Below are 70871 nucleotides of genomic sequence, written 5' to 3' on the forward strand. Positions count from 1 at the left end.
ATGCAGGAACACATCATCAAAGCACTCGTGACAGATGGCCAGCCACAGCCTCTCTTCAAAAACCTCCAATATCCTTAAAAAGCATTTCACTCATTTGAAAAGAGAAATTATTTCATGGAAATGGTCAGTCCTCCAAAATTTCTGTTTCTTCCAAAATGGAAAAGAGGCCTGGGAAAAGAGGTGCGTTTTTTTCTTGATTTTAGTCTGTTTCCCCGCCAGGTCTTCACCTTTCTAGTTCAGAAACAAAAACATATTTTCCTGGGGGAAGAAACTTGCACAAAGAAACATAACTTGTTAGAGAGAAACAAGACTGGCCAGAATCTCGCTTAGCAGCATCACCCAAATGCTCTCTACGGAAAAGGTTGTATCAGTAGTGGGTTAACAAGAGGCAGAGGGAAGGAGAGCCTCAGTCAAGTCAAGTTAGGGTTGCCAGCTTTGGGCTGGGAAATACCTGGAGATTTTGTGGGTGGAGTCTGAGGAGGGCGCGGTTTGGGGAGAGAAGGGCCTTCAATGGCGTATAACGCCAGAGGACACCTTCCAAAGTAGCCATTTTCCTCAGGCAGGCGCTTTCTGCACGGGCCATCTAACACTGGATAAGGACAGGATGGAATCCTGTGATGTTATGGGTGTGTGTGGAATTTTGCACAGCTCCCGCCCCTGCATCGGGTCTGTCCCGCTTTATCTGCCCCAACCCAGCTTAAAGGAGAATTGCGCTGTCCGTGATCCTGTTTAGAAAGACTGGGCTGGAGCCACCACCGAGTGAATGGACCTGCGTAGGAGGCGCGTTACTTGGCCACGCCTTCTTGTCCTCTCCTCCCTGCCTCTCTCCTGCATAGCCACTCTGTGCGAAGGTGCATCGGCCAGCCGCGTTGGCTCCAGGGCGGCCCGCACAGAGGCATGCCAACAGCCCAGGGCTACACCGGGCTCACGTACTCCGGCTGCATCTCGTGTTTATTGGCCTGTGCAGCAAGGCTCGTAAACAGACCCATCACCTGGAGATCAGCTGTAATCCCAGGAGCTCTCCAGCCACCACCTGGAGCTTGGCAACCCTACTTTAAGATCCAAGAACAGCCTTAAACAAAAAGGTTCAGACAAGATGGTCTTTTGAAGCAGCAGCACAAGGTAGCACGGCTGAGAACATTTAAATATTGGCTATGAGTTGCCACAACCCAAACCCCTCTAGCCTCATTTATCAGATGCTTTTAGATCCCAACATTTCTAATTGGTTAGCCTCTACTGGAGCAGCAGTGGCGTAGTGGTTAAGAGCAGGTGTATTCTAATCTGGAGGAACTGGGTTTGATTCCCCACTCTACCACTTGAGCTGTGGAGGCTTATCTGGGGAATTCAGATTAGCCTGGACACTCACGCCAGCTGGGTGATCTTGGGCTAGTCACAGCTTTTCGGAGCTCTCTCAGTCCCATCCACCTCACAGAGTGTTTGTTGTGAGGGGGGAAAGGAAAGGAGTTTGTAAGCCCCTTTTGAGTCTCCTATAGGAGAGAAAGGGGGGAATATAAATCCAACTCTTCTTCTACTGAAAGAAAAATTTGCTCCATCAGTTTACACACGGATTAACTATATGAGCTTTCTGCTACTGAGGTCTTTAAGGCAATCAAATTTAGATTCTTTGAATCAGAAGCACAAAATCTTTATACTGCGGCTTTTAAAACCTGCTGGTTTTGGGGATCCCAATTAAACCTTGGCCAAGTGGCTGATTATCTTTACTTTCTTCAAAGTCCAAATCACCAAAAGGCCTTTTCCCTGGCCAGATCCAATGCCTCGCTACCTGTTCTCCTCTGCAGAAGATTCCAAAATGTTCCTTATGTAGAAAGACTCTGCCCCCTGTCAGCTGGGCGACCCCGAAACTGGACAGCACCCTTCCTTCTGTTGCCTGTTCTACGATGAAATTTGAGCAAAGTATACAAACCCCATTTCAAGACTGGAGGAGCCAAGTCTTCTGATAGTTCCAAGCTGATCTTCCTTAGAAATGTGCAAGAATATAGCTAAATATCTGCAGGAAGCCATTAAGTGCCATCTTCCAAAGAAAGGGTGCTAACTTTTAGTCTGGTTCTTTTAACGATTGTATTTACTTTTTTCTTTTTAACTCCATACAACAGCATAAGGCCTGAGATAAGATTTTTTTAAAATGATAGTCTGACAAAAGCTGAGAAAGGTTCCCATCTGCCCCAGTAATTCTAGAAGGGGTGCCCAACAAAGAATAAGAGTTTGGATTTATATCCCCCTTTCACTCCTGCAGGAGTCTCAAAGGGGCTTACAATCTCCTTTCCCTCCCCCCTTAACAACAAACACCCTGTGAGGTGGGTGGGGCTGAGAGAGCTCTGAAAAGCTGTGGCTAGCCCAAGGTCACCCAGCTGGCCTGTGTGGGAGTGCACAGGCTAATCTAGTTCCCCAGAGAAGCCTCCACAGCTCAAGTGGCAGAGCTGGGAATCAAACCCGGTTCTCCAGATTAGAGATGTGCACCTGCTCTCAACCACTATGTCACTGCTGCTGAAGCTGAAAGGTTCTGGACTGCCAGGGGAAAGTATTGCTTTTCTCCTGTGGAACTCATGGACACAAAATGCAAAAGACAGCCAATTGGCAAAGTGGCTTTCAAAGGGGGCTAGCCCCTATTCTGAGAATTACGTGGGCGAGACGGCTACATGTTTGGAGGCGGTGCATCTCTGCGAACCTCTTCTGGAGGAGGACAATAGTATGTGTGGAAAGTGTGTGTGGAAAGACCTTGTTGCTATGTGAGCTTTTCGTGGAATCTGGTGTGCTGGACTTGACAGACCTTTAGTCTGACCCAGCAGGGCTCTCTGGTTTAAGGAAGCAGAAATATATTGACCTGAAACCTGCCGGCACTTTTGACATAAGACACAGTCACCTGAGCATGAAAATGCTGATTAGAAAAGTTTTAATTTTTAACAAGACACTGGCCGCTATGCAAAAAGGTAGAACACACATATCAGTTTCATTTGGGCGAGGAGAACCATTTCTACATTCTGCCCACACTGCTTGTAGTAACCAAATCTACCCATTATCAAGATTCAACACCATGAGGGCAACAGCTCCTCACAAGACAAAAAGATCAAAATAGCACACAGAGCATAGACTTCTCGGGGCTTGCCCAGAATGGTTCAAACGTGCAACTCTGGTTAGAAAAAGACCCAAAGGTGAATGAAGGACAGAATGAAGGACAGAATGTTTCAGTAATACTTAAGGCACCAACAATTCTCAGTTTTTCATAAAATGCCCAAAGCACATTAGAGGCAGTAATCAGTTGAACATCTTAACCCCTCCACACAAAACAACGCATCCAGAAGATCTAGCAGCCCATGTAATTCTTGACTGAACTTTCACTATAGCCCAGCCCAAAAGTGTGTATTTCTGGGTGCTGTAAATGCCCTTCGAGTAGAAAGAGAAAAACCAATTTCCCTGGACATCTGGATGCTGGAGATCCTGCAGAAATCAACTGATCCAGGGGAAAAAATTAGTACAATTCTAGCCACTCAATTCTTACTCAAGCCAGCCAACCCTAAAAGAGGTTGCAGGTGGTCATTCACATCAATTGTAATGGTTAGAAGGCACATCTGAACGTTACAGCTCAAGAGAGACTTTCACAGCAGTGTTAACACCACACGTTCTTCTAGCACCCAAAGCCTTTCCAACACAACTCCCAAAAAACTTTGTACAAGGCCACACTGGACATTCTGGTAAACTGAGACGTAAACCTAGATGTCTTTCTTAGGCTCAGAAGGTGCTTTCGGTGGGCTGCCCAGCTTCCCCTTCGGTTCTTTAGAGGCCTGGACATCATCTTCCACCTTGGAAGTGGGAGCGTCTGGAAGCTCTACCAAGCTGGGGGCAAAAGGCCCCACCACCCATGGGAGGGGAACATGCGAGACCACGTAGTCCAGCACGTCATCCACAGCCTCCCGCGCCTTGGTGACTTGCTCACGACTCTGAGCCAAGATGGCGGCCGAAACGTCCTGGAAGGAGTGGGCAGTTGAAAAGGATGAGTGGAGGTCTTCCACGGTGTGGCGGAAGTGCTGGACTTTGTCCTGGATGCCGGCTGGAAGGCCTTGGACGCTGGATATGAGAGCTGAGTAGGAGCCCTGAAGCTGCTGGGTCACGCCACGGAACATGGCCAGGGTCTGCGACTCAACCTGGGCAAGAGAAGAACTTGGTTTGTAATCTCAACTAATATTAACATAAACTCGTCCCCTGCCCTCTTACCCTCATCATGGCCACCAACCCGTTAAAAACATAAATAAAAACACTTCTTAATAACCATTTCTAACAAACCAAAAACACGCAATTAAAAACAAAGCTAAAACAGACATACAGTAAGTCGGATCAACAATTATAAGAACAACAAGAGTTGGATTTATATCCCCCCTTTCTCTCCTGTAAGGAGACTCAAAGGGGTACACAAACCCTTCCTCTCTCACAACAAACATTCTGTGAGGTGGGTGGGGCTGAGAGAGCTCTGAAGAACTGTGACTAGCCCAAGGTCACCCAGCTGGCGTATATTGGAATGCACAAGCTAATCTAGTTTACCAGATAAGCTTCCACAGCTCAAGCAGCAGAGCAGGGAATCTTACCTGTTTCTCCAAATTAGAGTGCACCTGCTCTTAACCACTACACCACACTTCTGCTTGTATCCTGTTAACTCAACATCAGAGGCGGCCAGCTACTGGCAAGAGGCCCAGAAATTCATCAAGCAGCCTGCAGGTGGTCAAACAGAAGCAGAGTTGTGTTTTATACCCTGCTTCTCTCTCCTGTAAGGAGTCTCAAAGCGACTTACAATCACCTTCCTTTCCCCTCCCCACAACAGACACCTTGTGAGGTAGGTGAGACTGATAGTTCTGAGAGAACTGTGACCAGCCCAAGGTCACTCAGCAGGAATGTAGCAGTGGGGAAACAAATCTAGTTTACCAGATAAGAGTCTGTTGTTTATGTGGAGGAGTGGGGAATCAAACCGGATTTTCCAGACCAGAGTCTACTACTCTTAACCACTACACCACACATATATGTCCCCTCCTCCACAGGTAGAAGATCTGCAACAGACTGAAGGAGCCTAGAGAACTAGCTTGTGGAACTCAAAGCCACTGGCTAAGGTCTGGTCTGCAACATGGTGGCAGTATTTCAAAGGTGGACAGTACTACTTCAGACTACAGGGGTGAACGTCACCTTTTCATTGTCACCCTAGAAATCAAGAAGAAACGCCGGGCCTCGTTTCCCGAGTGGAATGCCAGTTATCCCATTTACAGCGAATTATTCAAGCAGGAAACTATGGATAAAATGCAGTCCTTCCCCTGTTCTGTTGAAAGTAACAATATCTAACGTGCAAAGGAACTGAAAATAAGACCCAGAAGGGAAGCCAAGTGGTCAGCTAGATACAGCTGTAATACCTTTCGTGTCAGGACTACAATTCCCAGCGTGCACCAGTTCCCGCCGTCTTGGTCCCAAAGCGGGAACGCGACAGCCAACAAGAGCCAAGGGCGGGAAAAAGGGGAACCTGCAATAAACACTTTGAACCTGCAATAAATGCTGGAACCGAGGACGGGATCCTCAGTTCCAGCACCCCGTAGCTAGGGCGAGTCAAATCAATAAAGTTTCCCTTCTAAGTAAACTTTGTCTGAGTGGTTTCAGTCTTACATTCTGTCCTTTTATATCACCTCGTCTGTCCTTAGACAGTCTCAAGCAACAGATCCTCCAAGCATTTCTGGTTGCTGCACAGAACTTCCAAAGCACTTTGCAGAATTGAGGTGCCCAGGAGAGAACCCCTTGCTGGGTGGCCCCTAATCTACACAACACCAGTAGGGCGGCTACAGGGCCGCTCAAAGCTCACATGAAACCTTGGCCTCAGGCTCTCTCTGTCTCTCAGCTTTCCCATCTGAAGTGTAGAATCATAGAGTTGGAAGAGACTCCCAAGGGTCATCCAGACCAACCCCCTGCAATGCAGGAACACACAATCAAAGCACTCCTGTCAGATGGCTGCCCAGCCTGTCTTTACAAACCTCCAAAGAAGGAGACTCCACCTCCCTCCAAGGTAGTGCGTTGCCCTGTTGAACAGCCCTGACTGTCAGGAAGTTTTTCCTGATGTTTAGGTGGAATCTCTTTTCCTTCACCTTGAACCCATGACTCCTGGCCTTAGTCTCTGGAGCAGCAGAGAACGAGCTGGCTCCCTCACCAACATGACATCCCTTTAAATATCTAAACATGGCTATCATGTGTAGTTCCCTAATAAACATCTAACATTACCTTTAATCAGCGAGTCTGCTACTTCTTTGCATAACCACAATCTGCCAGTATGTTCCACCAACTCGGCACTCCAAGACACCTCTTTCTGTGCTATGTCTAGCCTTGAAAGCTCTTTAAAAGGGCTGGAGAAAGTCTGCAGAGCCTGACAGATGAGCAGTAGTCACAACAGTGAAGGATAAACCTCCATGTTCAGAGGCAATGTACCACTGAATATCAGGGGCTGGAAGTTAATGGCAAGTGGAGCCAGCATCCAGTTAGCACAGGGGTGTCCAACTGTGGCGCTTCAGATATTCATGGACTACAATTCCCATCAGCCCCTGCTGCCATGGCCAGGCAGCAGGGGCTGATGGGAACTGCAGTCCACGAACATCTGAAGCGCCATAGTTGGACCCCCCTGAGTTAGCCAATGTGGAAACTGGACTAAACGGACCCTCAATCTGAACTCTTTGGATGAGTCATGCCATGATAGAGCCCGTTGGGACAGAACAGCCCCCTTGTCCAGGGGCAGCCACCGTAGCCAAGTTACCTCTGGCTGCACTGAAGAATCCACCGGCTCTTCGCTCCCTGCCTGCTTCTTGCTCCACTCCAACCACATCTGGTTCAGCTTCTCCTGGCCTCCTTGGAGTTTCTGGCCCACGCCTTCTTTGATGTGTTCTACCTGCTCAAACACCCAAAGGAATCTGGGGGTTAAGAGGGAACAACCACACCCACTTCCAAGAATTCCAACCCACCTTGGTTCACACCTGGCCTGAGGCTGCTGCCCCCCCCCCCCGCCCGCCCCCATGATGGACAGTTTCCAGTTCCACCCTGCAGGCATCCCAGCAAATCCCTACCTAAAGGGGAACAGGAAGATCCTAAGTGGCACTGGCCAATCAGAAGCTGTGGAATCCCAGTTAGGTGGATTGGAGCTTTGCCCAGTGAAGAGAAAGAACCCAAATATTTATAGTACAGGGCTCAGAAGCTGAGAGCAGCAGGAGAAGAACAGATATTCTGAGTTACCCAAGAGAAACAGTAAATCAGGGACTGGCAAAGGGATTTAGGAGAATATCCCAAGAAACCAGTCAACCCTATTTCAGTATGCTGAGATTCTTGGGTTTAAGGAGATGTTCTATATGAAATACATCTTTTTTGCTGGTAGAAACAGCCTGTCAGTTCAGTAGGTGTGGGAAAATCATGGCTTCCAAAGAAGAGCCCTCTGCTGTAAATAATCAAACATTTCCTACATTCCTTGCCTCATCCGCCAAACCACTGAGAACTGAGCCCTGGCTGAATCAGAGATGATAAATTTATTTTTGCCTTGTGAAAGGAAGGTGTGGCTGGGAAGGACTCCAGGGTCGATTCCGCACTTGCTTTATCAACCTATGTTCGAGCTGCGTTCGACCTAAGTGCTCCGCACAACCACTGGGATCAACGTGGTTTTGTACCAGCTTCGCCCCGTGTAACGGTCAAATTTCCGCCTCCAGTTGGGAACTACTACTTTTTCAGGGAACCACACTCGAACTCAGCTCGATTCCAGTAAAGTGCGGAATGTCTGGTGCCAGGAGTCCCCCATTCAGCCAATCACAGCTGAGTGTTTCGGGCATGCATGCAGCTGGCCAATCAAAAAACGCCACCTTCATCCCTCCCATTCCTGTGGCAGTTTTTTTTTATAACGTGTGTGAGGATAGACAGAACATGGCCGTAGAACAGCAGCCAACTGGAACGGAGCAGCAAAGAGGCACAGGATGATTCTGCCCTCCGAGCTGGGATCAAGCTGGTTGCAGTGGGGAACAACAATGGCTTCGACCTAGGTTAGTACCCTTCTCAGGGAACTGGGTCGAACCTATTTTACTCATGTGCGGAATCGCCCTCGGAGAACTTGGTCACCACTACTGGAAGGTGTGATGGAGTAAGGTGGGGGGGGGGGGGACTGAAAAACCACCTGGTTGTCACACAGACCCTTCTCCATCTTTGTGCACAGAACCCTAAACAGCTTCAGGTATGCTTGCTTACATCAGCAGGGCATTTAACACCACTTGGTTCCTGCTTTGTCAAAATCCCTTGCCAGCTCCAACCCCAAATCTCTAGTTCTGAGGAGTCAGACCCAGCTCCCATCGTCTTCCTCCTCATTTCCACCAGCCTTCCCACCTCTGAACTTCCCGGTCTTATTTTCCTTTCCCTAGAGCCCAAGTCCTGCTTGGGGTGACTTCCCCGTTCAAACTGACCCCTCCACCAGTAGCTTCCACCATTCTGGTGAACACACCTTCACCCTTCAGCAATCTGAATGTTTGTGAACATTCAGCGACCTCACAGCAGCTCACAAAGTGAAGGCAGGCTATAAACGGAACAGCAGAGTGAACAACCATGGGGGCTTCTGAGAACCCCCTCCAGGGCATCCTTACCAGCTCGATCATCAGGTGGAGTTGAGTGAGGGAGACTTCAGTGCCCTTCTTGACGTTCCACAGCTTGTGCAATGCTTGCTGGTAGGCCCGGTGGCGGATTTTGCTGGAGAGAGACCCCAGGCGGACAAAACAGCTCTCACGCTCACTCGGCTGCTCCACAGGGGCCGCCAGATCAGAGCAATCCACTGAAGCTGCCAATTCAACTGCGAGAGAGAAATCAAGGTTTCAACAGTCACGTTCAAACAACGGCCACCCTGCTAGCTATATTTTTATCCTGCCCTTTCCTTCAAGGTGGCATACTAGGGGTTAGTTTTGTCCTGTGAGGCATTTTAGGGTGAAAGGAAGACTGGACCAAGATGCCTTCCTACCCAGGGCAGAGCGAGAAGGCTCTAACCACTACACCACACTTTTAGAGCTGTTTGGGGCTTGCTAGTTGTGCACTTAAAAGCTAACGTGAAAGGATGCTTGCAGTCAGAAACTACACAAGATTATAGAATCCAGCTCCCCCCTTCTCAGAGTCACCGCTTACGTCCTCCTCAGGTGGACCCGAAGGGCTGGGGTTAAAAGAGGGTAGCTCGGCTGCAGTGAGATTCGCACTAAGGAATTCTACAAGGTTTCGCACCGACAGGAATGTGGACCAAAGATATACTTATTCACAGTTATACAGATACAACTCACTTTCTCTCAATCTGAGCTGACATTTCCCATCATGCCATGATGTAGTGACCTAATTATTATCTATATGCTCTTTTATAGGTTACTACTAAATGAGAACACCTGAGCTTCAGGAGGAGTCTTTTACTCTCCTAGGTGACATGAGTAATCCAGCTCTCTATTCAAACCTAACTTGTTGGTCTGAAATAAGAATATCAACTTATTTTCAGTCTGTAGCAGTTTTTTTTTCAATGTTGACAGATGGGGATTCTGTGAAAATGTTGTAACACGCAAAAAACGCAGCTCTGTATCTGAATGTTTCATCTCCTGAAATGTTCAACTAGGGTGCTTCATCCACTACTGCTAACTTCTGATGCAACTCCGTGTGTTCAGAAACTCCGGGTTTTGCATGTGCGGCACGAATTGTTTTCCCAACGTACAATTTTGGGCACGGGCAAATAATGGCATATACACAATGTGTTGTGTCACAAGTTGTAGATGACCTTAACTGCCAGCTGATCTTTGTTCCAGGGATATCAACCTTGTCAGTGTCCATGGAATAAATGCATTGCGCACACTTGCCACATGCTGTGTGTCCGGGTCTGGTTGTTGTTATCTTTTTCATTTCTTCTATCTCAGTTCGGATTATCGCTTGTTTGATATTCTTAGTGCGTCTCAGTCCAATTAGTGGTGGGAGTCAGCATCCAGGCAGATCGGCAACCGCGTGCCAATGTCGGAGAATACTCTTTTTTATTTCTTTTTTATTTATTCAGATACAGAGCTGCGTTTTTGCGTGTTACAACATTTCACAGAGATCCCCCCATCTGTCAACATTGAAAAAAAAACTGCTACAGACTGAAAATAAGTTGATATTCTTATTTCAGACCAACAAGTTAGGTTTGAATAGAGAGCTGGATTACTCATGTCACCTAGGAGAGTAAAAGACTCCTCCTGAAGCTCAGGTGTTCTCATTTAGTAGAAACCTATAAAAGAGCATATAGATAATAATCAGGTCACTAGATCATGGCATGATGGGAAATGTCAGCTCAGATTGAGAGAAAGTGAGTTGTATCTGTATAACTGTGAATAAGTTGATATTTTTATTTTTATTTTAGACTGACAAGGTTCTCATGTAGTAGAAATGGATTTGGAGCTGGATTACTCGTGTCACCTATGAGTGTAAATGACTCTTCCTGAAGCTGAGGTGGTCTCATTTAGTAGAAATTTATAAAAGAGCATGTAGGTAACAATTAGGTCTCTATATCATGTTAGGATGGGATATTTCAACTCCGATTGAGAGAAAGTGAGTTGTACATGCTTAACTGTGAATAAGTTGATTTTTATTTTAGACCAAAGATATACTTCATCGGCTTCACTGAATTCCTGCCGTTGGGACCTTCCCTGGCACAAGTGATCCCAGGAAAGCTGCCCTTCCTCCAAATTATTTTTTTAGAACTCTCAGCTAGAAGGTACAAAGACAACCACTGGATAAAAGGGTTAAAATGGGATTAAACTAAAATTCAGCGGATCAGCAGCTCTTGGCCATATTGCTAAGTGGAACGCTGTCCTGTAGGAGTAGGCAACCCATGAATAATAATAATAATAAGAGTTTGGATTTATATCCCCCCTTTCTCTCCTGCAGGAGACTCAAAGGGGCTGCCAATCTCCTTGCCCTTCCCCCCTCACAACAAACACCCTGTGAGGTGGGTGGGGCTGAGAGAGCTCAGAAGAGCTGTGACTAGCCCAAGGTCACCCAGCTGGCACGTGTGGGAGTGCACAGGCTAATCTGAATTCCCCAGATAAGCCTCCACAGCTCAGGCGGCAGAGCGGGGAATTAAACCCAGTTCCTCCAGATTAGATACACGAGCTCTTAACCTCCTACGCCACTGCTGAATAACCCCCGGCACAGGCAAGATGAGAGATGGGAAGAGAAAGAAACCGGAAGTCAAGTGGCTCACCTGCTCTGGCAGGGCTCTTCCTACATTCTTTTGGAGAAATTTCATCAATTGGCTGTTGTGTGTTCCGGGGTCTTGTATTTTTTGTTCCTAACGTTTCTTCTGCATCTTTGCAGGTGATGTCACAGTGAGACACGTTTCTCTCTGTGCCGTGCCACAGATGCGAACAAAATGTTAGGAGCAAAAAATGGCAAGACCCCGGCCACACAGTCTGGAAAAACCACCACCACCAGCTGATTCCGGCCGTGAAAGCCTTCGACAATATGCTTCATCAGTTCCTAATACACGCAGCTTTCACAACGAAGATGTCCCATCAGTGTTTTATTTAAGATCTCCTTCAAGGGCCCAGCTGTAGCAGTCCCTCACCCTGACCTGGATGGCTGAGGTGAGCCTGATGATCTTGGATCTGGGAAGCGGAGTTGGATGGGAGACCATCCCGGAAGTCCAGAGGCAAGCAACGGGCAAACCACCACTAAACGTCTCCTACTTGAAAACACTACGGGGTCCCCTTAAGCCAGCTGAGACTTGTGTGCACTTTCTACCACCCACCAACTAGCAGATCCCACCCCCCCCCCGAACTCTGTACACAGGACTCCCCCCGACCCAGGAGATGCAAGATCCAGGATGGTTCTGTTTATAAATATTTTTGCTTCCTTAGAACATTGCTTGGTGATCTATCACAGTTAACATAATTCCAGAAGGCTCCCATTAATTTTTAAAAAGAGTAATCAAACTGCTTTGATAAATGAGAATACAGAACACTCAGTTTTTTGAGGCCTAACAGGGAAATTTCAAGCTGTGCTTTATGCCAAAATATGGAGGCGTTCACCACGAAGTGTGGGTCCCCCCACTTTGACCTCTGGCACCGGGAGTCATTTCGAAGACTTGGTACCTTTCCTGTATCACAATGTAGTCCTTAATACAATGTCAGAGTTTACACGAAGTTGGTAGTTCTTAACACATGATGACTGACAGATAGACAGATCATATTAAAAAGGAACACCAGGTTTCTAGCCCAAATCCTTTTGAATTCTGATGCGGGGCAGCAGGCGCAATCACAAAATGGCAGCGATTGAGTTGACATGTCGCCCTAATAGCAACTCTTCAGCTTGTCTGACAGAAATCGGATGCTTTTTAATTTATTCAGAAGCCCAGCATAGCCCCACCCAGTTTCTAGAAGCACTTGCCAGGCACCAGGAAAGTGACACCATAGAATCATAGAGTTGGAAAACACCCCAAAGGCCATCTAGTTCAACCCCCTGCAATGCAGGAACACACAATCAAAGCACCCTGGACAGATGGCCATCCAGCCTCTCTTTAAAAACTTCCAAAGAAGGAGACTCCACCACACTCTGAGGTAGAGCATTCCACTGTCAAACAGCCCTTGCTGTCAGGAAGTTTTTCCTAATGTTTAGGTGGGATCTCTTTTCCTTCACCTTGAACCCATGACTCCTGGTCCTAGTCTCTGGAGCTCCAGGAAACAAACTTGCTCCCTCACCAGCATGACATCCATTCCAATATTTAAACATGGCTATCATCATGTCACCTCTTAACCTTCTCTTTTCCAGACTAAACACCCCCAGCTCCCTAAGCCTCCCCTTGTAGGGCATGGGATTCCAGACCTTCTACCATTTTGGTTGCCCTCCTCTGGACCTGTTCCAGCTTGTCAATATCGTTCCAGTTTGTCAATATGCCTCACAGCCCACAGGAAGATCTACTACTCACACAGCTCTTTCTCTGACACAGGGAGGTACTGATTCATCAAGTCTTCTGACATATCCAGCACGGCATCCATGCCGGTTGCCACCATCTGACCCACTCTGGACTCCATGACGGTATTCACGCTGCCCGACACCACCGACCTGGTCATGTCCATGACCCCGCTCACGCTGCTGGCCACAGCATTCTTGGCTCCATTGACAGTACTCGAGACTACCTCCTTGGTGCTGGCGACCACCTGGAAGATGAGAAGTTGACATTTCAGGACGGGGAGAAAAGGGGCACACATTCCTTCCATCCTTAAGGGAAAAAAGCTCTCAGGGGTGGGGGCTTCCGTGCTAAATACACACCCCCTGAATCACCAGCTGATAAAAATCAACATTCAGGAAAACACAAAACCAGGCAGCATGAGGGGCAGGGAGGGAATGAAAGAGCATGCTGAACAGTGCTTCTCCGAGCAATATTTAGTGTTAGAAAAAGGATTTCCCTGTTTTAATTCTGTGTGGGGCAGGGGGCCAAGAAGGGGGAGTGCATATGGGGATAGCTGGACTGCAGACCACTGTGGGGTGAAATTTAACTGCTGTGTTTGCTTTGCGAGAGAGCTTTAGAATTATGGTTTTGCATTTATTCAACAGTGACTAGATCCAAGCTAGGAACTGTGGAGGGGAGCTTCAGAATCAAGGTGCTACCACCGAGAAGTTCCTGGTTTGCTGCACATCTCACCTTGGAGAACACAAACATTAGTCTAAAAATGCCTTGTCATTAGGGGACTCCACAGGTAGACTTCAAGAGATTCCCTTCTCTAAGTGCGTTTGTGACTGCAAATCAGGGGACGTAGGTAGCATCTGGCATTTCTTCATTGGTTGTGAGAAATAAAATGCAGCCCAAGAAAAATGGATTATTAGATATGGCCCAAAGTGGAGCCTTGCTGTAAAACAGGAACTTGTTGCAAAGTTATTAGCAGATTCTGATCCAAGTGACATCCTGGCAGCTGCAACAATTTTGTCTTCGGCATTTAATGGCATAATTCCTTCATTTTTAAACTGCGTAATCCCATGTACTTGTAATTTTATGTACATTTTATAAAACTGTAAAAGTAAATCCTTTATTGAATTCTGTGTAGGTGAATTTTAGATGTAATGTTGTTTACAGCTCAATCCAAAGGGCTCTGGCAGGCGGGGATGGTGCCGCTGCCATGTCGTCTCCAGAGAGCTTCGAGGTGTGGCGGGAAGGCAACAAATTGCTGAAACTGCCCTGGTGCCTAAAAGCTCCCATAGGGCTAGATCCGTGGTGGCGAACCTTTGGCAGTCCAGATGTTATGGACTACAATTCCCATCAGCCCCTGCCACATGGCCACCATTATGCTGGCAGGGGCTGATGGGAATTGTAGTCCATAACATCTGGATCATGTTGGTTTGCTAACACTGGGTTAGATGGACTTATGCCGCCCTTTGGGTGACGTGGTCCGGTGACCTGTGCTGTGTGGGCATTCCGAGCTCCAACCGGGTGTATGCAACTAAAGCCACCCTGGATGTGAACATCCCTAGCCCACCCCCCAGCTGCACTTTTCTACAGCTTTAAGTCTGTGCTTCTCTGTAGGGCACAGGCTCTTCTGGGTCCACCCCCCCCACCTCCCTGCACCAGCAGGACCCTGTGCCAGTTCTAAGAGCCCATTACCCCTCATCCCCTGGATTGGGTTGTTATAGGAGCAGCAGTGGCGTAGGAGGTTAAGAGCTCGTGTATCTAATCTGGAGGAACCGGGTTTGATTCCCCGCTCTGCCACCTGAGCTGCGGAGGCTTATCTGGGGAATTCAGATTGGCCTGTGCACTCCCACACACGCCAGCTGGGTGACCTTTAAGAATACAGCTTCTCGAGCTCTCTCAGCTCCCACCTACTTCACAGGGTGTTTGCCAGAGGGGGAAGGATTGTCAGCCCCTTTGAGTCTCCTGCAGGAGAGAAAGGGGGGGGGGTATAAATCCAAACTTCTTCTTCTTCTTCTTATACATGCATCCTTTTCCTATTGCTCGTGCATTAAATAAATGCAAAACTATAATTCTAAGGCTCTGCTGCAAAGCAAACACAGCAGTTAAATGGCACCCCAGAATGGCCCACAGTCCAGGCTATCCCCATATACACTCGCCCTTCCTGACCGCCTGCCCCACTCCTAATTTAAACAGGGAAATCTTTTTTCTAACATTAGATGTTGTGTCACTCTACACAAACACTGCTGAGAGAGAAACATTACTGATTACAAAAAAAAAACCCTTCAACAAAATAGGAATCCCCAATTCATTTTTTGGTGTCTCTAGTGTCAGACTCTCGAACGTGGAAATAACAGAGACCGTAGAAGAGTCCAAAAGCAGTTTATTCCAGGTGATATGAAGAGTAACAATGTAAAGCAGGATCTGAGCTAGAGAGCTCAGATCCAGGACTTATATCCTTTATTCCCCCTGGTTCACCACCACACCAAATGTCCACTATATGCTCTCATTTACAAAGAACCTGGGAACTCTCCTGAAGATGGCTACAGATTGCTAGGAAGGGAAGAGGGAAACAGGAAAACAGTTGCAAATCACACACAGCAAGACATCAATATAGTGACAGGCATGGTCCTGACATCTAGCTCAAACCGTGGCCTTAAACAACTTTTTTCCCCATTTAATGTTAAATTACACATGCAAATTAAAGGAAGTGAAATGGGATCCTCAATTACCCCAGAAGTTGTCATTTCCTATGCGGGCAATTTGAAGCTATTCTGCTAGTAAGCTTTTGCATATTTGTATCATTAAATGGTGGTGACGTCTTGTCAGGCCCCGCCATTCTGGGCCTGCCAAAGCACCTGAGACATGCCCGGGCATGCCTTTCAGTGGCTGGGCTTGCATCAGCCCTGTCTCAGGCCAGAGGTTCAGCTTTCCTGTTTTGCAGCAAGGTAGTGAATAGAGTTTACCGGTTCCTCCTAATCTCTCCTGGCCTGGCCATTCCCCAAACAATGTATCTACTGCAACTGTCCTCAACTGTCCTTTCTAATGCTGATATGGGGAATGCAAGAGTGGGGGCTACCTGATTGTAATTGCAAGGTTTATACTGGGAGCCAGGGAGCTGGGACCTCAGTCTCAGCCACCTGGCCATATGGGTCAGACACTGTTTCAATAAAGCTCTAAAAACCATTCTAGAGTCTTGTTACTGACCGGGGTACTAGGCCCTTACACATCTAGATCATGTATTTTTATTATGGAAAGGTGACCACCAAAGTTCATTAGAATTTCACGTCTGGCTGGATGCACAAGATAAAAGTATTCACATTGACCTCCATGTGGATCAGAAGGAAATCAGTCAGTTTGCAGACTCCCAAGACATCGCCTGCAGATCTGATGCCAATGGAGAATTAAGAAGAGGTAGCAGTTCTTATGATGCAAGAGGGTGTCACGGTCAATCAGCAACCACACTGTTCCTTGCTGGCAACCCTTTGTGTTCAAATGACAGACTGGGTCCAGCCATCACAGAGATTGGTTAAGCTGTTGCAGCCAGTTTAATCAGAAGCTTCAAATTAATTCCACATTTTGCCGAATGCACAAAATTAAATATGCAAAAGTAAATTTCTCACACCCAACTAGTCGGTCAGCATGAAGCAGTCAAACCCATTTCTTCCCAACAATTCAAAAACATTTGCATCGTGCACAAAAGAAGTTGCAACAGAATCAAGCACCCAGACATGCTAGCTCTCTACGTGCGGGAAGGTTTTGTATGCTCAATTATGCAAGCATGATGGTGCAGCTCAGATAGATTTGGGCAGTACTCAGAAGGGTCACTGTTACAGCACTGAGCCCTCGAACTCGCACCCAAGGGGGACTGAACTGAAATACTGACCTTCTCAGACGGCTGCTGCAAAATGGGTAGTTTTTCTTCCAATTTATCTAGGCTCTTGCACGCGTACTCGTTGGCTGTTGCAACTAGAGGAAGGAAGAGATGGATGTCTGTTTCCTTTGGATTCTGAGAGCAGAAGAGCTCACTCCTTTCCCCAAGTTGCTAGTCCCCATGATGGCAAGATGCTTGTACTTGGGTACAATATTAGTAAGCTGGCTTTCCAAAGATGGCAGCTCACAAGGAGCTTCACAGCACCACAAAATAAACTGAAAAAAATGACGCTGAATAACAGGTTTGCTTTTTTTTTTCAAAGGGAGACTCTCCATCTATTGGCACACAAAATAAGCAGTGTCCCTTTTTCTATAAAGCGCGCGCGGGGGGTGGGGGGTGGGGGCAGAAGAGCACAAAGGGAATTCCGGAGAGGACAGGAGCATCCCACACCTCTAGAGAACTCCCTCGATAACATGCCTTGCCACGTTTCTAGTCCTCAGAGTGGCAAGGTGGCCAATATTAAGTAAAACCTGACACCCGGTGATCATGGCCTCAGCCTTGCCCAGTTTCTCAGCCCTTGTTACTCTGACTGACAAGCCCGCAAAACAAAGAACTTGCATTGAGCAGAAATCCTGGCCCTTCATGTAATTTTGATACAGGATGAGACATGCAGTGTCTTCTTACGACAGCTGAGTGAATTTTCGGCCCCAGAGAAGCAAGAACTCTTACACCTGACACACACGTGTACTAGACACCAGACCTGCCCCATACATGGAGCAAAGTCACTTACTCTGAGGTTCCAGCTTGGCCAGTAGGGGCTGGGCCCCACTCACAGCGGCTGCCGTGAGGGTCTTCACGCTTTTTTCTGCCACATCACAGACAGACTTGAGGTAGGGGTGGGTCTCTTTTGTGGAGGCATAAGCCGAGGAGACCATATCATAGGTGGAGCTCACCAGAGGCAGACTGGCAACTCGAGTGACCACATTCTAGGAAGAAGGGGAGAGAGTTCAGGGGGTCTGGTTCCATTCTTGAAATGAGAGATCCAGATCGGTTCTCAGAATCATTTATATTTTGAAATAAAAATCAGCATCAAAAGAGACCACCTTCTCTGATGTTACATTTCCTGGCAACAGCCAGACGCTTCCCCACAAACAGTGTTTGTAGCAAAGATGCCCTGTTGATGGCTCACAGGTAGTCTGGGGCCTGCTTCTCACACGGAGGTTCTACTGAGTCTTCTGCACAGACCTCTCCATTCTGAATTAGACAATTACCCTTTGAAAGCCATCTCAATTGGCACCCATCAGTGTATTCTGCATCCTTACGTATGTCCCCAATTTGCCATCCTTCAGTTTTACTTGGGAACCCCAAGTTTTGGCATTATGACAGAGACTTCTCTCCCTTGAAACACCACATCCCCGAATGGTCGGTGTTTCCTCACAGACCTCCAGCCCACAGATCATTGGGATGGCTCTGTTGAACAACTTTCCCCAGTTCTGAAGTATCCTCCAAGACATGGAATTCATCACAGCAGCTGGAACTGCGCGCGCGCGTGTGTGTGTTTGTGTTCCAGTCTTCCCTATGTGGCCAAGTCAGAGGTGCCAAAAGTCTCTGCCAGCGAGCGGTACCTCTTTTTGTACCCAACTGAACTGGCAGCTGGCCCATCTAGATTTCCTAGTCCCAAACAGCCAGCAAATTGCCCATATACAGTACTTAATTACCACTACCCTGCCGTCCCTTTGGGCTTCACAATTACAGTCGAATCAGAAGACCCAGCTTTGCCTCTGTTGGCAGGAGAAGAGCAGGTTTACAAATATTTCAAAAATATAGAAATTGCTAGCAGCAAAGACCATGTTTCGGGGACCCCAACAAATGGTGGTGAGCAAGCATTTCCCCCGGTAGCAGGACCCCCAAGGAACTTTAGTCTAGGGCTGACAGAAAGTGGAATGAAAGCTGCCACAATCCTCGTGTACAGGAACAAACGGAGAGTCCCAGAGGTGGCTCCACGGCCACGTCTCTCTCTGGTGTGGTGGGCGGGCATCAATGACACAGGAGAAGTGCAGGGACCCAGATTTCCCTGCCAAAAGCAGATGGTCAAATGCATTTCCTGCCAGCCACCTGAAGCAGTGCAGAAGAGTTCTGCGGGAGAAAGGGCTAATTTAGGTCCAAGGCTGTCAGAATCCCCCAAACTGCCACAAACTCATGTAGAAGAACAGTAGTTTATTGGTATTGAGATCTTCCCTGGTCAGACGTTGTAAATCCAAGGTTTGCTCAGCCCCCTATAGTTAAAGTAGGACGAAACCCCCCCCATCGCGGGAGATGCGCTACTAAAAAAGAACTGCAAACAAGATAACAGTGAAGACAGCCAGGCAGCACCTTGGGCAGCACCTGGTACAATATAAAATCATCCAGAAGACAAAGAAAAGTCAGTTAGAAATGCAATTAACCCATTCCGCCACCCTCAGCGTCCAGAAAGCAGCAAAAGCAAATCCCCTGAATAACCGGCCTCCTGCTTGTTACCTGCTGCTCTGGCTCTTTGTTTTCGGCAACCGTCGGGCTTGTGATGTTATCTTCCGAGGACATGGTGCAGCTGGAAGAGAAAGAATCAACGTTTCTTCTTTCAATCCAATTCTGGAAATCTGAAGGCAAGCACCACTATCTTAAGATGCCTGCTAAGAATAAAGCCATCCTTGTTCATAGAAAACAATGATAGTAGGCAGCCCCAACAGAACCTCCAAGTCCAGGGGCAGTATACCAGTCTAGGCCCTGGAGGAACTCCCTTCCAAGCGCTCCACTAGGATTATGGTTGGGGGAAGCAATGGTTTCCCCTTTCTTTCTTGTTGTAAAATAACTATTTATTAATCAACTCTGTACCTTCCTTATGATGGGGCCCCTGACCAAATCTGGCACCGTTTAGTTTTATTACCAGTTTATTATCAGTTTTATATTGGGATTTTAATGTATTCATATATACATTATACTGTTATGTTCCTACTGGAAGTCACCTTGAACTTGACTTGTTGGAAAAGGGTGGGATATAAATCAAGTAACTCAATATCAGCTGCTGGGCGACCAAGTGGCCACTGGGTGCTCAGAAAGTCAGGGCAGGAAGCCATGTGGCCAGCCACTTCTGCTAGATCCACCAAGAAATGGTAAGGCCCCTTCCGTACATGCAGAATAATGCACTTTGCAGCTGGGTTTTGCTGTGCAGAATAGCAAAATCCACTTGCAAACAACTGTGAAAGTGGATGGAAAGTGTATTATTCTGCATGTGTGGAAGGGGCCTTAATGTCTCTTGACAACTGGCTGAACAAGTCATCAGCATGCATGTATCTTCTGTGTATAAGAGCAGTCTATCTTTATCTACCAAATGCCAAGGAGGGTTGCTGCTTTCACTCCCTAGAAAGAGGACAGCAGACTCTTGGTCTGCACCAGCAGGGCAAATTGCACACCCTGAAGTAAGAGCTGTTCTAATCCTCCCTGCAATTGGGAGCTCCAGATCCCTGGGACCTTCTAAAGAACCGCTTCTGCTCCAGCCCCCCCATCTCTTCAGCCAGCACATACATAGTGGAGACTTTTCTGGAACGCAGCTCCAAGCGGCGGGGACAAAGAGAACTGTGCCAATGGGCTAGACCAGGGGTGTCCAACTCTGGCGTAGTCCAGATGTTCATGGACTACGATTCCCATCAGCCCCTGCCAGCATGGCCAATTGGCCGTGAACATCTAGGGCACCAGAGTTGGGCACTCCTAGTCTAGAAGGTGACACCAATTGCTTTTCTCCTTTCAACTGTCATTTTACACACAACGTTGCAGGTTTAATTAGACACAGCAACTGTGTCTAATTAATTTCCGAATGACGGTTACTGCAAACCTTGAACCAAACCATCAAAACAAGAGTTTGATGAAAAATGGGAACTGCATTTTTTATTTGAGGCTGAATCGATCATGTAAGAATAATAACAGTAAGATTACTAATTTATTAATGATTAAGATATAAATAATTGGTTACTAGATACCTGTTGCTGTTTTGGAACTAAAAGTTAGAAAATGACGAATTTTAAAACGATATAACGTTCTCCTTAAATGATATTTGGTGTTATAATTTTAAGATCCAACATGTCAGAGTTTTTATATATACACACACACACACACACACACCCCTCCCTTATGGGTAGCTGTATTTCTTTTTTTTCCTTTCCTTCCTTTCCTTTCTCTTTCTCGATATCTTCTTTTGTTTGTGAGTTATATTTGTTCCTTTTCCTTTCCTTTTTTCCCCTTTCCTTCCTTTCCTTTCTCTTTCTCGATATCTTCTTTTGTTTGTGAGTTATATTTGTGAGTTATATTTGAAAAAATTAATAAAATTACATACATAAAATGAATTATGGTTTACTCAACATGTGAAAAGAACATACTGAATTCATGAATCATACAGTGGTGGGGGAAGGTTTATGAAGTGTTTACTGCCTGTGAAATCTCTCCTCCCCGCCATTATATTTCTTCCAGAGTCTATTAAAAACATTTTATCCCATTGAGCTCACACCACAAATTTCAGTGAGTTTCTAGTGCTATGTAGCACCATCTAGGACAGTGATTAAAGCATGGTTAACCTTTCGGCAGAGAGGACCGAAAGTGCCTGAATTCGCAACCCAAAAACTCAATTTATATTTATCTTAAAGTGCCAACATGGCAATTTAACCTGAATACTGAGGTTTTAGTATAGAAAAAACGGCTGGCTCAAAGGCACACGTTACTCGGGAGTAAGCTTGGTGGTAGTTGGTGGCTTTGTTTCGAAGCTAACTCCGTGCAACGCGCTTTGAATCCAGGTGAATCACGCAATTCTTAGAGTGGTTTACTCAAGAAGCAAACCCATTGCCAGCAACCGAAGCCATTTACTCTCAGGTAAAGGATAACACTTTCGTTCTTCCCATGAAAATCAGTAGGGTTCTAACAGCACTTCTAACAGGGTTTACCCTTTACCACTGCTTCCCCAAAATCCAGGTCTTCCGTCTTAGGTTTAATGCTAATGAAATGCTTCCTGAACAATTACACTATTATCGTTACATGATGAACTCTGTGCACGCGTGCGTCTGCCACACAGAGGGCCTTCTGAGTGCCACCTCTGGCACCTGTTACAGGAGTTCGCCACTACTGATCTAGGAGACCTAGGTTCGAATCTGCACTCTGCCACTTAAACCTGCTGGGTGGTGGCCACCCTACAGGCTAACCAGTATAAATCAATTAGGATTTACTTCCCATCCTGGAGACCAAAGGAGACATTTTTTCAGAGGGAGCTACTAGTTTTGTTGCCTAGTACGAATTAAGATTATGAACATTAACATCTCATAAGTCCATCAAGTTTCAGTTATCTGTCCTCCACCCAGAAGTTCTCACTCTTCCTTACATCCGTCCGGCAGGGACCTCCACCTGCCTGCATCCTTGTGACATCTATCTAACGGCGTGCTCCTCTGGACACAGACCGCTTGAGCTCTTTTCGAACACAATAACTGCGCTACTTCGATTAAGATCTTTGTGCCTTGTGCCAAAACCAGAACTATGAAAAATAATGCTTTGAAGCTGGAGCCAAGTCACCTTCTGCAAAGAGCTGGGCCTAAGGAGATCAGGTAACAAAATCCCACATCGCGCTTTCCACCCACATTTCCTAAACTAATTTCTGCCTAAACAGCAGCCAGCCTGCTCCATTTGTCTGGCAAGTTGGTTTCTTTCCATTGTTAGATTCCAAACACACTTGGCAATCTAATGATCACCGGCTGCCTTGTTTACTTCTTCAAGACCCAACTTGTTTTTGGTGGACAATAACTGGACTGCTCCAAAATAGGTGCTCCTGTGATGTCAGACAAAGGGCACAAGATTGTTGCTGGGGGGGGGGGGGACAGATCTAGGTAGGTCAGAGGTATCCAACTCTGGGGTTTCAGAAGTCCATGGACTACAATTCCCATCAGCCCCTGCTGGCATGGCCAATTGGTCCATGAATATCTGAAGCCCCAGAGTTGGACACCCTTGAGGTAGCTGCAGAAAGAACAGGATAACCCCAGCATGTGGCTGCACAGGAAGGCGTGAGCATCAGCACATCCATGCGCTGTGCAGGGGGCTGCCAGTTTTGAAATCTCAGCACATGGGCATCTCCACCACACCAGACTCCATGCAGTGAGGCAGGCCCAGCGGATCACAAAGCTGTCCTCATCCAAAGCTTCTCTCAACCGATGGGCGTGGTGAAACAAGGCAGGGCTTTTTGGGTGGTGGCCCCTTCCTCCCAGAACATCTTCCTGAACTGCGCCAGAATTTCCAGTCCCAGTTACACACACATCAGTATGCAACAGCTTGGCCAATTGTGTGCATTTGTGTTTTCTAACAGCCAGCAAATTTAACAAACTCCACACTCTGTTTCTGAACATCCCATCACTGTTTTAAAACCGTTACCGGTGATTATTCTCGGCACCAGTTATTTTTAACGTTGTATTGGCATTTTTAGTTTCATTTCCACACAAATACCAGCCTGTGGCTGATAAAGAGTGTTACTGCTGCCAATTTAATGTAAGCGATGCCTGTTTTACAGCTCCTGTTTTAATACACAATGATTTTTTAAAATGGCTTTAAAGAGTCCATCGGATGCCTTGAGCAACTTGGAGAGAGTTGGGATAGAAATGAATAAATAAATATGCTCTGAACAACCAGGAAAAAGAGCACAGAACGATTAAATACGTATCAGATTCTTCTCCTGGCCATTCAAAACTACTGGAACCACAAAGTCTCAGAGTAAGCGAATTTTTTTTAAAAAACTTCATTTTATACTTTGGCTTCCTTCCCAGTGGAGACATAGAGCTGCTCACATGGTTTCCTTTTTCTCCCTCACAACACCCCTGCGAAGTAAGTCAGGGTGTGCAACTAGCCCAATATCAGCCAACAGCCTACAGTGGTGGAGTGGGAATTCAGGCCTAGGTCTCCCAGATCGTGCGTAACTCTCTAACCACTATACCATGCTACAGGGGTGTCCCAGGAGTCCCTAGCATAGTGTAAATAGCAGGGGTGAAAAGAATTCCAGGGGCATCCTTATTTCCCAGATATTACTGTCAATCTCCAAATGGAAGCAAAGGGGCGTGTAGGAACCCGACCGGGAAACATGGGGCCTACTTCCAGCTGCACCAAAGAGGCTTCCTGATGACTACAATAGAGGACTGCCTCTATTTTTGAACACAGCTGCATTTTAAATTCAGAATACTGCCTGGTGCTCCAAGATTTAGGAAGCTAAATCAACCAGGGTGGGGGGTGGGATTCGAGTGAGTAGGCACAAAAAACAAAAGGGATTCTCAGGAGAAAATGTCACACAGGGCGACTGCCATGAAAACAAGCAACCTTCATTTTGTGCGTCTAACAGGGCTAGTGACCCAGGCGAGGAAATGTTACTGACAAGGTGTTCTTACAATATCAGTGTATTGTCGAAGGCTTCACTGCCGATTATTAGAGTTTCGGGAAAGTGGCAGTAGTTTAGCAGCATGTTTCGATTGCCTGCATCTGTGGCTGGCATCTTCAGATCCTCCGAAGATGCCAGCCACAGATGCAGGCGAAACGTTAGGAGAGAATGCTGCTAGAACACGGCCACACAGCCCGGAAACCACACAGCACCCCAATATCAGTGTAGTTTATTCCATTTATACCTTTTTTCCTGGCAAAGGAGATGCTACCTTTTGGAACACAGCTTCTCCCATGAGGACTAGGAGCATGGCCGGTTCATTTCAAAACTGGAGCTGCAACTACCATTTTATGCAGCTTTTAGCACCCTTGAGAGGAGGAAACAGGAAAGTGAAAAGGGGATCCCTGGAGGGGGAGGGGGCCTCTCTTTCTGGAACCCGCTGGAATCCCGCTACGCTTGCTTAGTGTATCAACTCTGCCCTGGTTGGCCAGCTGCCCACAGACACAACCTGAGCTTACTCATTTAGAACAGCAGAGTCCTTTCGACACTCATTCTAGTGAAGGTCAACCTCTGGAGAATCCGAACAGCACACTGCAACACAAGGTTAGTCACTCACCCCATGTTCCCCGAAGGAACTAGTCATGAACGGGTTTGCTTTCCACATGAATCCTTCTAAGTTTTGCAATCAGGAAGTCATAAGTACAAACTAGACAACCACAGGGGATGAACTGGCCAGAGTTTTGACAACTGACTGGATCACCCAGCACCTTCAGCCGGCAGGAAAGACCATCTAAGCCAGAGGCCAAGTTTAGAATACCAGAATGGCTCTTTTTGAAAATCAATGACACCACAGGTTTCTAGTCCTCACTGAGGGAAGGCTGGAAAAGAGGAAAAATGGGGACAGTATAGAAAAAAAGAAGAGGAGTTTGGATTTATACCCTCCCCCATTTCTCTCCTGCAGGAGACTCAAAGGGGCTTGCAATCTCCTTCCCTCCCCCCAACAAACACCCTGTGAGGTAGGTGGGGCTGAGAGAGCTCCAAAGAACTGGGACAAGCCCAAGGTCACCCAGCCGGCATGTGTGGGAGTGCACAAGCTAATCTGGTCCACCAAATAAGCTTCCACAGCTCAAGAGGCAGAGCGGGGAATCAAACCCAGATCTCCAGATTAGAGTGCACCTGCTTTTAACCGCTACACCATGCTGGCTCTCAGTAGCGGACACTTCCAAAAGTAAAGACATGATTCCCCTCATTATTGTCTATATGCCAACCCCCAGGTGGGTCAACCATAATGAAAGTCAGGTGGGTTGCTTAAAAGTTAGCCATCCAAGCAACCACTGGTATGGCTAAGGGCACTATTGTACCAGTACCCATATTATTCAATAAACAATTAGAAATAAGCAGCAGTGATGTAGTGGTTAAGAGCAGGTGCACTCTAATCTGGAGAACCGGGTCTGATTCCCTGCTCTGCCACTTGAGCTGTGGAGGCTTATCTAATGAACTAGATTAGCTTGTGCACTCCAACACAACCCAGCTGGGTGACCTTGGGCTAGTCACAGTTCTTCATAGCTCTCTCAGCCCAACCCACTTCACAGGGTGTTTGCTGGGGGGGAGGGGGGAGGAGATTGTAATCCCTTTGAGTCTCCTTACAGGAGAGAAAGGGGGGATGGTATAAATCCAAACTCCTCTTCTTATATTAAATCTAACATAAACAATATCTACACTGGCTTATTATTGTGTGACAATTTACACAAAGATTCCTAAGCCAAGCAGCCCCTCTACAAAGGGGCTTATTGAATATATTGAATATCACAGACACTGGTACGACTGCACCATTAGCCATACAGGTGCTTGTTTGAATTGCTAACCTCCAGGTGGAGTCTGGAGACCTTCCAGAATTACAACGCATTTCCAGACTACAGAGATCAGTTGCCCTGGAGAAAACGGCTGCTCTGGAAGGTGGACTCTATGGTAGCATCCCCTGCTGAGGCCCCTCCCCACCCACCCCTCACCTCCAGGAATTTCCCAACCTGCAGCTGGCAACGCAAAGACCACAATTTTACTCTTGCAGCAGAAATGTCCCGGCCCTGGAAATAGACCACAACATTGTGTACTCCCTCTCACACATCTGCCACCAGCAATCACACCTGAACCAAACAAGGAAAAGGAACAAACTGCATTTAAGATGATGCAAAAATTATTCCAAATGTCTTTTTTTTTTACTGTTGAGTCACGGCTGACTCAACGGTGACCTCACGGGGTTTTCAAGGCAAGAGATGTTCAGAGGGGGCATCACAGCTCTGGTATTCCTTGGAGGTCTCCCATCCAAATGTTTTCCAGGGTCAAAGTGTGACTGGCCAAGGTCACCCAGCAAGCTTCCGGTGTTCAAATCCGTGTTTTCCAGGTCCTAGTCTGATACCTTGACCCCACATTTCTGTGTTTCCTCTCCATTAGAAGAAGAGGAGTTTGGATTTATACTCTCCCTTTCTCTCCTGTAAGGAGACTCAAAGGGGCTGACAATCTCCTTTTCCCTTCCCCTCTCACGACAAACACCCTGTGAGGTGGGTGGGGCTGAGAGAGCTCAGAAGAACTTGTAACTTGCCCAAGGTCATCCAGTGGGCGTGTGTTGCACATAAGCAGATAAGCCTCCACAGCTCAAGTGGCAGAGTGGGGAATCAAACCCAGTTTTCCAGATTAGAGTGCACATGCTCTTAACCACTGCTGCTCTCTTTTGATTTCAAAGTTCATATCAGTAATGAGAAGAGGAAAACACAATGAACTGAAAGTTTTGCTCCACTAAATGCAAAGGAATTAAAACAATTTCTAGCTCCAATTTTTGCACCATAAAATGCAAAGGAATTAAAACAATTTACTTCACCTCTCCAAATTGAGATGGCAGGGCCCTTATGGACAAAGGCCTGAAGAAGTCTGTAGTATTGTAATAATTATATTCTTCTTCTTCCACCTTCATAGAACTATCTATGCAGCCAGTAATGTAAGGAATTTCGCTCTCTCTACTCTAGTGGACTGCAGACAGGAGGGACCCTCCCTTAGCCTCACATCCATCCTGTGAGGTAGGTCAGACTGAAACACAGTGGTTGGTCCACCATCTTTTTACACTACTGCACACCAGCATGCAGGAGCCAGTATGGTACCATGGCTGAAGTGTCTGGCTAGGAGATGGGAGACAGAGGTTCAAATCCCTACTCAGTCATGGAAGCTTGCTGGGTGATCTTGGGCCAGTCACACACTCTTAACCTACCTTGCAAAATTGTTGTGAGGCTAAAATGGAGGAGAAGAACAGTATGAACCCTTTTTTGGGGGGAGGAAGGTGATGTAAACGAGGCAAATGAGGTACATGTGTAGATTTGAACACAGGTCTCCCCAAACTTGATCCAATACCAGCCCCACAAATATCACTGAACACAATGGCAATTTTAGAAATTAAAACAAAACGCTTTGATGCCACAAACTCTCACCAGGACTAAAACAATACGGATGGGCTACAGCTATATACTCATAACTTAAACGCAAGGAATGGTAAAACCCAAACTGGGCACATTTTAAATCGGCTTAAGCCAAAACTTGTTCCCAGCAATTCAGTTTGAGATTCAGCCTGAAATTTAGCCTGCAATTTATTATCTGAATTTTAACCATGCCTCCAAAATAACACCAGAAATAAGGTGAACACACTCCCAGCATCCACTTCTCCTTCATAGGAATTCCCTCCCACTTTAAAAACCACGTTTCCTTACAAATAACTCCAGCCTGCTGCATAAAACTTACTCATCAAACCCCCACGTCACCACGTGTCTATGTCAGTTCGCCAAAAGCAAGCTAGGAAGTTAACGGGCAAGCCAGCAAGTTCTTGCAACAAGAATTTAAACGTCAATAGGGAAACAAAAAACACTCATCATTAAACAAACAAACCAGCAGTTTGGGGTGCAAACAAATTTTGTTTTCCCACAAACTGAACGTAGTTTTTTAAAGCCCGAGTTGCTAAAACTTTGTTTGCAGGAAGGGTGGAGAAAACTTGCTGAAATATATGGGGAGGGTTGGTTTTTTCTTTTTTTTGAGAAAACAGGGGAGAAACCGATAAAGCACCCCCACTCCACCAAGTTTACAGCGCTAAGAAGAAAAGCAGATTCCAGCCACTCTTTGTTTGGACTTTTCCATCCGAGCCGGGGCAAAAAAGAGAGCGATGGAGTTATGGAAACCTAAAGACAACAAAACCCCCCAAATAACCCGAGGTTGTTGTAACTCTATGAAATTGCAGCGCTCCATATTAACCCAACTACAAACTGCACGCGATATTTAAAACACAAAGTTACAACTGTATAAGTCTAGTTCCAATGCGACAATATAACAATACCCAGCAACACACAAAAAATGCATTATTTTTTGACACATTATTTGCCAGTTAAGGCTGTGGATAGTATCAATAGGCACTCCTCCCCCCCTCCCCCCTTTAGTCACCCACCAACTTAACAATCAACTCCCGCTCTCTCCCCCAAACCGGAAGATCAGCAAAGTTCCTCTCCAAGCCCCACAGGAAAGACTTTTGCTTGGAAACTTAATGCGTTTGGCAACCCGCTCCATCGGCACCGAACCCCGGAGAAACTTCTTACCCCGGAGGAATTACTCCGCTGCGCAGAAGAGTCTCGCCACTGGAACACTCGACCTTGGAGTAAGAGTTGTGGGCGTGGTTAGAACGCTCCTGGCTTGCTCCATTTCAGCGCGTCAGGACCAATCCCGTGAAGGGACGCCTCGGCCACAGCCAATGGGGAGCGGCGGAACGCCAACGGGAGAAAGACGCAGCTGAGAGAACTTGTGACTGCGAGGGTTTTTTTCGTGTTGGGTTGAACGTGGGAATGCGCGTCCGCGGAGTCAGCCTGCCTGCCTTGCGTGACTATTATTGTCCTCTGGAAGGGAGGCTAAGATTCCCAACTAGGATTAGAGGAAGCGGGTCGGAAGAAGAGTGTGTTTGAGTACGTGGAGGGCCCACGTGGAGAGGTTTTTCAAGGAGTTTCCTTTAGTGTCGAATCGTCTTGGGCTTTGAGCCACATATAAGTTTGGGGGGTGGCCAACCTCCAGGTATGGCCTGGAGATATGGAATTGCAACCGACTTCCAGACTACAGAGATCATCTCCCCTGGAGGGTGGGCTTTATGGCGTTACGCTTTGCTGAGGTCTCCCCCCAGCCTGCCCCCCCCCCCCGACTCCACTCTCCTTCCAAATCTTCAGGAATTCCCCAAGCCAGACCTGGCAACCCAATTTGGTTGCTAAACCAAATTGGGGGTTTGCATGTGTGAATGAGTCATTCACGTGTAGAACAACCCCAGGAAAGACTCTCATATCCCCCCCCCCCTCCTCCAAAATTGTTTGCTTTTCAAAGCTAGAGCAATAGTGATCGCTGGGGAATGTGTGAATCTACGTAAGGGAAATAACATCTCCTGGAAGGCCACTTAGGGCTAAAGAAGATGCTAAAAAACTATCCAGGACGGAATCCACCTTTTCTTTATAATAACTTTTATTTTCATTATGATTTTTAAAAGACACAAAACCAACCAACATCGTGTGGTTTAAAACCACACGATGTTACAACACTAACCCGCCTCCACCCTCAAAATGGAGTAACCTTAGTTCCTACCAAGTAACGTACTTTAGTTACTACCAAGTTACTACCACATTAACTCTTAAATGCTACCCCTTGAAAGACACCTTTTCTAACACCTACACCAGCTGACGCCTTTTCTTTACAGTAATTTTTTATTTTTATTATGATTTTTAAAACACACACAAAAACAACATTTAAAACAACAGGTTCACAATACAAAAAACCTGCCCCAAAATGGATTTCTAATTTCTTTTATGCTGAAAATAGTTATTCTTAAAATAACTTGCTCCTTAGTTTTACAGCCCAGTAAAACTTTAAATCTTTAATGCTATCTTTTGAAAGACACCTTTAACACCTGCCAAGTGTTTTTATAAAGTGGGCGGAGCCAGGTGGGGCTGTTGCCAGGAAGGCTTTGATTGAGTGTGCCAATTTTTAAAAACATTGCTGTGCCTGCAACTGCCGGCAAAGCATAATGATTTCCAATATGAGACTGAATGTGAGTTGAGGCAGCCATTTTGTAGCTGACTCCACCTCCTGCTGCAGCCATTTGTGTAACTGACTCCGCCTCTCACAGCAGCCATTTTGTGGCTGCGCTCACCCTGCTGAGTCAGAATTCTGAAAGCTCAAAATGTTGGGGACCCCCAATCTAGGGCATTGTTATCCCACCTGTCCGCCAAAGACAACCAAGGCAGTGTACCTGATTCTCTTGTCTCCATTTTATCCTCACAAGAATGCTGTGAGGTGGGGTAGGCTGATACTGAGGTCCCTAGTTGGCTCTTTGACTGAGTGAGGTTTTGAACTCGGATCAGCCAGGTTCTAGTCTAATGCATATATTATACCAGTTCTCATTGGCTGCTCAGTTGGTAGGTGAATTGCTGGAAGGAGAAAAGGGTGACTATCCCTAACCCCCCCCCCATACCCTCTGCTCTTGCATGGACCACCCTCCAAGACTGTTTTTCATTTACAAAAGAAAGAAAGAAATCGTGTCTTAAGTCTGGCTTATCCCCAAACTTAAGTGATCAGAGATGTCCTGTCTCTGGTTTTAGATCTGTGTCAAGGACGTAGGTGGGGTGGGTGGGTTTCCGGTTCAACCCCCCCCCCCTTCATGTCCGAAGTTCCACCTCTCCGTTTGTGGGTTTTTAAAACATTTTTTGTGTTTTTTCGGTTTTTGGACTGCAGGGGGAGCATTGTTTGGGCTAGCAGCACCAAACGTTCAGGGGTTGTTTGGGGGACTCTCCTGATGATACTACCTGGAAACAGGAGAAGAATTAGGGGTCCAAAGTTATGGACTCCCAAAGGGGTGCTCCCATCCTCCATTGTTTCCAATGGGGAGCTAATAGGAGATGGGGGCTACACCTTTGAGGGTCCATAACTTTGACCCCTGAACCAAACTCAACTAAACCTGGGAGGTATCATCAGAGAGCCCTGAGCTGGATATCACCAGGTTTTGTGAAGTTTGGTCCAGGGGGTCCAAAGCTATGGAGTCCCAAAAAAAGGGTGCCCCTAACCTCCATTGTTTCCAATTGGAGCTAATAGGAGATGGGGGCTACACCTTTGAGGATCCATAACTTTGGACCCCTTGAACCAAGCTTCACCTAACCTGGGTGATATCATTAGGAGAGTCTCCTAAAGATACTCTGAAAGTTTGGTGCTGCTAGCTTAACAATTGCACACCTGTCAACAGGCACCCCTCAGATTCTCCTTTTAAATCCACCCCCTTCGGCATGGATTTAAAGGGAGAACCTGTCCTCAGTTTAGAAGAAGAAGAGTTTGGATTTATATCCCCCCTTTCTCTCCTGTAGGAGACTCAAAGGAGTTTACAATCTCCTTGCCCTTCCCCCCTCACAACAAACACCCTGTGAGGTGGGTGGGGCTGAGAGAGCTCCAAAGAACTGTGACTAGCCCAAGGTCACCCAGCTGGCGTGTGTGGGAGTGCACAGGCTAATCTGAATTCCCCAGATAAGCCTCCACAGCTCAAGTGGCAGAGCAGGGAATCAAACCCGGTTCCTCCAGATTAGAATGCACCTGCTCTTAACCACTACACCACATTGAAAGTGATGCTGTTTCAGGGTGGGGGATAATCCACCCCAAAACAGCATCACTTTCAATGTTGTTTAACTAGGGAGCCCAGATTCTCACTTTAAGGTGGATTTAAAAGGAGAATTTAGGCTCTCTAGTTTAAACACCATTGAAAGTGATGCTGTTTGGGGATGGATTCCAGCATCACAGCGACTGCCCGGGGGGGGGGGGGGAGATTTTGCACTGTGCTCTAGTTTCCCTCTATGCCTCTGCCCAGAGGAGAGGGCAGAAGGAACTGCCGGGGGAGCATTGGGGGGCAGGGGAGGCAGGGGAGGGCAGGGCAGGGGAGTCTGCTGTCCCCGGCCTCGGAGAGCTGCTTTTATAAGCGCTAGGTCGGGGGCGGGGCTTGGGGAGGCATGGCCATGCCCTAGGGGTGGGTGGCCCCACCCCCAACCCCCCCGCCCATAAAAAATCTATACCTACGTCCCTGTCTGTGATGGACTCAGGAGTCACTTAGCAGTGGATGAGTGGTGGTTTGCACTTCCCCAACCCCCCATGGTGGAAAGCTGGAATTCTACAGGAGATAAAACTGCACCCCAAATATGCACCTTTCTTTGGGTTTGGTTGGAAATACCATGTGTAGCAGCACACGAAGATGGCCTCTGCCGCCGTTCATGGATTGTGTGTCCACAGCTGGGGTTCCACCTGGGTGAAATGAAGAACGGAAGAATCAGTGGTGGGATTCAGACGGTTCGGACCACTTTGGCAGAACCGGTTGTTAAAATGGTGCTTGTAAACAACCAGTTGTTAAATTATTTGAATTCCACCACTGGGAAGAATGTCATAACTGTCCTGGGTCCCTGCTGGGGGGACAAGTTTGTTCTAAATGGGAATTAATTATTAATTAAATAAATGGGAAATTATTGTTGAAGGCTTTCATGGCTGGAATCACTGGGGTGCTGTGTGGTTTCCGGGCTGTGTGGCCGTGTTCTAGCAGCATTCTCTCCTGACGTTTCGCCTGCATCTGTGGCTGGCATCTTCAGAGGATACCAGCCACAGATGCAGGTGAAACGTCAGGAGAGAATGCTGCTAGAACATGACCATACAGCCCGGAAACCACACAGCACCTAAATGGGAATTAATTGATTGACCAATACATGGTACTTAATTGATTGATTAAAATGGTTTGGTTAATCTATAGCAGTGATGGCGAACCTTTTTGAGACTGAGTGCCCAAACTGCAACCCAAAACCCACTTTTTTATCGCAAAGGGCCAACACGGCAATTTAACCTGAATACTGAGGTTTTAGTTTAGAAAAAACGGTGGGCTCCAAGGCGTGCGTTACTCGGGAGTAAGCTTGGTGGTAGTTGGTGGCTTTGCTTTGAAGCAACCGTGCAACTCTTCCAACGGGTGAATCACAACCCTAGAAGGGTTTACTCAGAAGCAAGTCCCATTGCCAGCAACTGAGCTTACTCCCAGGTAAAGGATCATGCTTTAGTTCTTCCAATGAAAATCAGTGGGATTTAACAGCGCTTAACAGGGTTACCTACACTGCTTCCCCAAAACTAGGTCTTAAACTTAATGCTAATAATCGAGCCCAGGCCAGCCTAGATGTGTGTGTGGGGACTCTGTTTGTGCGTGCCCACAGAGAGGGCTCTGAGTGCCACCTCTGGCACCCGTGCCATAGGTTCGCCACCACTGATCTATAGTGGAGAAACTCAGTGTCTTAAGGTGGACTCCCCATTTGATAGCGCCCCACTTCTCTCCCTACCCCAGCAATGATTCTGGTAAATTAATGTGAGAATCAGGAAATTGCTTTTCTTGCAACCGGAAGGAAGGCTGGTGTTGTGGCTATGGCAACGGCAGGAGGCTTTTGAACCGGGTTGTCATGTGTGATGTGCCCTGGGGTTACCATAGCAACTCCCCCCCCCTTGGCTCAAGTAGGTCTGGAAGGAGGCTGTGATTTTGCTGAACACAAAGTCTCCTTTTGGGGTGTACAATCCAGAAAGGCTCTGAATATTAAAAGTCTTGTTTACATTTGCACTTGCCAAGTTTCCCATGAGAGGAAAGTTGGACGTTGGTTTAAATCTCCAATTTTGTTGTCCCTTAGCAAGCTTTTCCGGTTTCCTTCATTAAATAATAATAACTGATTCCTACAGTAAAATTTTTAGATCCTTCAAAAAGTAAACAAAAGTCCTGCTGGATCAGACGGAAGGTTTTTCAAGAACCGTTTGCAAGGCAGACCAACCAGAATATCTTGAGGACAGTCATGCCCCATTCTTGACCCCAGCAACAGTGTTTAAAGGTACACTGCTTAGGAACATGGAGGTTTCATTTAGCCATGGCGAATGAGATAACTGTCCAGTTTAATCAGTCTAAAATTTCCTTTCAAAGTCATCTAAACTTGTGGCCATTGCTGCCTGGGTGGGCAGTGACTTTTGCGAGCTAATTATGCATTATGCAAGGAAGAATTTGTGTCTGAATCTCCCGCTGAGCAGTTGGATGGCCCTGAATTTTAATATTGTGGGAGAAGGAAGAGAGGGGAAGGTCTCTCCGCTTTCTCTGCATTCAACACACTTTTATGAACCTCTTTTTATTTCTTCCTGGTGATTTTGTTTGTTTCTCCTAAAATGCGCACCTTTGTTTATGATATCAGACAGACTCACTTTGGAGGCTGTTAGTGCTGCTGCCCTGGGGCAGGCTGGCTACCACATTATTACATCTCCTGGCCCACCGTGCCTTTGTCCTTCAAATTGTGGGAATTGCTGTCCAGATTGTGGGAATTTTGGAAGGAAAGGCAGAAGGGGGAGCCCTGCAGGGTGAGGCCAGGAAACTCCACAGCTGGCTCACATCTGGAAAATAGCTAGAGATCTCTAGGGTGGAGTGAGGTTGGCATGCTGGAGGCCTTGGAGGTGGGAATCTTTCGTGGCCCTGGGGCAGCTCTGACAGAGCAAAAGGTCAGGGGTGTTGCTTACAGCATTCACCAGATTCCATGAACCAGGCTGTAGTTTGTGCCAAGCATAAAGTGGCATAATTCCGTGTTCTCCGCCACTCATTGTCAGAATGTTACCGCCAGGAAAATATGAAAAATATTTTCCTAAGCCTATCGCTAAACTACACTGGCTAAGGATCAGAGCAAAGAGACCAGTGTTATCCGAAAGTCTCCATAGGGCCTGGAAAGGACGTGTATATATGAGTGTGCTAATGTTTCACATGGTTTTCCTCTTGCTTTTATCCCTTTTAAGATTTAATGTAAGCCCCTCAGTGTTGGATTTATTGTTTGCCCAATGTTTAGGCTTATATCTTAGCTAGGTTTTCCAGTTGAGTTAAGGTTTGTTAATGTTAGTTTAGGATATTTTGTTTGTGCTCTTTTGTTGTAAGTTCTTTAAATTAGATATGGTATTTTAGATATTTGTATCTGTTGGTAAAAGCAATAGCTTGTAACAGTTGATATTAAGACCCAAAGAAGTTAGTCTTGGAACTCAGTTTGGGCCAACACCCGGCAGATCTCTTTAGCGAAAACAAAGACCCTTTGGAATTACCATTTGAATTTGATGATGGCACCCCAGATATCCCAGCCGTTAAAGAACGCACCAAGATCACCATTGGACCATTTGAACTTTCTTTTGTTGCAGGACTGAGGTGCGGGAGCCTCAGGACAAAACTCAGGGAAGCAGCCCATCTGATAACCAGATACCTGGGTACGTTAACAGCCTCACCCAGTTTTATGAATGGACACTCTCCGCTCCCTGTTTCTGCACTATCGTAAAGTCTCGCGGGAAGACGCCTGACAGCGAGATCTCATGGTCCCATTCACAAAGTTGTAACTGTACCTTTCTTTTATGTGTTGATGTTTCCTTATTGTTGCAAGGTAAAGGACCTGCCCCCTTGCCCTCTTTTGATCTTTGTGTATAAAAAGTCCTGTGCTTGACTACGAGGGCGCGATTCTCCTGCCTGAGCTGTAGCCACCACTTTCGAATAAAAATACTTGCTTTCGAAGAACACTGGCTTCATTACGTTGCCTGAGCTGAAATCACTTAATGTTACCCGAGCAGCAGCGGTAACAAGAACAGATTTGACAGGGACTGATGTGTGTCCAACAAGGTGGTGTGGGTGTGTGGAGGGGGCTGGGGGCTGGAGAGAACAGACTGGGGGCCAGGGGGCATGGGCCTTCAATTTTAAGGGGGCCTACTCCCTTGGATAGAGGCGAAAGGGCCCCTTTGGTAAAGAATATGGATATTGTAAAGAGAGTTAAGGGGAGGGTGCTTTAGCAGAAAATATTAATATTTTAAAGAAGATTCATAATCATGAAACATTAATACAGATAATGTAGATAAATAAATGTAGACTGTAAAATATGGAAGTATATGATACATAAATCATATGTATTTAGCACTGATTACAAAAATACTTAATGTGCAGTTTGAAATGGGGCCTACATTTCCCATCTGGCTTGGCCTATTGCCAGCTTTGCACAGTCAGACTCCAGAAGCCCCCTCCCCCTCATTTACATGCGATGGGCCAACCGGAGCAGCCCCTTCTTTTTCAACCAGACCCAGATTTCTTGCCCTTTTCATGGTTGATGCCTCCCTTGTGCACCAGGGACAGCATTTGTTCATGCATCACAGAGGAAGCCACCACAGAGCTCCCTCTGCCTATGGCTCATTTTGCAACGTGGAGCCCTGCGGGACTCAGGCAGGGCAGACAGACTTGGGGAACGTCGGGCCCGTGGGCTCAGCAAATGGAAGGGCTCTGCTGCTAAACGATGCTGCATCTCCCCCTCTGTGATGTGCTGGCTGCGCCTGCATTGGAAATGGACACTTGAAGGCTGTGGTGTAGAAGCAGCAGTGGCGTAGGAGGTGAAGAGCTTGTGTATCTAATCTGGAGGAACCGGGCTTGATTCCCAGCTCTGCTGCTTGAGCTGTGGAGGCTTATCTGGGGAATTCAGATTAGCCTATGCACTCCCACACACGCCAGCTGGGTGACCTGGGGCTAGTCACAGCTTCTCGGAGCTCTCTCAGCCCCACCTACCTCACAGGGTGTTTGTTGTGAGGGGGGAAGGGCAAGGAGATTGTAAGCTCCTTTGAGTCTCCTGCAGGAGAAAAAGGGGGAATAAATCCAAACTCCTCCTCCTTCTCCTCCTCCTCTTCCTCCTCTTTTTCTTCTTCTTCATGTTCCACACAGTTATTGATAGTAGTAGTAATTGGTTGGCCACTGGGTGAGACAGGATGCTGGACCAGGTTGGACCACTGGTCTGTTCCAGTTGGACTCACCGTATGCTCTTATCAGTCCGTCAGTCCATCAGTCAACTGCCTTTATTGGGGAGCAGCAGTGGCGTAGTGATTAAGAGCAGGTGCACTCTAATCAGGAGAACTGGGTTTGATTTCCCGCTCTGCCTCTTGAGCTGTGGTGGTTTATCTGGGGAACTACCGGTAGATTAGCCTGTGCACTCCAACACATGCCAGCTGGGTGACCTTGGGACAGCTCTTTGGAGCTCTCTCAGCCCCACCTACCTCACAGGGTGTTTTTGTGTGTGTGTGTGGGGGGGGGGGGTGGTAAGGGAAAGGAGATTATCAGATCCTTTGAGTTTTCTTACAGGAGAGAAAGGGTGTGTGTGTTATAAATCCAAACTCTTCTTTTTATTGGCATAACAAGTTAGAGGTAGGGGCGAAATTAACTGGCTGCAAATCTGTTCATTTGATGATTTCATTCATACCACATCTTTCTTCCCCAGTGGGCCCCCAAAGCTGCTTACATCATCCTTCCCACCTTTCTTTTATCCTCACAACAACCTTGTGAGGCAGGAAAGGCTAAGAGCTTGTGAGGGGGCCAAGGTCACCCAGCGCCCACATGGCTGGCTCAATGGTACAGTGTTGAGTAGAAGAAGAGGAGTTGGATTTGTATCCATCCCCGCCTTTCTCTCCTGTAGGAGACTCAAAGGGGCTTCCTTTCCTGTCTCCCCTCACAACAAAGGTGGGTGGGGCTGAGAGAGCTCTGTAGAACCGTGACTAGCCCTAGGTCACCCAGCTGGTGAGTGTGAGAGTGCCCAGGCAAATCTGAATTCCCCAGATAAGCCTCCACAGCTCAGATGGCAGAGTGGGGAATCAAACCCGGTTCTTCGGATTAGAGTGCACCTGCTCTTAACCACTACGCCACTGCTACTGTAGGCTGCAATCTTCCTGTAGCATTTTTATTTTTTTTTAATTTATTTTACTTATGGCCCACCATTCTCCCCAACGGGAAGCCAAAGCGGCTAACATCATTGGTCTCTCCTCCATTGTGTCCTCACAACAATTCTGTAAGGTAGGTTGGGCTGGGGACACCCAGAAATCTTCCATGGCAGAGGGGGGGATGCAAACCTGGTTTTCCCAGCACCTAGTCCAACATTTTAACCACCATACCAGGGGTCCCCAACCATTTTAAGTCCTCAGGGACATGTGGAAATCTGGCATGGCGTGGTGGGAGCAGCAACAAAATGCCTGCCACAATGGCTGCCACAGGAGGCGGAGCCAGCCACGAAAGAATTGCCACAGCTTCACTTCAGTGACGCAGCGTAGATCCAGGTGCTGTGGTGGCAGCTGCTGCCAAAGCAATGTTTTAAAAAAACCAGCACAGCCAAATCAAATCTCCAACAGTCAATCAGAAGTCTTGGTGGGCAAAAGACCCACCTGGCTGCACCTGCTTCCTAAAAACACTGGGCGGGTGCCATGTTGGGGACCCTTGCACGATGCCACGCGGGCTCAGGCTTAGAGTGCCCCAGCTGGTGTTCAACGTTGCTGACTCCAATTCCTGCCCACATCTAGGACATTTCAGCTTCTGCCTTTTCCTTCTCCCTTTATCCTACCCAGTGCTTAATTTTATCCTTTTCTTGTTATAGCCTCAGTCCTAATTATTTAAAGCAAGAAGGGGGGGGGGGAGAGAAGTGTGAGGAGGGATTAAAGAAACCCAAGAACAATGCAGGCACCCGTTCTGGCTTTGCAAATGTGATTTTGCTTTCCAGATTTTATTTTTATTGCTTTGTTAAATCACAGCCAGTTGCTCGGCAGCTTTAAGCAATTGGGTTTAATTTAAAACTTCCAGGGAGGACGGCTGGGCCATAAATTTCTGGGCGAGAGGCAGCGGCGGCGGAAAATGTCGTTTTGCTCCCAATTAAAAAACAAGGGGAATAAAGAAAAGCAAAGAACTCATGCTGGTTGTGGTAGCAATTAATGTCGCGTTAATATATCTGCATCTCATGAGCACGAGCGTAAATGTGCAAAACGTGGATCGAGGGACCGATCTTACTTGAGGCAATATGCAGCCCAGCATGATGTTTCAGGACTGCCCGAGGATGGCAATGCTGTTTCAGGGATGCCAACTCTGGGCTGGGACATTCCTGGATATTTCAGGGTGGGCTTTGAGGAGGGGAGGAAGCGCACCCATTTTCTCCCGGAAAACCAGGTTTGCCATCTTACCAGCTTCTTATTTCATAATATTATGTATTATTTGGTCAAACCATTTTTGCTTCTGTAAATAAAAACTTAATTTCCCCTCTTTTAATGTGCCTGAGTTTATATTTCTGACAAGAGAGAAAGGGTTTGGGTGCTGTGTGGTTTCCGGGCTGCATGGCTGTGTTCTAGCAGCATTCTCTCCTGACATTTCGCCTGCATCTGTGGCTGGCATCTTCAGAGGATCATCAGAGAAAGGGTTTATTTTGTGCTTTAAACCTCTGCCTGGCTGAGAGGTGCCCACACAGAGTAGCAGAAGAACCTTGTTATTTTTTGTTTTGTTCCACAGGTGGGAAAGCACAAAGTGAAATATAAAGTCATCACATTCACACGATCACTGTATTATAACAGCAGACAAGAGGGCTGCTCGGTAACAGACAACACGGGCAATTGGAATTTTGGAGGAGGGAAAATCACCTCAGGTCTCTCCCAGTTTTGCTCCATAGTTGTTCTAGATGGCCTCAGTCCTTTCAGAGAATGGGCTAACCCACTGTACTCCCCCCCCTTTGGATTGGGCTGCTAGTCATTGTCGAAATGTACAATACTGTGGGGAGTCGGGGTGTGTGTGTGTGTAAAACTTTGACCTCACCTAACCATTAAGGTGAGTTTGCTTTTAGCTTGTTCAAATCAAACGCTGCCTTCAAAACTTGCAGATTTTTTTTGCAAAAGTTTGCACTACTATTCTAATTGGGTGGGGGGAGGAAGGTGACATGACGTAGCCTGATTTTGGAAGCTAAGCAGAGTCAGTAAAAAAAAGGGAGGTGAAGGGGTGGCATGCAAGGGAAGGGGAGGGAGAGGAGGGAGGTGGAGGGGTGGCATGCAAGAGAGGGGAGGGAGGGGGAGGAGACCCGGCATCTGAACATGGCCCACCCACCCTAGTGGAGGGAGAGGGAGAGGAGGGAGGTGGAGGGGTGGCATGCAAGGGAATGGAAGGGGAGTGAGGGAGGTGAGTGAGTGAGGGATGGCAAGCAAGGGAGGGGAGGGAGGGGGCCTGGCATCTGGACATGGCCCACCCACCCTAGCGGAGGGAGGGGTGGCATGCAAGGGAAGGGGAGTGAGGGGAGGGAGGGAGGGGTGGCATGCAAGGGAGGGGAGGGAGGAAGGGGGAGGGCTCTGCTGAGGAAGATGATGGCAAACCATCACCTCTGCTTCTCCCTTGACTTGAAAAACCCTTGTTGGGGTTGCCGTGAGTTGGTTGCTATTTGATAGGATTTATGTACATATTCTAGTTGTGTGAGGAGGAGGTGCATGGAAATGTACGTTTCGGGTTCAGCAGGAGCCTAATTTGCCAGGGGCGAGAGATGTCAACAGCTGGCCTTCCAGGTCCTTTGGGCTGGCGCAGACGGTCTGTGCCTCAGCCCACAGAGGGATGGAGAGCTGCTTCAGCCAGGTCACCAGAGGACTCATGTGGCAGTCACACGCCCACGGGTTGCCTGAGAGATCGAGGCTGAGTGTCGTAGCCTGCCTGGACAACTTTGGCGTGAGAGATGTGAGTTTGTTGTGGGAGACGTCCAGCATGGTTAGATGGTTGAGTGGCTCAAAGAGCCCGGGTGGGAGACCGGTCAAGGTGTTGTTCTGGAGGAAGAGAAACTTCAGGCTAGGAGCCCCTCGGAAGGCCGCATCCATGATGGACGAGAGCTGGTTCCCTTCCAGATTCAGGTTCTCTAGGTGGAGGAGCCCTTCCAGGATTTGGGGGGTCAAGGTATGAAGGAAGTTGAAGGACAGATCCAGCTTTGTCACGTTCTCCAGCCCACTGAAGCAAAAGGGGGGCACGTCCTTTAGCAGGTTGTGGGACAGGTCGAGTATACTAAGCTGACGCAACGGGTGAAACCAAGATGGCCGCAGGGTGGCCAACTGGTTTTCGCCAAGGGCCAGTTGTTTCAAGGCGCTGGTGTTCCTGAAAATCCCTGGAGGCAGGTCTTCAAGGAAGTTGTTGGTGAGATCCAAAGCGGCCAAATCTGGGACATCACGGAAGAGACTGTCGGGAAGAGATCTCAGTTTGTTATTCGACAGGTGAAGCTCTTGCAGTTTGCCAAGGCCCTTGAGAGCCTCTGCGCTGATCCGGGAGATGTTTGTGAACTCAACAGAGATGAGCAGGGTCTCCGCAGGGAAGCCTGTTGGGAACTCCTGAAGAGACGGCGAAGAGCAGGAGAACTCAGTGGCGTTACTTGGTGTGAGCAGCGGAGGGCAGAGGGAGGCATGGAGGCAGCTGAGAGTCATCACGCAGGCCAAGGAAAATACTGGAACCAAATAAGCCATGGCGGGATTTGGGGGCAGCTGCAGGAAGGAAGAGATCAAGATTACGTTCTGTGGCGGAAGATCTGATCATAGTGGCCAATTGTCAGGAATTGCGCCTGGTGATAGAGGAGCAGTCTGAGCTTATTGCTTTGCAGCGGTTTATATTGCTCGAGACAGTATCTGGGGGACAGAGGTACTTTCACTTCTGTGTAATTGTTGCAAGATCTATGTAACCTGCCTGCTACATGTAAAGGGTCTTTTCTCTCTCTCCTTTGATCTTTACGGCTTCAACACGGATTGCAGATAACTAGGCTGGTGAACCTGGCAAGTTACTCCCCAGAGAAAGTGTGAAAAGAGTTATTTTGGTGATAGGGATAAGGTTCACACCCCCCCCCCCCCCCCCGCAACAGATACAGCCTGTTTCTCTGTTTCTCTTTACATCGCAGGTTACATATGTCTTGCAACAATTACACTGAAGTGAAATTATCTCTGTCCCCCAGATGCCACCTTGAGCAATATAGACCATTGCAAAGCAATTAGTTGGGACAGCTCCACAATCACCAGGCGCAGTTCCTGACCCCAATCCAGCAGGGCCTTTCTCGTAGTTGCCCCAACACTGGTGTTCTAAAGCCTCATTGCTTGCTGCTTTTTAACAACTTGCTGCACATTCCTGCACTGTTGGGCTCTGGTGAGGGAATCGCGTCTGAACAGTGCTCTCAGTTTTTCCGAGAGCATTATGTATAGTATCGTAATCTTAACAACAATCTTGTTGGGTAGGTCAGCATTATTCCCGATATTGTGTGTGCTGGGGCTAAGAAAAAGGGGTGTGTGTAGGGCCACTTAATGGCAGCAGTGGTGAGATTCCGTCTGGGGACACCCAGATTTGTAGCTCAGTCCTTTAACCACGAGGCTATGCAAGCTTGAGAAATCAGTGTGGTGCCGTGGGAGTGGCAGATTAGGAACTGGGAGGCGTGGCTTCAGTTTCCCCACCCTGCTTTGAAGCTTGGTCTAGCCCAGGGGTAGGGAACCTGCGGCTCTCCAGATGTTCAGGAACTACAATTCCCATCAGCCCCTACCAGCATGGCCAATTGGCCATGCTGACAGAGGCTGATGGGAATTGTAGTTCCTGAACATCTGGAGAGCCGCAGGTTCCCTACCCCTGGTCTAGCCTCAGACTCTAACCTACCCCCGAGGGTTGTTGTGAAGATACAACGGAGCCTCTGTGTGCTCCTTTGAGAACGGAAAAGATAAAAATGTGTTATACCCCGCTAAAACATTTCCTTCTCTCTGGACACAGTGTGTAACAGACTCTGCTCTGTGATACACCTCTGAAGATGCCAGCCACAGATGCAGGCGAAATGTTAGGAACAAGATCCACCAGACCACGGCCACACAGCCTGGAAAACTCACCACAACCAGTTGAATCCGGCCGTGAAAACCTTCGACAATACAAAAACATATTAGTTGTTAAAGAAGTGAAATCCACGACTGAGCGCAGCAAAACTACATTCGGCACTCAAGTGGAGCTGCCAGCCCTGCGTTGGGAAAGACCTGGAGATTTTACATTCTCCTGAACTGCGTATTATACCAAGAACTCCGATCCAGCCGGCTATCCCAAGCTACAGACCCTATGATTGATTATACTGAATCAGATAAAGTAGTTACGCTTTTAAATTGTCAGGATTTTCATTGTTGCCTTACAGTGGCAAAGTTTTTGTCAGAAGTGTGCAAACTGAATGTATGACAGACGCGAAGTTTTTTACTATTCACTTTTAACTGGAACTGTATTTTTTAACTGGAACTATATTTTAACGGGAACTATCGTGTATATGCCAATAAAGGCTTATTGAATTGAATACCTGGAGATTTTGGGGTGGAGCCTGGGGAGGGCGGGGCTTGGGAAGGGGAGGGGCCTCAGCAGGGTAGAATGCCATAGAGTCCACCCTCCATAGCAACCATTTTCCCTCAGGGACCTGATCTTAACAACCTGGAGGTCAGTTGTGATAGTGGGAGATCCCAAAATGCCACTTGGATGTTGGTAACTGTACGATCAACAGTGGGATCCAGTCTCTCCTCTAAAACAGTCCAGGAAGCTGTCAGTCTGTGTAGCTGAATGGCCTGAGGGAAGGGGGCTGTTTAACCCTTTTTCACCTCTGGTGCTGCAAGCCTTGGTTTGCATGCTTTCCAAGCACATTGTTCCCAAGTCTGAGGGACTGGGAATTTAGCAACAGCTCCGCTTTGAAGCTTCTCTAGTGTCCTTGATCCTTTCTCACTCTCAGCCGAACCCATCTCACAGGGTTGTTGTGAGGATAAGGTAAAAGAGGGAAGAACTCGTGTGTCACCATGAACTGCTTTGAGGAAGGAAAGGATAAAAATGTAATAGTTTTTGTTGTTAAAAATGGGGAGGGGCTGAGAACTGTGCATGCTGATCAGCGGAACAACGAGATTCGTCATTCATTTAACCAAAAAATGTGAACCAGATCTGAAGATATCCAGTCTAACCAGAATAAAGAAGAAGAGGAGGAGTAGGAGGAGTAGGAGGAGTTGGATTTATATTATGCCCCCCTTTCTCTCCTGTAGGAGACTCAAAGGGGCTTACAAACTTTTTCCCCTTCCCCCCTCACAACAAACACCCTGTGAGGTGGGTGGGGCTGAGAGAGCTCCGAAAAGCTGTGACTAGCCCAAGGTCACCCAGCTGGCATGTGTTGGAGCGCACAGGCTAATCTGAATTCCCCAGATCAGCCTCCACAGCTCAGGCGGCAGAGCTGGGAATCAAACCCGATTCCTCCAGATTAGAGTGCACCTACTCTTAACCACTATGCCACTGCAGCTCTCTAATGCCAAGGGCTGCTTAACCCTTTCCCTTCTGTATGTGGGCTTCTCAAACATTTGCTCAAATTCACTTTGCCAAAGAGTTTAAACTACTGGGACCAGTGTCTAATCAGCCTCTGTGTTTCCAGCTGAGCAGGGGAAAGACCAGTGGGATTTCCCCCTTTGTTGGAAAAACTGGGGCATAGGGACTAGCAGCTGGTGTCATGGGCCAGTCTCTGGACCCCAAGGATTCTGGCGCAAAGCCTGAAGGCACAGTGGAACCAGACCTGGCTCCTTGCGAGAACGTGCGGGCAGAGCCTGATGCTGTGCAGCTGGGAGAGCCATCAGGGATCTCAGAGGAGCCGAGTAAGGGGCCAGCTGCCCAAACAAGGCAAAGACAAAGGCAGAGTAAAAGGAGAAGCGCTCGCATTGCTGCCAGGTGTGGGGCAGAAGCAGTGGTGGGATCCAAAAATTTTAGTAACAGGTTCCCATGGTAGTGAGATTCAAACAGTGGCGTAGAGCCAATGGGGCTGGGCGGGGCATGACGGGGGCGTGGCTGGGCATTCTGGGGGTGGGGCATTAATAATTTCTCTGTTACTGTAAAAAACTCTTACTGCAAAAAAAAAAAGTTCCTAATTTCCAGCTGGTATCTTTCTGTCCATAATTTAAACTCATTATAGCAAGTCCTATCGTCTACTGCCAACAGAAACAACTACTTCTCCTCCAATTGACTGCCTGTCAAATACTTAATACTTTCAAATACTTAATTTTGTTTCTAGAAATCAAAAGAAGGAGACTTTCCTTAAACAAGGAACTTTACCATATTTCTAAAACATGTTTTTAAAACAGCCCAACAGGGAGAATTATCCCGTTTTCTACCTTCGCTAACCAGCCACATAGGAAACAACAAGACTTTATGATGTTTGGACCTAATGGAATTTCTAACGGAAAATCAGACCCAATTGGTAACCCCCTCTCGGCACACACAAATAGTTAGTAACCCACTCTCGGGAACTGGTGAGAACCTGCTGGATCCCACCTCTGGGCAGAAGGCTCTGCGAAGTGGAGGCATCTGCAGCTGAGGAGGACTGAGCCCTTGCAGGACCCCAGCCTCAGTAACCAGAACTCCCTGTATGAACGCTGCCTTGGGCTTGGCTCTGCCTGGGTGCAACCTGGTGAGGCCCACCTGCCTGGTCTCCCTCTGACCTCAGGCTCTCGGCCAGCCAGCCTGGCCTCCTGCCCGTGCCTTGACTTTGGACTGCCTTGAGCAAGCCTTTGCCGGTCGCCTGCCCTGACTCTGGACTGTCTGATCCGGCCTCGCTTGTTGCCAGCTGCGATCAGGGCATGCTGGATTTGGCAGCTGATTTCCGTGCCGCGATTGTGCAGCAAACATGCTTTGGGTCTTGCGCACCAGCTATCCACGGTGCTCTTGTGCCCACAAACCGGCTCTCCATTTTCAGCTCAAAACCTCCCAAGCTGAAATCAAGAGGCCCTTGTAGACATTGCTGGCAGCTGGCCGCCGGGGGTGGGGGGAGGTGGTCTGTCCCCAGAACGGGTACTTACTTGCAGTGTAGTGTCTCTCTGCCAACTTGAATGTCCCCAGCGCCCTCCCTTCTTCTGGGACGTGGTGTCTGGCTGCAGTTCCTCCAAATGAATCCCAGCAGTCTTCGGGGAGGGGACCGGGCACTGAAACCTGCTTTTCTGGGAACTGGCATCACGAGGTCACTTCCTGGTTGCACCACCTGGTTGAGAAATCGACTCTTGGTAAAGTTCCTGAGACAAAGAGTCAACTTTCTGTCCAAAGAACGCCCAGGTTTCAACACTGTCTTTTCCCAATACCTCCCCAAAGCCTTCCCTAAACTCTTCTAGGAAGGGACCCAGGTGAAAAAAAACATAAAGATCACACAAAACCCTTGAACAATTAACCTTCCCCCTGATTCTTTCTAGGGAGGGACCTTGAAAAATAAAGTGATGACTAGACAAAAGATTTTAACACATTAGATAAACCTAAAGGTGTTTCTTTTTTCTTTTGGGCTTTCAGGTATTTTTTTTTGGTCACAGGTGCTGGTGGCGGAAATTTGCATCCAATTTATGGCAACCCACCTAGGCTGTTCAAGGCAGGAGGCAAACAGATGTGGTTTGCTGTATTGTCAAAGGCTTTCATGGCTGGACTCAACTGGTTGTTGTGGGCTTTCCAGGCTGTGCAGCCGTGGTCTGGTGGATCTTGTGCCTAACGTTTCGCCTGCATTGGTGGCTGGCATCTTCAGAGATGTATCACAGAAAGAAGTGCGCTATGCACTGTGTCCAACTAAACATTCCTTTCTCACTGGACACAGTGAGATGCCAGCCACAGATGCAGGCGAAACGTTAGGAACAAGATCTACCAGACCATGGCCACACAGCCCGGAAAACCCACCACAACCAGATGTGGTTTGCCATTGCCTGCCTCTACATAGTGGAACTTGGACTTCCTTGGTGGTCTCCCATGAGGGTAGCTAGCTCTAGGTTGGAAAATACTTGGAGATTTTTTTTTGGGGGGGGGTGAAGCATCAGGAGGGCAGAGTTTGGGGAGGGGCCGGACTGAACTGGATTATATTGCCATAGAATCCACCTTTCAAAGCAGCCATTTTCTCCAGGTGAACTGATCTGTACCACCTGGAGATGAGTTGTAATCTCTAGGTACTCCCTGGAGGTTGGCAGCCATGTCACCCCTTCGAATACCGACTCGACTGAGTTTCCCAGTTTAAGCTGGCTGGGGCTACCGAGGGGAGGACCTTTCTCAGCTAGCCACGTGCAGAACTTTTAAGAAAAGCAGTGCAAATTTTCCCATGTATATTCAAAGACAAAGAGTTCCCTCCTACAGGGGCATAGGGGGTAAGAGCAGGTGCTCTCTAATCTGAACTGGTTGAGCTGTGGAGGCTTATCTGGGGAATTCAGAATCGCGTGTGCACTCCCACACGCGCCAGCTGGGTGACCTTGGGCTAGTCACAGTTGCTCTCTCAGCCCCACCTACCTCACAGGGTGTTTGTTGTGAGGTGGGAAGGGAAAGGAGTTTATAAGCCCCTTTGAGTCTTCTACAGGAGAGAAAGGGGGGATATAAATCATCCTCCTCCTCCTCCTCCTCCTCCTCCTCCTCGTCTTCTTCTTCTTCTTCTTCTTCTTCTTCTTCTTCTTCTTCTTCTTCTTCTTCTTCTTCTTCTTCTTCTTCTTCTTCTTCTTCTTCTTCTTCTTCTTCTTCTTCTTCTTCTTCTTCTTCAATCAATCAATCAATCAATCACAATTGAAGTTCCATCACTGGTGTAAAAATAACATTTAGTTATCATGGTCAAACTATCCTCCATGATTTTTGGCTATTTCTGTTTTTAATAGCTAAGATAAATTAGGGTTGAGTGAAAGGATCCCCTACTTGTTTCTCTCGTTATATTAACTATTTTTGTCAATTCTTTGCTTCTTTTCCACCTGTTTTTTGGGGAGACTTATTTGTGTTGCATGTCTCTTAAATCTGTTATATGCAGTTTATTTGGCTTATATATACAACATAATTATATGTACAATGCAATCATCACACAGTGTAATCATTTCTTCATAAAAATAATACTGATTTATATGGTTTTAATATATAACACACATAACATTTATATTCATAACGGAGAAAGGCGATTTATTGATTCACAGCATCTGGAGAAGGGGGAACTACCACAAGGTGATGGCGAATGCTACGGGGGGAAACGTTTTGCAGTTGTGAAAAGAATCGGCAGAATTGAAACAGCGGATTTGCCAGTCCAGACTTAAGAAAGGAGAAAACGGAATCCTTTCTGAATCTAAATTCCTAAAAAGCAGGTCTGCCAATGGCTGTGAGCGCTAGAGAGGCAGTCAACTTCGAACACAGAAAAGCAACAGAAAGAAGCCATGTGGCTACCTTGGGAGAGTCAATTTCATCTTTTCCTGGGGCTTTGCAGGAAGAAATCCTACCAAAACCCCATTTGGGAGAGCCAATTTCACGGTACAAGACAGCCCCTTCCTTGCCCTGAATCCCCCTTTAAAAAAATCTCCTCCCTTTGCTGTGCTGACGATGCTACACTTGGAATATTTCTGTCTCTGACTGATGGATTCACCAAGCCGAGGCAAGCAGCTGAACCATCTGAATGGCGCTTTTGTATTCTGTGGGCACACAGTTTATTAACCAGCTCCATCCCAGACGGGGTGTGTGTGTGTGTGTGTGTGTGTATTTGGGGGGTTGTTCTTTACATCTGCCCCTCCAGAGAGCTATTTTGGGGGGAGCGACAGCTGACTCCCCTCACTCTGAGCTGCCGCATCTTCTGCAGGAGACTCAAAGTTGTTTTTTGCACACCAAATACTTAAAGGCAGCCTTTGAGCCCCCCGGGCCAAGGCACTGCTCTTCCCTGCCCCACCCTGAACAAGCAGGCCCAGTTGCCACTCAAGAGACACAAGAGTTCCATTGTACCTTTTCAGAGTTTTCCTCATGTTCACACCTTTGCCTACTCGTGATTAAATTTTCAGTACAAAGAACTTTTGAAAACAAACTCTGCTGCAATATTGCATTGTCACATCCCTGTGCTGGCAGGCAATTCGGTCACCAAAAGCTCCCCCCGCCCCTGTCAATCTCTAAAAATAGAAATGTTTGCACAATATAGCCGCTCCTAAAGCACCTCCTGGAAACAACCGTGTCTGGGGGAGGCCTCATGGAAAGGTGGGCATAATTCTCGTCCATGGCAAGATCTGTTTAATTGGGCTGGTTGGAAAGCATCCCTGTCAGTGCTGTGTCCTCTGCTTGCTTCCCTACTTTGGAGACCTTTCATGTCAGGTACGCACCTCATCCCTCTTCTTAACCCTTTCTTCTCCTGGCCTTGTACACTCAAATGCTTTGGATTCTCAGGTGGCTCAGCCCAGAGAGCCAAATGAAATGAATTTATTAGTTAGGACCTGGGAAACCTAGAGAACCAGCATGGTGTAGTGCTTAAGAGCATCAGACTCTAATCTGGTGAACTGGGTTTGTTTCCCCACTCCTCCACATGAGTGGCAGACTCTTATCTGGTGAACTGGATTTGTTTCCTTGCTCCTCCTCATGAAACCTGCTGCTTGACCTTGGGCCAATCCCAGTTCTCTCAGAACTCAGCTCCACCTACCTCACCAGGTGTTCGTTGTGGGGTGGGGAGGAGAAAGGAAGGAGTTTGTAAGATGGTTTGAGTCTCCTTACAATTGAGAAAAGCAGGCAGTGGCGGAGTGGCAAGGGGGCGGGTGTGTGTGTGTTGCACACCTGGGGGGCAGAAAATCACCTGGACCCCTCCCCCTTTTCCTTGTGACCTCCCCGCCCCCCTGCGGCTCCCCCCGTGGCACCCCTTTCGCCCCCTTCCCACATTTACCTTTTCTTTTTCTAGTATTTTTTCAGGCTGAAAAAAGCAGCCTATTTACAGTTCAGGCTCAAAAATGGCCTGAGGAACTACAGTTCCCAGAAGACCTTGGGGCTCACAAGGTCTCCTGGGAAGCTTAGTTCCTCAGGCAGTTTTTAGCCTGAACTGTGAAGAGGCCGCTTTTTTCAGCCTGAAAAAGTACTAGAAAAAGAAAAACAACTAGGTAAGTGTGGGAAGGGGGGCGGGGGCAAGGGGGGCCGGGGGGCCGCAGGGGTCCATGGGGGGCAGAAAAAACACACTGCGCACCAGACACAGTTTGGCCCAGCTACGCCTCTGAAAGCAGGGTAGAAATCCAACCCCTTCTGCCCTTGCTTGCTGGGTGACCTTGGGCCAGTCACGTTCTCTCAGCCTAACCTACCTCATAGGATTATTGGGAGGATACAATGAAGAAGAGGAGCCCGTTTGGGTCCTGAAAGGCAGGAATGGGTCCAGAAGAGGGCGACCAAAATGGTAAAAGGTCTGGAAGCCATGCCCTGTGAGGAGAGATTTAGGGAACAGAATAGGTTCAGTCTGGAGAAGAGAAGGTCAAAGGGTGACATGATATCCCTGTTTAAATATTTGAAGGGATGTCATGATAAAGAAGGATCAAGCTTGGGTGTTGTGGGTTTTCTGGATTGTATGGCCGTGTCCCAGTAGCATTTTCTCCAGATGTTTTGCCTGCATCTGTGGCAGGCAAAACATCATGAGAAAATGCTACTGGGACACGGCCATACAACCCAGAAAACCCACAACACCCTAGTGATTCTGGCCGTGAAAGCTTTTGACAATACAGAGATCAAGCTGGTTTTCTGCGGCTCCAGAGACAAGGACCAGGAGTAATGGATTCAAGGGGCAGGAAAAGGGATTCCACCTAAACATCAGGAAAAACTTCCTGACAACAAGGGCTGTTGAACAATGGAATGCACTCCCTTGGAGAGTGGTGGAGTCTTGTTCTTTAGAGGTTTTCCACAGAGGCTGGATGGACATCTGACAGGAGTGCTTTGATTATGTGTTCCTGCAATGCAGGGGGTTGGACTTGAGACCCTGGGGTCTCTTCCAATTCTATTATTCTATTACAGGTAGGTCAAACTAAATTTGCCTTTGCAACTGTCTTGTCATGTTGGGGGGGTGGGGAGAGGAGCAGGGGCCGGGGGAAACTCAGGAGCACCTTGCAAGTTTCACAAAACATACACCACCAGAAACCCCCCCCGCCTTTCCTCAGTTTCAGCAAACTGTAGAAAAATCATCTCCTCTTTTACACTCACTGAACAATCCACGGTCAGTCCACTTTTGGCGGCTGGATATTACTGTGTGAAACATCAAGATTCACTTTCAAGTGACGACTAGTGTGCATTAAAAGTGGACTGAAAGAGCATCATTTTGCACATGTGAAAGCGATTTTGAAACTCCCAAACCTTGATGCCTGCCGCCTGCCTGTCACCACCTTTTTCCTCCTCTGACGCCCATTTTTCATGGGAGAAAATGCCCCACGGGAGATCCGGGAGCGTGCTTGCTGGGGCACCTTTTGCCCTGCTTTTGACTCTTCACTGCTCCCCGGTTCTTCCTGGGATTCGAGGCCGGGCCAGCGCCTGATGCCCCAACTGTTTCTTCACAAGCCCACTGCTTCTTCCACAATGTCTTCCGAGCATGTGTGGACAACCTCCGTTTCCCGCGTTCTGATTGGTTGAATATCCGCCGTTCCCCCCCACTCACTTTCACTATTTTAGTTTCACATGACTCTGGACATAAAACAGGCGCTGATAATTGGTGCTCTCAGCCCCCCCCCCCCCCCGTTTAAAACCCTTGCGTGTGAGAGAGAATTGCTGCCCTCCCGTTCGCGGCTCCTTTTCTGTCTAAAAACCAAGTTTTCTCCTTCCGTGTTTTTTTCCACTGCAAAGAATGCGGGGAAGAAGAAGAAGAGGAAGAAGAGTTTGGATTTATATCCCCCCTTTCTCTCCTGCAGGAGACTCAAAGGGGCTTACAATCTCCTTGCCCTTCCCCCCTCACAACAAACACCCTGTGAGGTGGGTGGGGCTGAGAGAGCTCCGAGAAGCTGTGACTAGCCCAAGGTCACCCAGCTGGCATGTGTGGGAGTGCCCAGGCTAATCTGAATTCCCCAGATAAGCCTCCACAGCTCAGGTGGCAGAGCTGGGAATCAAACCCGGTTCCTCCAGATTAGATACACGAGCTCTTAACCTCCTACGCCACTGCTGCTCAGCGCCTGTTCATTGGAGGGGTGGGCCAGAGCAGCGAGGAGGGGAAAATGGCCCGGGTTCTGCTGCCAAGTTTTCCATGGCAGCGGAGGACACCGGAGCAACAAAGGGGCATTTCAAAAGTTGGCGGTTCTTGAACTTCACGGAGCAAAGCCAATGCTGCGGGGCGGTGCTGGAGCAACAACGTGGCAGACACGCTGCAGCACTGGGGGCTGTGGAGAACTCCCGGCTGCACCAGAGTATTCTCCATGCTAACAACGGGGCATTTTTACCATGGAAAATCAGCCCGAGGGTGTCCCATTCTAGCAACACCCAGAGATATCCCGGCCTTCAGCAGTGGCGTAGGAGGTTTAGAGCTCGTGTATCTAATCTGGAGGAACCGGGTTTGATTCCCCGCTCTGCCGCCTGAGCTGTGGAGGCTGATCTGGGGAATTCAGGTTAGCCTGTGCACTCCCACACACGCCAGCTGGGTGACCTTGGGCTAGTCACAGCTTCTCGGAGCTCTCTCAGCCCCACCCACCTCACAGGGTGTTTGTTGGGGGGGGGGGGCGGGAAGGGCAAGGAGATTGTAAGACCCTTTGAGTCTCCTGCAGGAGAGAAAGGGGGGATAGAAATCCAAACTTTTCTTCTTCTTCTTGTCACCAGTATCTCCCACACAGAAGCACAATGCTAGATTCAGGACTCTCTCTCCAAAGTGTGACCTCCCACTGACAAAAAGTCAGCTGATGCTCCTGGGAAGGTCAGCCGGCGGCAGATCGAATCCCCTCTGGTACATTTCTCTTCGGAGGCTGCCTGGCCTATTCTGGCTCCCAGCTCCCAGCTGACCATAGTCCTTATCCTAGAAAGAGGCTCTCTGGGAGGATGCTGGGGAGAGACGGAGTCATTATGTTCTCAGTTGCTTGTTAATTTTGCCATTTCCCCCCAAATCTGGACTTTATTTTGCTTCTGGAGCTGTGAGCTCTGTGGCCACCAGGTGGCAGGCTTGACACCTGCCTTCGAGCAAACCCCCCAAATCTACAACTCCCCCCCCCCCAATCTCTGGGTTGAGAGTGCCCCCTTTTCCTGCGACTACAGGAGGACCAGCTTCAGAACCTACTTTGCTTCGTGGTTTGGATTAACAACAACGATGACAAAGGAGAAAGTGCTTCTGAGCATGGGCACTGTCACAGGGATATACCTCTACATAGACTTGCGCAATGAAAACCAAACCGGGGGGGGGGCATCTGCGGTGGCTTCCTGTTTCTGGAGGTGGCTACCTGGGTGCCCCTAGACGGCTGTCAAGCAGGGCTTGGAGGCCCAGCTCTCATTCTGTTTTGCCCTCCCCTAGCACTGGGATTCTGCCTCTGGATACGGTGCTTCAATGGGTAATACTGAGAGGCAGTGTGGTATACTGATTAGAGTCTCAGACTTGGATCTGGGAGAACCTAATTAGAGTCCCCCTCTGCCTGGCCAGCTTGCAAATTGGCCTGGTCGTGTACTCTCAGCCTGGCCCCACCTCACAGGGCTGTTGTGAGGATAAAATGGATGCAGGAAGAACAATGTGGAGCACGTTGAGGAGGAAGATGAGATATAAATTAAGAAAATAAATAATAACCAGGCAGCAACAGACCCATCGCCCATGAATTCTTCTACTCTTTTAAAACACCCAGATGAGTGCCCATCACTTCCACCTGAGGCAGGGAGTCACACAGATTAACTATATGAATAGAAAAACCATTTTTCCTCCTGCCCCAGAGGCGTACCAGGGGGAAATGGTGCCCGGGGCAACCCTGCTCCAGGCGCCCTGACCCCTTCCAGCACCCCACTTACCTCAGCCAGTGGCGGCGGTCTTGGGCAACCTGGAGGGGCAGGGCCTGGAGGGGCACTTGGCGGGCCTGCGGCAGGCTCCCGGCCTGGCTGCTCCTTCTGGCTGAAAAAGCAGCCTGGTGGGGCTGGGCTGAGGGGTGACCCCCATGTGATCTAATGGGGGCGACCAGGGTCAATTCACCCCCATGTTCCTCTGGCAGATACGCCACTGCTCTGTCCTGAACTTAGTGCTCATCACCAGCATCACCTTAACTCCAGCACTGAGGTCTCCAACATGGCTCCCTGGGGCATCATAATGCATGCAGATACCTTTTCTGTTGCCCACTAAGTGTTTTTAAGATGTGGGCATGGCCCGGCCAGGAGCAGCAGTGGCGTAGAAGGTTAAGAGCTCGTGTATCTAATCTGGAGGAACCGGGTTTGATTCCCAGCTCTGCCGGCTGAGCTGTGGAGGCTTATCTGGGGAATTCAGATTAGCCTGTGCACTCCCACACATGCCAGCTGGGTGACCTTGGGCTAGTCACAGCTTCTCGGAGCTCTCTCAGCCCCACCCACCTCACAGGGTGTTTGTTGTGAGGGGGGAAGGGCAAGGAGATTGTCAGCCCCTCTGAGTCTCCTGCAGGAGAGAAAGGGGGGATAGAAATCCAAACTCTTCTTCTTCTTCTGGTTGACTATGAGGGATTTGGTTGGCTGTGCAGATTTTTCAAAACGTTGCTTTGGCAGCTGCTGCTACCGCACAAGGATCTGCATAGTGCAGAGGCGTAGCTCCAAGGGGGAGGGGTGTGTGTGTGCGATGCCCCTGTGGGCGTGTGGCAAGGGCATTCCAGGGGCATGGCTGGGGCGTTCCGGGGTGGGCCGGCGGCGTTCTGGGGCGGGGGTGAAGGATGCACCTGTGCACCGAGCGATTCCCCCCCTTGTTACACCTCCGGCATCGTGTCACTGAAGTTCAGCTGTGGCAATCATTTTGTGGCTCGCTCTGCTTTGTGGCAGCTGTTGTGTTCCTGTGCCCACTTTGTGGCGTCAGGATTCCAGTGTTTCCACAGACTCACAAAGGTTGAGGACTCCTGGAATACCATAATGAGGGAGGGGGAAACATCTACTTTATGGAAAAGGGCAACCGACTTCATTCTTGCCCTAGTATCTTGACTTCAGAGATAGACTGCCATCAAACGTGGAGGCTCAGTTTACATTTCAGGGTTGGGGACCATAGACAGACCATTTCATGGGCAAGGAGGTCTAGGGCATTGTTGTGGGGGAGGGGACACTAACTTTGAAAATAACTTTCTATGGGCGGGGGGAGTGTTGTGTTTGAGGGTTTGCACTTGGACTGGACAAAGTGAAGTGGCACAAAAACTATTTACAATGTGCTGGCTGCTTCCAAGTGACCCGGAGCAAGGCGAGAAGAAGCGACGAGAGAAAGAGAAATGCCCAAAGCTGGCTGGTCTGGATGGAACCTGGACTGGCAGGGCTGGTAAATGCCATGCCCACGGAAAAGTGGTCCAAACACAAGGAACCAGCCTCCTGAGCCCAGGGCTGTGCCCGGCACGGAGGGAAACAGAGAGCCCCCTTCTCCAAGCTTCCCCTCTGCCCAGCTCCTCTATCAAGCATTTCACTGCCTTAGCAATATTGCTTCTCTCTCTCTTTCCCGTACCAGCTCCGAGGGAGCAATCTGGACGGAGATTTATAACCCAGTCGCACAATCGCCCTGGCTGCTTAAGTGAGCTATCCATAGCCGGGGAATGATCAAGGGAAGAGCCTTGCTCAGAAACACAAATTCAATCTCGCCCAGATACGGAGCAAATCCATTTCACGCAGACAGCCGCCTTCCTGCTGAAGTCTTTCTCTGACCTTGAGGCGCAGCAATGGGGGAGGGGGCACTGCACATCATGTGCCAGCCAGTGCATCGGTGCGCAGTGTCGCCAGGGGGATTAACTGGTTGACTTTCTGCCCATTGAGTAAACAACTGCCTATAAAGCAGTGCAGGGGGTGGGCGGTCAGCAAGAATCAACACAAGGCAACAAGTGGGGGGGGGGGCAGTTGGAGTCCTAGCCCTGCCCATCACCATCTTCAAAGTACAGGCCTTCCTCACAGGGCTGTTGCTAAGATCGATGACCTACTTACCTGATACGCTTTGGAATTCATTAGCTGCAGGGATTGATACCCCAGACTAATTACAGCAGGTCTCTGTGCTTCTGCATGAGTCACTGTTCCAGGCAAACTCCTTGATGTGAAAGGAAAGAGCTCTGGAATACACAAACATATACTGGCAGTGAAGGGCCCCCTCTGTTGTGTCTCTGTAGGTGGATGGATTGAAACCTACAGTAGCATAGAAGACAGAGATACAATGGAAGAACTCAATCCCAGAACAGGCTGATGGGAATGAGGCAGTGTCAATCAAAGCAATCAAAGAGACTTATTTATTTATTTATTTATTTATTTATTTATTTATTTATTTATTTATTTATTTATTTATTTATTTGGTTTATAGACCGCCCTCCCCCTAAGGAGACATCCCTTGTAGGCTAATTCAGTTATGTGCCTTCATCCCAGCTCATTCAACAATCCCTCAAACCCACTGCAGAAATGGGTAAAAAGTATGCCGACCAGCAAATCATACAGAGATGCAACAGCCAACCACTTCTCGAGAGCAGGATAACTGGGCTTTGATTAGTTAACCCTGTTATTTCTGACAGCATGCTGACAGCTCACTAATGCAACCCAACACGAGGCAGAAAAATGGCCGTGACTCTTCATTGCGATCTCTGGCCAATCAGCCATTTAGGCTGGGAGTTCAAGGCAAACACGTCCATTCTGAGATTTGTCTGTCTGCGCTCTCTTCCTTTCTCGGGCCAAGCGGGAGAGGTGAAAGGTTTCTCTCAACCTCTGAATGGTGGCTTTGGCTTATAGGAAGTCATGTTTCTTCAGCAGCGAAAGAAAGAAAGAAAGAAAGAAAGAAAGAAAGAAAGAAAGAAAGAAAGAAAGAAAGAAAGAAAGAAAGAAAGAAAGAAAGAAAGAAAGAAAGAAAGAAAGAAAGAAAGAAAGAAAGGCATCTCAAAAGCAAATATCCTGAAACTGGATGGGCTGGTTAATAGATTCCAAGGCAGGCAACTAGCACACTGTGACGCTCCAAACACCATTTTAACAAATTCAAGCAAACCAGGGCCCTTTGCTGAGAAATTCAAGGGTTTTTTTCCCCTTCTGCAGCTATTAGGGACAATGATTCAATAGAGCAGTGGTGGCGAACCTATGGCTCAGGTGCCAGAGGTGGCACTCAGAGCCCTCTCTATGGGCACTCGCAGAATGCCTCCCCGCCGCGCACATCTAGGCTGGCCTGGGTCGCTGGGCTCGATTATTAGTATTAAACCTAAGACCTAGTTGTGGGGAAGCAGTGTAGGTAACCCCGTTAAATGCTGTTAAACCCCACTGATTTTCATGCAAAGAACTAAAGCGAGTTGGGAGTAAGCTCGGTTGCTGGCAATGGGGCTTGCTTCTGAGTAAACCCTCCTAGGGTCGTGACTCACCCGTTGGAAGAGTTGCACAGTTGCTTCAAAGCAAAGCCACCAACTACCACCAAGCTTACTCCCGAGTAACATACGCCTTGGAGCCAACCGTTTTTTCTAAACTAAAGCGTCGGGTTTTGGTTTGCAATTTGGGCACTCGGTCTCGAAAAGGTTCACCATCACTGCAATAGAGTCTCCATGTTTAGAGGGAGTATACCTCTGAGTGCCAGTGGCTGGGGTCTCCTTGCCCTGCTTGTGGGCCTTCTAGGGGCATGTGGCCATGCTGGCAGGGGCTGATGGGAATTGTAGTCCATGAATGTCTGGAGCGCCATAGGTTGGCCACCCCTGGACTAGACAGACCCTGCCTGGTCTAGCACTATTGCCCTAATAATCGGCCTTCAGAACAGCCACAAATGTTTGTTGTTAGAAGGAAAGACTCCGTTTTCATATTTTCTTTGTCACTGGAAAGAAAAATTCTTTAATGGAGCATGAGCTTAAAAAAACACCCGCTGGGGGGAGATTTGAGGCAGAAATGTTTTGGACAGGTTTTATTCTGTAATTTTTCATTCTTCTTTGCAAGTTTTAACTCAGTTTCTATTATTTGACTCAGATAATAGGATTACCCTACTAGTAGCTATGTTTTTGTGGGTGGTGTCTAAATGTAAAGGATTAATTTCTTTTGGGGATTAAATGAGTGTGATGCTGCTTGTGGCCAGCAGGCCATTAAAGCACTATCATCTAAACAAGACATCCTTTGTCACTGAAATGGAGAATGGAAACTTTCCCCTATTATGGGTAATTCAGCAGAGCACCAAACCAGCTGCAAACGTAACAAGTTCAGTACCCATCAGCATCAAGCAAAATCCACCTGCGCAGAGATGCTCCAGGAGACGGTGGGGGAAACTTCTAGACCTATTTCAGGTTCCTTGTGGGCGGCCCAGCGTCTGCTGCCAACCCATTTGATTTCCCCATTTGTCCAAGGGTCCCCGGTGGAAGTACGTGGTTGCCAATTCAACACCTTCCCCACTCTTGTGTGAATCTGTGGGCAAAAGGGGTTGCCAAGGGGATTGACGCATAGCACAGAAATGGGCATCTCTTTATTAGCTGACAGCACGACCTGCTTGCCTGCGCACAAGAGAGGCATCTGCTGCCTCACTGTTTTATCGTCCAGAGCTCTAATAGACTGTAATGTTCTCAATTTAAATATGGAAGAACAGCAGCCAGACGCTCAGCGGTGCTTTTAGCATGAGGAACTCATTGCCGCCGTTGGGTATTTATTACCTCACCAGTATTTATTGCCCTGCTGGATTCCAAGACATAACTGGGGGGTTTCTGGCAAGTCATTTGCTCAGAACTTGTTGGGAACAGGCTGGGAAGTGAGATCTTGGCTCTCGATGGAATGGACGCTCTGAAGAAGGCACTATTGAAGCAGATGTCTCCAGATTGCATCTTGCTGCGGTTTTCAGTTGCTCCTGACTGTCCCCAGTAGGGTGATGCACCAGCCAGGAAGAAAAGGTGCAGCCTGACTGTCTCCATTCCTGGTGCAAAACTCCAGGGCGAGATTTTACTTTGGCACTGAGGATGGTTGTTGTGTTGTGCTCTAACTATGCCAAAAAGATCTGTCTCAAGACCTGCTGTAGCCTTAGTCCGAGAGCCGAGAGTGCGCGAGGCTGAATTCTCACTGAAAATTTAATCTAGATACAACCAAGTTTCAAAAGAATCGGCACCTTTTCATCCAGGTTCCAACATCCTCACTGCAGCATGTTTCTAGTGAAGACTGGCCTGCCTGTTGGGGGGGGGGGGGGGGCCTGCTGTCAGGGGTGCAATTGTTAACAAGCTAGCAGCACCAAAATTTCAGAGTATCTTTAGAAGACCCTCCTGATGATACTACCCAGGTTTGGTGAAGTTTGGTTCAGGGGGGCCAAAGTTATGGACCCTCAAATGTGTAGCCCCCATCTCCTATTACCTCTAATTGGAAACAATGGGGGATGGTGGTACCTCCTTTGGGAGTCCATAGCTTTGGACCCCCTGGAGCAAACTTCACAAAGCCTGGGTGGTATCAGTAGGAGACTTTTCTGATGATACCACCCAGGTTTGGTGAAGTTTGGTTCATGGGGGCCAAAGTTATGGACCCTCAAATGTGTAGCCCCCATCTCCTATTAGCTCCAATTGGAAACAATGGGGAATGGTGGTACCTCCTTTGGGAGTCCATAGCTTTGGACCCCCTGGAGCAAACTTCACAAAGCCTGGGTGGTATCAGTAGGAGACTTTTCTGATGATACCACCCAGGTTTGGTGAAGTTTGGTTCATGGGGGCCAAAGTTATGGACTCTCAAATGTGTAGCTCCATCTCCTATTAGCTCCCATTGGAGTGTTTCCCCCCCGCCCCCAAAGGTGCATATACAAGCAGGTCCAGGGAAATCCTGTGATGGGGGGGTGGGGGTGGGGAGTGCCAGAAACGGGACTGAACTGTGTTCAGCAGTGGGGAGATCGTGAGGAAACCTGGATATTTTGGCTGACTATCCCAGGATTAATCGCCAGTGAGGCTATCACCACTAATCTGGAGAACTGGGGTTGATTCCCTGCTCTGCCACTTGAGCTGTGGAAGCTTATCTGGGGAACCAGATTAGCTTGTGCACTCCAACACATGCCAGTTGGGTGACTTTGGGCTAGTCATGGTTCTTTGGAGCTCTCTCAGCCCCACCCACCTCACAGGGTGTTTGTTGTGGGGGGGGGGGGCGGAGGAAGGGAAAGGAGATTGTAAGGCCCTTACAAGGAGATTGTAAGGCCCTTGCAGGAGAGAAAGGGGGGATATAAATCCAAACTCCTCCTCCTCCTCCTCCTCCTCCTCCTCCTCTTCTGTAGCAGTTAGAGCGTCCAACTAGGAACTGAGAGACCCAGGTTCAAATATGTCTTCTGCCAGGGTAACTTGCTGGGTGACTTTGGACTAGGTACAGTGGTGACGAACCTTTGGCACTCCAGATGTTATGGACTACAATTGGCCAATTGGCCATGCTGGAAGGGGCTGATGGGAATTGTAGTCCATAACATCTGGAGTGCCAAAGGTTCGCCACCACGGGACTAGGATCTGGAAAACCTTCCTTTGCAATGGAAGCTTATTGGGTGACCACGGGCCAATCACATCTTCTCAGCCGAATGCACCTCGCAGGGTTGTTGTGAGGATAAATTGGAGGAGAGGAGACCGATGTTGTAAGCTTGCTTCGGGTTCTCATTGGGGAGAAAGAACGGGTATAAATGAATAATGACAACACCCCTGAGGCCTCACCACAGCGCTGAAATGTCAAATATGTCTTTAAGAAGAAGAGTTGGTTTTTATACCCTACTTTTCTCTGCTTTTAAGGAGTCTCAAAGCAGCTTACAATGACCTTCCCTCCCCCCTTGCCCAAAACAGACACCTTGTGAGGCAGGTGGGGCTGAGAGAGTTCTGAGAGAACTGTGACTAGCTCAAGGTCATCCATCAGGCTTCATGTGGAGGAGAGGGGGATCAAACCTGGGTCACCAGATTAGAGTCTGCTGCTCTTAACCACTACACCATGCCGGCTCTCTAACCTTTATGCCACACTAAATCTCTTAACAAATCTGTCATCTTTTCCCTCTAATTCTTACAACAATCCTGTGAGGTAGGTCAGGCAGAAGCAAGGGAATGCCTGGTTCAGGGTGCTCTGGCTCTTCCACTGGTTCACGGGGGTTGGGGGTGGGGGGAATAAGGGCGGACTGTACCCTTGGTGCTGCCCCTTTGAAAGGATCTCAGCTAACTAAGCCAGGGATCATTTTAGACGAGGATCCTTTAATGAGAAGCCAGGCGGTCCTCTCTGCAGCGCTGGCTGGCTGAGCCGAGTGTTCCCCATTTCTAATGATTTGTGGCAGCAGGACAGGGGCCCGCAGCAAATTGGACAGGGAAGGAATTGGGTAAGAGAGAGGCTTGAAACATCTGATTAGTCCATGTTTAGCTGCAACATCTGGCAGGGTGAACTTCAGCTCGGCCCACTGGCTTATCTTTGCATCCGTCCTAAGCTCATTCGAGACATCTCAAAGCGGGCCAGTCTTTCCCAGTCTCTCCTTTGCAAGTTCATTGTCAGCTGAGGACAAATTAAAAAACCCCCCTCCACGTGGCAGGGATCCTTAAGATATTTTCAACCTGCCTTTTCTTTTTTTAAAAAAAATACAATTTGTTCTTCTTTTCCTTTGGCTTACAGGTAACCCACGCTCGGCCTACTTATTCCGCTCTCTCCTTTTCGTTCTTCATTATTTAAATTGGTCTCTTCAGGTAGATCTGATCCCAGCATCTGATCTTCACAAAGACTTCAGCAGAGTTAATTGGCAGGTTTATAATGGAGGAAATCGAAAAGAAAAACACACACATCTGGTTTATAAGATAGCTTTAAAATCTACCTTAGAGGAAGGCAAGCTGCCGTAGTAAAGACTAGTGAAGGGAAAGGGGGAGGGGCGGTTGGCAACTGATGGCGGGGTGTGTGTGTCAGTTGGCAACCTGTCCCCCCCACTTGAATCTCAATGTGGAGATACCTGCTGGTGTAACCTCTATGCTTGTGGGTTCTGTGGGGCAGAACTTGGAATGAGTTTGCAACAACGATTTTTAAAAACAAAATGGTTTACTTTCTTAACACATAACATCAACATTTAACATCACACTTCAAGGTCCTGTTCAGGTTTCATTTTCAAGTCCTTATATTTACAGTCTACTGATATTGCCAAGTCCAATTCTTCTTTGCAAGTGGGTTGGCTCCTGAAGACTGCAAGAGCTTGATGAACAGGATTCAACATGATGAAGGTTTCCAGGAGAACTCTCACCCATTACAAACACAAAAAGAAGCCCTTAACAAGGTGTTAAGGGCTTATACAACCAAGGTCCGAGTCTGGTAGCCTTGTCTCCTCCAACTACATGAAGTCTGCAGCCTCTTGCTGCTTTGAGTCTCCACCCCTTACTGGGTCAATCCATTCTGAGCATGGGGGTTACACTGGCAAAATGTTTCCTTGCGCTGAGATAGGAACACCTGCATGTTTGGATTGCATTCTGTTTCCAAATTTCAAGCAGTACCCTCAAGCGCTCAAAACAGTGTTTACTTGTTCTGAACATTCAAAATTGGATCGTGCTTGCACTGGGCATGCACAGATTGACACTGCTTTGTCCATTTCTTAGCTATTATCTCGGTTACACCTTCCAAAATAAATTGAAAAGAGGGTTTTAAAGAAAAAGCTGAGAGAGTGGGGAAGCTGTGTGGCTTGTCTTCTGAGTGTTCTAGACCTACTTATTTTCTGTCCCTTTTTGTTTCCCAAAACAGTATTATTTACAATTTGCTAATTTGTGCACGCACTGCCTCTTGGGGAGTGTAGTTTAGTCCAGTTTATTTTGAGACCAAGCCCACTGATGTGAAAGAAGCACATGCACACAAAATGCCCCTGGTTTGCAGTAATGCGCAACCTGCCCACTGTTGGGCCCAGGGCACATGTAATCCAAGCCACCAGTAAATTGCAAGCAGGCGTCAGCAGTGGCTACGTGGCCAGCTGTCTTGCTGAATGCCGCCTTTGCTCAGAAACAGAAGTATTCAAAATACTCCTCACTTTAAATTGCAATTAAGCACTAGAAACAATCCCGTGAGGTGCGTGACGCGACGGTGAACGAGCGCTGCAAACCAGGAATGTCCCATTCTTGTTTAGAACTATCAGTTCCAAATTCAAAGAGACGGCTCCTCACACTGGTCAAGACGTTGACATTTCGGCTTCCTTATTGTTCCGAAATTTTGCTTCAGGCTGAATTCCACGTGCCGGTACGTTTTGGTCCACGTTTTAGTTTGCTGAAATGAAATCTGAATTGGAGCGCACACAGTTCACTTTTCATAGCCTTTCCGGTCACTTCACTAGAAAAGAACACCCAGCAAAAAAAGGAACCTCGATGTAACAGGATGTTTGGAAGACCAAGATGCTTTTTTGTGTGGTGTTTTACAGTTGTGGGCATAGCTGAAATGCCAGGGGAAAAAAATCAAAAACCAATCTTCATCTGAATGTTAATACAACTGTCTTTGGTGCAAAAAGCCAAACTGATGTGGGTGGAATGGGCTGGTTGCCGAGGGGCCTGCAAACCAGCCCCTGCGAGGAAAGGCCGAGAGACTGGGTGTAGTAATGCACCGTGAATTCGAAAGCAGCACCGTGGGTCGAGCGCTGGAACACCTAAACTACTCCCTACGACCTTCTGGCGTCGCGACCGCGCCCCCACTCCTCATCCCCTATGAGTCCGCGAATTGCGTCGAGCACTGTCTGGCCTCAGTCACCCGGCTTTAGCAGGGACAATGGTCTTGCCCCCAGGTGAGGGATTAGGCTTAGGCAGCTTGTCCTCTCCGCCGTGAGCCGTGAAGGTCGGATCATGCATCACATGATGATCCTAATTCCCGACCTCCATTTCCAGAACTCCTCTCCGCTTCCACTCCTTTATCGCTACCGCCCGAATAGGAATCACAATAAAAGGTGCCAGGAACCAGCGCGGCTGGGAGACTTCGCTAGGAACCGCGGACCTCCAAGCGCTTCGGCTTTCGCTGGCGATCTCCACCAGATGTTATCTCGGCGTCTTCGTCTCGTTAACTGCGCTTCGACCACGTGGAATTAGAGTGCCTCACTAAGCTTCGGTGCGAAACCAGAGAATCACTCGAACTCTCCACCCCTGCTCACCGGCATTAAGCCTGGGAAAGGGCAGCGATACCGAAGTCCGCTGGATCGGCGCATGATCAAGGGACCACCGCTTCGGTATAAGCTTCTGTCCTACTGGATCGGCGCGATCCAGGGGTGCGTCTGAGACACTCTCTTACGTCGGCCGATGAACACCGGTGAAATTATGGGAGCTTGCAAAAGCAGGGCACCTATGACAAACTGCGTTGACGAACTTCAAGATTCAGCGAAATCGACGGCAGGAGGTCCCCATATAGAGAGGCGAGCTCGCAAATTGGTTTGAGGATTGGAAGCTCAATGTCCATGGGTAAAATCCAGAGGGGGGGAGGCATTGAATCTCTTAAGGACTGGGAAAACATCGGCTTTTAACTCTTGGCGACAGAGCCTCGCTGCGCCCGATGTCCGCTGCTTTACTGGCGTGGAGACAATGCTATGTCGCCATCAGCCTGCAGACCTATGGCTCTCCCTTTTGCTGTAGACGCCCTCCTTTTCGATCTTTCACCTTCAACCCCTTAACCCTGGCAATTTTTTCTCTATCCTACCACTTCGAGGAATTGGACTTCCGCCTGTCCTCCTTCACCGCCCCCACTTGCTCCTCAGCCCCTTTCAAATTCTCCGGCTCAGCCGCCCCCTCCCCTTGTCTTCGCTTCTTCATTTTCGAAACGGTTACGCTTGCACCTCGTCAGCAATGCGTAATGAATGGCGCGGGGTTTCAAACTCTACTTGAAGCGTCGTATTAGCCACGCATCTGCAGAAAAGAAACCCTGACCAGGAGAGACGATGCCGGATATTCTGCATTATTGCCCGTCCATTTCACAGACACCGAGGGGAGGATGGCATTGTTCGATTGGAGTTGTCGAAGTGCCGCCCTTAAGCCATAAGTAACATCCCTACTGAGCTCCATAAGCGATGCGGGGCAGTAGGAATCACTAGCCCCTACGTGAGAGGCATGCTAAGGAGGCAATCGCGAGGAATCACTTAATGGTTCGGATCGCACTGGAAAGACCACCTTCCCGCGTGATGCCTCCTGGAGCCCTGCACAATTTGTGATCTGGGAGAGCTGAAGTTCCGCCCAGCAACAATGCTTTTTTAGCAGAACTGGCAGCCGCCTCAGTAGCGCGCCTTACATCGCCGCTTACAGCTTCCCGGCCCTGATGCCTTCCAGTGCAACCCCAACAATCAGGTTGTAAACCTTGCCTTGAGGCCGCCCCTTACGATGCAAGCCTCTGGAGTGCGGCTACAAAGCGTTTGTCAAAGGTCCCCAATTCTGGCCAGCCCACTACAGAGCTTCTTCCGCCATGCGGCCAAAAGCCCCAAGAGCCCTATGCGAATTTGTGAACAGGCTCCAGGGAAGCGTCCAAGAGGCAGGTAGATAGCGAAGAGGCCCAAAGCGAGCTCCTCATAAGCCTCCGGCTAAGGAGAGCATACTCCCGCAGTGCCGCAGAACTATCCGCGGGCCTGGAAGCAAAGACCTGAACTGGCCGACATGCTTAAAGCCCAGGACATCGGATCTTCCGCCCACCAAGCTAGCCTCGCCGCAGCACTCACCACCGCCAGGGGACAGCCTCAGGATGATTGCTTTAACTAGGCAGACCGGACACTTCCGAAGGGAATGTAGGCACCCGGTGGGGGGGCCTATAACCCCGACGGAGGAGGGTCCTCCCCAGGAGGAGAAGGCCAAGACCCGGTGCCCACGGTGCGAGGCTTCCATTGGAGAAGCGACTGCCCATGTCAGGCTTCGGCGCCAGGCGTCTCCCAGCCCAGGACCAAGGAGGAGAATATTAGAACAGACCAGACACACCAAGGCCCGCGCCCAAACCGCCCCACTAAGTGGCATCACGGCTCCGTGCACCCAGCCCGTCTCCTTCAAGTTCCCCCGAGGTCGCTTGTCGCCCCAACCCGAGTATGGCGACCCCATCCCCGGGACGCTATTGGGCTGGTGCTGCCTAAGAGCCTCATCGCTGAGCAGGGAGTGTTCATCATTCGAGTAATCGACTCAGCACCAGGGATTATCCACCTCCAGATCTGGATGAACATCCATAGGAGTTGCTTCCACCCGGAACCAGCTGCGCTGGCTGATCCTCCTGCCCCATCGCTGCCATGCCGACCCAATAAAGGCGACAAGCCCGGCAGCCAACATGCAAACGCCAGCCAACTTTCCTATCGCAGCGGTGGAAACACCCATCGGAAGCTCCGCCCGGTACCTGGAGCTGCGCCATGTAGAGGGATGCATGTTTAAGGGCCTGGTGGACACCGGCTGATGTGACTGTCATCAGGGCAGCCGAGTGGCCTGACCAGTGGCCCGACCGAGGGGAGCTTGCCCGCACATCTGGGGTGGAAACTGAAGCCATGAGGAGCGGGCGTCCGCCAGCTCCGCGGTCCACAGCCGGGACTGGAGGCGACAACTCACGGTACGTCCCATCATCTTGGACATCCATGTTAATCTCTGGGGAAGAGACCTCATGAGCCAGGTCAAAACGACCTTAGTCTGGGATGGATAAATCCATCACACAGATCACTAATCCCACTGTACCTCAGACTGCTCTTGAACTTCCGCGGGAAACTACCCCTTCTCTCCTTCCTTTTCCCTCTGTCTTTCAACCAGTAGAGGCCGGGAGGGCCAATTGGCTGACTGGCCCTCTGAATTAAATCTGGGCCCGATCCTGATACTTACGCCATTTCACCAGGACAGGCCCCAGTTTAAAAGGAGGCTGCGCGCAAATTCACACAAACCAGTTTGGCGCCTCCAGTGGTGATGGTATTATAGCACCATCATCACTTCTAAGACAGCTTGGCGAAACCGCCCCTTAAGGTGGTTTGGTGAGGCATTCTCCAAGATAATTCGATCCGCAAAATTTAGCACCATCCAGCCCCTCGTTGGCCACCAAGGTCACGCGGTAAGTGCATTTCCTTTGGGGAAAACCCCCCCCCCCTCTGCATGTGGAGTGCTCTGCCTTCAACCGCCTGAATGCCTTGTTCCCTGGCTGGCACTCCATCCCCAAAAGAGTCTCCAGCCCCTTTAGTGCTGATTAAGCATGCATACCCACAATTCCCCAGGGTCCATACCCCTGCCCTCTCTGTCATATAATTTTTAAGAAAGAGGGATAAGTGACTGTAGCAGAATTGCACTACGCCAGTCTGCAAAATAGCCTCACACATTAAACTCTAACTTTCGAATAAAAGCTTCGATCTTGATCTCCGCCACCAGCTCTAGAACCGAACCTGGCGGGACCGATACCTCCTATAACCTGGGGAAGGGGTGTGTTTTGGTCCTATTCCTACAGGCTCCTGTGGATTCCGGGACTTCGCCATGGCCGGGCCCAGCCCATGGAATGGCGCCAGGAGAAACCAACTATCAGAGATGGAACACATCTCTGAAGGATCCTTAGCTGTTAGCCTCAACGAACGCCCGGCCTTGGCCTTAGGCGGTCCAAAGACCCCGGATGATGACCTGGGAAACGATCAAAGCAACAGCCAGCCAAGCTCAGAGCTGCTGCGCCAGCAAGGCCACCCGAGACACCCAGGGAACCTCTGTGCAGCTCTCTGCGATCATCACCGCCAACCTTCGGTGGCCACCATCCTTGCCTGCTCTGCTGCACTCCTACCCGGCGGCAATGGCCACCCCTGACGAGCTTTCACCAGACCAACATCTGGGAGCAGTTTGCTGCCGCTGCCAACGTCTCATCTTTCTGGGCCAGTACCACCAGAGTCGGGAGCCTGCTAAGCTCCTGCCTGCTCCCCGTTGCAAAGCCCGAGACTTCTAAGCCGAGGTCTGGCTTAAGCCCTTTATGAATGCTTCATCCATCAGAGTACTCTATATGCGCTGACTGGGGACCGTCGTCAACCCCGGCAGCCTCTCTCCTTGTCACCAAGACTGTGGCTAATCACGAGGTCTAACACCTGCGCCCGCGCATCTCCGGCCTTGGCGAAGGGCGAAGAACCGACCGGGCCCATTCACCGGTCGACCCAGCTGGAACTGCGCACACAGAGGACATTCCCCCCGTGTTCGGGGAACATCTTGCTCGAAGGGTTGGTTCTGGACTTGGGAGAGAACTTTCAGCTACATCCTGCTCGGCTCTCTGCCGGGACTCTCTGTTGCCTTAATTAAGCCTCACCATGTCACCGTCCTGCCTCAGGCTCCACCCCAAGAGCCGAGCGCCACCACAGCAGCTCCACTCTGCCCCTCGACCCCTCTTGCGGGCTTGATCGCGGTTGCCCTCTCGAGCGGGAGTTCGTCTCCCTCGCCAGCTTCCCTAGTGGGAGTCCGGACTCGCTTCTTACAATGCTAAGACTATTGGCCGGGCTGGCCTGTGCTCCCCATGAAGTCCATCAACTCTACCTCCATTGCTCTGGATGCTCTGGCCTCCGAGCAGCAGGAACTTTTCGTCAAGCGACCCTAGATAATCGTGCCGCTATTGATTACTTATTGTTATTACATCACCAAGGTTGTGAGATATGTACGTAATATGTGTTGTTTTAATCTTTCTGATAACTCCCAATTGATTCATATGAAAGTCGTGAATTGCAAAGGTTGTATCCAGTCTAAAGTATGATGTATTGCCCAGTGGTGGTCAGCCCTCTGGAGCTGGCTGCGGAGGATGGTTGAGTGCTATCATACAGCTCTGCATTGGTTTGATTGTATGCCTCATCATTAGGGTCTTGTTTTAGTTCAATATGTATCTAATATTGCCTGTAACATGTGTAAGAAGCCCCTCGACTTTCCCCCTGCCCGCCTTAAGTTCTAATGTTGCACAAGCAGCTCGGTCCAACTCGACCAAACAGCGGAGGAGACAAAGATCCCCTAAATAAGCCCTTAGCAATTCGGCCTCCCTTCTAAAATGTAAGGAGGAGATGTAGTAATGCACGCTGACCCAGCAGCACCGTGGTCGGCGCTGGAACACCCTCGCTCCCTCTGACCTTCTGGTCGCCACCGCACCCCTCCTCATCCCTATATGAGTCACGGGTGCGTGAACTGTCTGGCTCAGTCACCGGTATAGGGACAATGGTCTTGCCCCCAGGTGAGGATTAGGCTTAAGCAGCTTACGCTCCTCTCCGCCGCGTAGCCAGGTGAGATCATGCATCACATGATGATCTCCCGACCTCCGGCTCTCGGAACTCCTCCGTTCCTCCCTTCTGCGCCCCGATAGAATCACAATAAAGGTGCCAGGAACCAGCAGCGGGAACTTCGCTAGGACGGACCTCCAGCTCCGCTGCTGGCGATCTCCACCAGATGTTATCTCCGCGTCTCGTCTCGTTCTTGCGCTGACCACGTGGGTCGACTACAAGCGGGGAATGTTCAGTCTGGAGAAGTGGAGGCCTGATGGCTCTTCTGAAGTATTTGAAGCATCCTCACTTTAGAGGCGGGCAGGGGGCTGTTCCTGTTGGCAGCAGAGGAGAGGACTCGGCATAATGGGTATAATTTATGGGCAGAAAGGTACCAGCTGGACCTTTGGAAACTGATGTTCAGTAAGAGAAGTTGAGCAATTGAACTGGCTGCCTGGGGAGGTGGGGAGCTCCCCGTCTGTGGTGGTCTTCCAACAGCAGCTGGGCAAGGACTTGTCAAGGATGCTTTAGGCTTGTGGTGGCGAACTTTTGGCACTCCAGATGTTATGGACTACAATTCCCATCAGCCCCTGCCAGCATGGCCAATTGGGCCAATTCCTCTGAGAGGAATCCATAACATCTGGAGTCCATAACATCTGGAGTCCATAACATCTGGAGTGCCAAAGGTTTGCCACCACTGCTTAGGCTGATCTCGCATTGAACCTGAGGTTGACTCGATGGCCTGTAAGAATCGTTCCAATTCTCTGATCCTAGGATCTATGACTTTGCCCTCAACTGAATGGCCTCGCCTAATCCCATCTTGTTAGTTCTTGGAAGCCGAGCAAGACTCGTCTCGGTTAGTACTGAAAGCGGTGTCAGAAATAAAGAAATCCATTTCTGATCTTTGTTTCCAAATAAAATGAAACTTTATTTTTATTTTTCTGTAGTCTAGATAGAAATAGTTGTTGCATTAGATAGAAGATAGGAGTTATTCTGTGTTTGCATAAACTCCCTGCAAGACGGAAATGTTGGTGACCAGCCCAGCCCTGCCCCACCTTGGGATGTCATCACCCAGCAGGTAAGGGGTGCTGCACCCTTAGGTTTCGTTTCCTGATCTCATCACCCAGTAAATCCTTTGTGTTTTCCCCGCCTTGGATTTGACCGCGCCTACGTCAGCGCCTCGCTCTGAATCCACCGCTAAATGCAAGAAGGGACTGCCCTCTGGAATGTGATTGGTTCTTCTTTTTGTGAATGAATGGTGGTGAGTTGTACCGGTTTTCTTGGCGGGAGAAAGTGTTTAAAATGCCTTGTAAAGCTGCTAGGCAGCGCAGTTGCTGTGGGATGGAGGTGCTGACACTTAGGTCAGCATCGCAATAAAGCAGTGATGGCGAACCTTTTCGAGACCAAGTGCCCAAACTGCTACTCAACACCCACTTATTTATCGCAAAGTGCCAATACGGCAATTTAACCTGAATACTGAGGTTTTACAGGTTCTGGCGGGTTTTCCGGGGGGCTGTGTGGCCGTGGTCTGGTGGATATTACTCCTAACGTTTCACCTGCATCTGTGTCTGGCATCTTCAGAGGTGCATCACAGAGGGAAGTATGTTACACACTGTGATACTCTCTGTGACTTCCCTCCGTGATACACCTCTGAAGATGCAAGACACAGATGCAGGCCATGGACCCTGTGATCCATGGGCAGAGAAAGCTTGATGGGGGTGGATCAAAGGAGACTGGAGCGCCACTCTCTCTCTGAGAGGTAGCCTCTCAGAGAGAAGTGGG

General features: G+C 48.6%; 2 protein-coding genes across 3 annotated transcripts; both read right to left on the bottom strand.

Moving 5' to 3' along the window:
- Positions 1-2894: 2894 nt before the first annotated feature.
- LOC125433850 (perilipin-3-like) lies at positions 2895-28958 on the bottom strand. 2 transcript variants are annotated; one of them, XM_048498766.1, is made up of 8 exons: positions 28878-28958; positions 19344-19413; positions 17617-17812; positions 16839-16921; positions 12977-13208; positions 8643-8845; positions 6788-6919; positions 2895-4160 (listed from the first exon to the last, which is right to left on the bottom strand). In XM_048498766.1, exons 2-8 carry the CDS (start codon positions 19404-19406, stop codon positions 3729-3731), a joined length of 1341 nt encoding a protein of 446 aa, XP_048354723.1. In that variant the 5' UTR covers positions 19407-19413; positions 28878-28958; the 3' UTR covers positions 2895-3728. The 2 variants fall into 2 exon arrangements, with proteins under 2 accessions (XP_048354723.1, XP_048354724.1); XM_048498767.1 differs by having other exon boundaries at positions 19344-19492; positions 28878-28930.
- An 11483-nt stretch (positions 28959-40441) lies between these two features.
- On the bottom strand, positions 40442-46039 carry LRG1 (leucine rich alpha-2-glycoprotein 1). Its single transcript, XM_048498190.1, has 2 exons — positions 45985-46039; positions 40442-41649 (listed from the first exon to the last, which is right to left on the bottom strand). The coding sequence occupies exon 2, from the start codon at positions 41629-41631 to the stop codon at positions 40642-40644; it is 990 nt and encodes a 329-aa protein (XP_048354147.1). The 5' UTR covers positions 41632-41649; positions 45985-46039; the 3' UTR covers positions 40442-40641.
- Positions 46040-70871: the final 24832 nt, after the last annotated feature.

This window comes from Sphaerodactylus townsendi, linkage group LG05 (assembly GCF_021028975.2).
Source record: "Sphaerodactylus townsendi isolate TG3544 linkage group LG05, MPM_Stown_v2.3, whole genome shotgun sequence".
NCBI lineage: Eukaryota > Metazoa > Chordata > Lepidosauria > Squamata > Sphaerodactylidae > Sphaerodactylus > Sphaerodactylus townsendi.

Coding starts and splice junctions, on each gene's coding strand:
- LOC125433850 (XM_048498766.1), bottom strand. CDS start 19,406: ATGTCCTCGGAAGATAACATCACAAGCCCGACGGTTGCCGAAAACAAA. Junction 16,922..17,616: donor GGCCAAGCTGGAACCTCAGA/GTAAGTGACTTT, acceptor TCCTTCCTCTAG/TTGCAACAGCCAACGAGTAC. Junction 8,846..12,976: donor TGTGTCAGAGAAAGAGCTGT/GTGAGTAGTAGA, acceptor TCTCTCTCGCAG/TTGAATTGGCAGCTTCAGTG.
- LRG1 (XM_048498190.1), bottom strand. CDS start 41,631: ATGGCTTATTTGGTTCCAGTATTTTCCTTGGCCTGCGTGATGACTCTC.